The 72,089-nt window shown below is 34.1% G+C and overlaps 5 protein-coding genes across 19 annotated transcripts; 3 read left to right on the top strand and 2 right to left on the bottom strand.

Annotated features, from left to right (window-relative positions):
- Positions 1–16,337: 16,337 nt before the first annotated feature.
- On the top strand, positions 16,338–21,258 carry LOC112277327 (serine/threonine-protein kinase AtPK2/AtPK19). Of its 3 annotated transcripts, none has more exons than XM_024509492.3 (8): positions 16,338–16,540; positions 16,956–17,259; positions 18,125–18,824; positions 19,093–19,175; positions 19,555–19,675; positions 19,985–20,158; positions 20,294–20,401; positions 20,558–21,258. In XM_024509492.3, the coding sequence occupies exons 2-8, from the start codon at positions 17,237–17,239 to the stop codon at positions 20,855–20,857; spliced, it is 1,509 nt and encodes a 502-aa protein (XP_024365260.1). In that variant the 5' UTR covers positions 16,338–16,540; positions 16,956–17,236; the 3' UTR covers positions 20,858–21,258. The 3 variants fall into 3 exon arrangements, with proteins under 3 accessions (XP_024365260.1, XP_090103656.1, XP_024365261.1); XM_024509493.3 differs by having other exon boundaries at positions 16,506–16,645; XM_090247530.1 differs by lacking the exon at positions 16,956–17,259 and having other exon boundaries at positions 16,402–16,540.
- Positions 21,259–24,269: 3,011 nt separating this feature from the next.
- Positions 24,270–26,132, top strand: LOC112277328 (uncharacterized). The gene is made up of 5 exons (XM_024509496.3): positions 24,270–24,401; positions 24,553–24,740; positions 24,874–25,105; positions 25,263–25,405; positions 25,541–26,132. The coding sequence occupies exons 1-5, from the start codon at positions 24,291–24,293 to the stop codon at positions 25,668–25,670; spliced, it is 804 nt and encodes a 267-aa protein (XP_024365264.1). The 5' UTR covers positions 24,270–24,290; the 3' UTR covers positions 25,671–26,132.
- A 581-nt stretch (positions 26,133–26,713) lies between these two features.
- On the top strand, positions 26,714–29,086 carry LOC112277329 (CCG-binding protein 1). 3 transcript variants are annotated; one of them, XM_024509498.3, is made up of 5 exons: positions 26,714–26,879; positions 27,197–27,695; positions 27,934–28,007; positions 28,346–28,442; positions 28,553–29,086. In XM_024509498.3, the coding sequence occupies exons 2-5, from the start codon at positions 27,410–27,412 to the stop codon at positions 28,801–28,803; spliced, it is 708 nt and encodes a 235-aa protein (XP_024365266.1). In that variant the 5' UTR covers positions 26,714–26,879; positions 27,197–27,409; the 3' UTR covers positions 28,804–29,086. The 3 variants fall into 3 exon arrangements, with proteins under 3 accessions (XP_024365266.1, XP_024365267.1, XP_024365265.1); XM_024509499.3 differs by having other exon boundaries at positions 27,205–27,695; XM_024509497.3 differs by having other exon boundaries at positions 26,714–27,695.
- A 1,452-nt stretch (positions 29,087–30,538) lies between these two features.
- On the bottom strand, positions 30,539–33,827 carry LOC112277326 (uncharacterized). Of its 3 annotated transcripts, none has more exons than XM_073531371.2 (4): positions 32,937–33,827; positions 32,607–32,721; positions 32,103–32,247; positions 30,539–32,002 (listed from the first exon to the last, which is right to left on the bottom strand). In XM_073531371.2, exons 3-4 carry the CDS (start codon positions 32,244–32,246, stop codon positions 30,635–30,637), a joined length of 1,512 nt encoding a protein of 503 aa, XP_073387472.1. In that variant the 5' UTR covers position 32,247; positions 32,607–32,721; positions 32,937–33,827; the 3' UTR covers positions 30,539–30,634. The 3 variants fall into 3 exon arrangements, with proteins under 3 accessions (XP_073387472.1, XP_024365259.1, XP_090103655.1); XM_024509491.3 differs by lacking the exon at positions 32,607–32,721 and adding an exon at positions 32,501–32,556 and having other exon boundaries at positions 32,937–33,064; XM_090247529.1 differs by lacking the exon at positions 32,937–33,827 and having other exon boundaries at positions 32,607–32,745.
- Positions 33,828–34,417: 590 nt separating this feature from the next.
- On the bottom strand, positions 34,418–41,561 carry LOC112277325 (plastidic glucose transporter 4). Of its 9 annotated transcripts, none has more exons than XM_024509482.3 (14): positions 41,356–41,561; positions 39,492–39,779; positions 39,090–39,207; positions 38,794–38,861; positions 38,405–38,537; positions 38,004–38,103; positions 37,491–37,603; positions 37,032–37,125; positions 36,512–36,674; positions 36,136–36,282; positions 35,901–35,974; positions 35,506–35,594; positions 35,276–35,390; positions 34,418–35,071 (listed from the first exon to the last, which is right to left on the bottom strand). In XM_024509482.3, the coding sequence occupies exons 2-14, from the start codon at positions 39,739–39,741 to the stop codon at positions 34,889–34,891; spliced, it is 1,647 nt and encodes a 548-aa protein (XP_024365250.1). In that variant the 5' UTR covers positions 39,742–39,779; positions 41,356–41,561; the 3' UTR covers positions 34,418–34,888. The 9 variants fall into 9 exon arrangements, with proteins under 9 accessions (XP_024365250.1, XP_024365251.1, XP_024365255.1 ...); XM_024509483.3 differs by having other exon boundaries at positions 39,492–39,784; XM_024509487.3 differs by having other exon boundaries at positions 41,352–41,561.
- Positions 41,562–72,089: the final 30,528 nt, after the last annotated feature.

Raw genomic sequence — 72,089 nt, forward strand, 5'->3', positions numbered from 1 at the left:
AAGAAATATATCAAAGAAAATCAAAATAAATAAATAAAGATCTTAAAATCAATAAAAAGATATTGCTACTTTGAAAAATCTAAAATGCCTTACTTGTAAGTAAACTAGTGATTTCAATCTTTAATCACTCTTAATTCTTACAAAAACACTTCTAATATCACAATTACTATCTTATCACTATAAAAAGACCATCTTAGAAATTAAATATATAAAAACACAATATTAGTATATCAATGATATAATTTAGCAAAAAAACATAATACTAGTATTCTATAATATCATTCTAAGGTAATTAATATCTTTCAAGACAATGAATACACTTAATAACAAGTAAGAACAAAACTATATTAACAACTAGATGCAAAAAGAGATTTAAAAGATATCAAATCTTAACATCAGCAATAACTATAGGATCTATTTCTTACAATAAGAAAGACTTCAAAGAACTTTAAAATTCACAACCAAAGATGAGTGGATCCATAACCTATTAAAAAAAAGAACTTTGAAGCTACAATACATAGCATCAATAAGGTTGCTCACAAAGAGAATATAGAGTAAGATATTTCTTACTTCCAATACTTGTTATTTATAGGTGATAGCTGCTACCTTAATAAATAACTTCTAATTTTGATGAATACATCTATCTAATATTCTATTAAGATTATCTATTAATATCTTATCTATTATAAAGATATACTTTTAATATATTTTTTATATCCTTAAGATCATTTTTCTATTCATCTATCTTATTTTTTAGCCTTCTTATATACCAAGAGCCAATCCTTTGACCAATAGCAACTTATCTAAAGTAATATCTTCCACAATGTAATTTATTTTATTTATACTTTTATTTACTTATTTTAATAGTTACAAGATTGTTCTAGAAAAAGTTAAAGGTCTTCTACTCTGAGTTTTTTTAAACAAATAAAGTCTTAATCCTTTAAAATATTATGAAATTTGTGGTTGTCATTTAACTTATTTTACAAAATCCTTTTAGAATAAATGTATAGGGGGAGATTTGAACATAAGAAAAGACTAGCCGCATGAGCTTACACATTAGGGTCATACAATTAATCACATTTCGAACCTCTAAAACACCAAAGAATACTACAATGCTTTCTCCCACTAATAATACTCCTTCATCAATTGATAACAATAATGTGTAATCTTGCACTCTCAAAAGACCACTCAAAATACACAAATTCTATCCAACACCAAAAATAACAATCTTTCACTCTAATCAATCTTGTTTCACATAATTTCTATAATCACAAACTTCTTCTGTCGCAACACACATAACTCTCAATTAATAACAATCATAATCTTTCATCCAAAATCAATCTTCCACAGAATCTAATAACAATCTTCTAATATCTTTTTATATTAATTCAATCACATAGTACTCCAATTACATACTCAATATTTCATAAATCAATTTCTAATTTATTCCACAAATTCACTTCACAGTATTCAAAAATTATCCATTATTCTTCAATTACAAATAAAACAAATAAAACAAAGAGGTAGCACGAAGCTTATCCCACTTCATAATTATCATAGTCTAGTCCCTCCAATAACTTCTTCAACTTACTTATGTTTTACTTCTGAAATCCAAATTCTAATTGTTATTCCCTAAACCATTTTTCACAATTAATTCAATCATCTACCCTATTGAATTGACAATCCTAGGACTGATTAATCTATTTTATTTATATCTTATAAAAATAAATATCTATCCATTCTACATATTCCCACTCCTAACTGTGTATCATGCTCGTAAACACATAATTGATACATATCTAAAAAAAACTACTTAACAAAACTTTACAAAATTACTATCCCTTTGGTTCATCTAATTGTTTAATTTCTACATTATCTGTTGTTGGTTCCACCAATTCTAGTTCCAAATGTAAACCCTCATCCTCCTCCAATCGTTCCGTCGACTCCTTCTTCAATTAGGCTAAAAGATCTTCATTGTACTCTCTCAATTCATGGACTTGAGCTTCCAATTCCAAGATCAGGGCATCTTTCAATTCCAATTGGTGTTGATACTGATTCATTTCTTCTGGAACTTCAAAAACTTGCAACATTGATACTTGGAACTCACCACTATTTATTAAATCATTTGTCAATTTTGTCATCTCAACATTCAAAGCTTCAATTTCAGCCCTCAACTGCTCTATTTTACATCTGTATTGGTCACTCAATATCACTTTTTTTTTGCGCTAATAACTCTACTTTTTCTTGTTCTACTTATAATTGATACTTGACTTTTTTTCGTTCCAAATTCCATGTTCGGCAATACTAGAGCAATTCTTCTTCTTAACCTTCCACTATGTGTAAGATGCATTGTTTTCTTTTTCGTTTTAGCTTCCTGTTTCTATAAAAACCTCCACTCCAATACCAACTTGGACTTTGCATTCTCTTGGATGATTCATTCTTTCTCTACAATTATTTAGTTCTGCTCTAATTTTACCTTTTTCCTTGCCTCCAATCCTATGTGACATTACCTTCTACATTCAATGCTCGTATCATATAATGGATTTGTAAAACATACTTCAATACAGCATTCTTAAGATATACGCCTTCCGGTAGTCAGTCCTATGGAAATGCCAACTGATTGATATCTAACAAAATCGGGACTTCATTCTCTTCCTCTACCACCAAATGAATCAGAGCCAATTTCGGTGCAACTTCTGGAATTGCTTCATGTGCTAATGTATGACTAGATTCTCCAATTTTATGCACTATATCTCCTGAATTCGCAATCAATGCCAATAAATTCTATTCACCTTGTTGAGATACTGGCAAGGATATATTTCTCTTTCCTATTGACATTGCTTGACTTAATGTAAATGCAAACATTATATACACATAGTTGGAACAGAGTAACGTTGTAAATTTTCCTATTTTGTATTTGACTCTCATTTTTATATAAATGCAAGTTACTACATAAGCTACCCAATTAAACACCATCCCCTCAAGCATTCCTATTACTACAAAAAATAACTATCTTGATATATATGTGGTGTGTCGGTACAAGTCTAAATCCCTTAGCATACAGCACAACCCTTCAATGAGCTTTGGTGTAATTACCTCAACTATTTGCCAACCTTGGTTCTTCTCAAATGATGAAATTCTACTTTTGAAAAACCTTCCTGGATTGAAATTGCTTGATTCTTTGATCTCCATCGCAAGCTCTCCAATTAAAAGATATTCAATCTTTTCTAAGATCTTCTTATCAATACTAATAATGTGCCTATATATTATGCTTGATCTATCTTCTAAGTTATAATTCGCGATGTATTCTTCCACTAATACGACATTAATTGAAGGTAAGCTATCTGATCTTCACAAGAATTGAAACATTTGTATATTTCAAAAATCTCGTATTTTTCTTGGCGTCCAATAGATCTTCAATTTCATAAGCTCTATATTAGTAACAATTACTATGGATGGTGGTCCCAAATTACGTTTAGCTTTCACATTTCGTCCACTTCTTTTTCTATCCATAGTTCTTTTTGCACTTTTAATTATCATGTTGTATATTCATCCAAGCTCTAACCATCAATGCTACTCTCCAGTACTCTCAAAACACAAGAAATTGTAACATAAAAAAAACAACAACAAAATGCAATACCATAGAATGAACTTGAATGGATGCTCCACTCCTATTTCTTTATCTAATAGTGATAACGACAACATGATACCCATATTGTCCATTTTTCTTACCGTTCCAACTCACTTACTACTAATTATATTTCAACTATCTTTTTAGCTACATCTACACCTTAATCTACCTAAACCAATAATTATAGCTTCAAAAAAAAATTGAAACTTATCCTTGGTTTTAAGTATAATATATCCTTAAATAGTTCTCGTTAATACGTGTATTGAATTTATGGTCCATAAAATCTTCCAATTAGACTGATTTATTAAAAAATCTTTCAACCACCCAATACAAACCATGCCATCAGACTTGAAATTTTCTTGAAAAATTATTAAAACGACTATCATAAAGCAAGACCTAATCATTGGACATAAATCTCTTAGGTTGCAGTTTACTATCGTAATAATTCTTCCATCATTTTTGAGTAGCTTCCATCATTAAAAGAGTAATAGCCCAAATTTCATCCAATTCTTCTAATTTTACCAACCAGTATTCCATGGACTCTATATCACTCAATCGTTCATCCACTCTAATATGTAAATTCTGGACTTTCAATTCTATAGGTAAGATCACTTCTTGCCTGTAAACCAATTTGAATGGGATCGAATTGGTTGTCACTTTGTATGTTATACAGTATGCCCATAAGGCTACAAATAATTTAGTATCCCAATCCATGCCCGCCTCCAAAATATTCTTAGTTAATATCTTGCATAAAATATCATTGGTCTTTTCCATTTGCCCATTGGTTCTAGGATGATATAGAATTGTTTTCCTATGCTTGATCTCATACATGTCCATCAAAGCTACAATTGTAGAATTAATGAAATGGATTTCCTGATCACTAACCAATTCTTTAAGACATCCAAATCGAGTGATAATATTCTCGTATAAAAATGTTGTCGAGGTAGAGAGAATTTGTCTCAAAAAAGTGCTCGGCTTCTGGCTGCTACTAAATGCTCAACCAAATCTAAGATATAAAAGTATCAAGTTTATATATATATATATATATATATATATATATATATAGATACATACATTCCCTTCTATAGAAATTATATCAATATGTAAGCCCAATTACCAAGAAAACACCCAAATGTATGATAAAGTATCTTAAAACCTTATATATCCTTATAAGAAATGTTTCTCAAACTTCAATAGCTCATAACTCACGATTAGACTATCTTAACAATCCTAAATTTTATATGAAGTACTGATATACTTTCAAAAGCTATTACAAAAAAATTCAACTGCAAATTCACTACGGATCTTGAGATATCACCAAAACCCTAACAGTAGCTTTAAACCCTAGCTTACATACACCCATGTGCTAATTTCTTCATATCTCACAAAATAAGTACTCAAATACCATAAAATTTTGATTTATAGCTTCTTAACTTAATAACTCACACTTATAAAAAAAATTTAGTTAAAAAGTTGTCCAAAAACTCAAGATGTGGCTCTAATCATCACTATCAACAAAATAACTCACTTACTACCTTTAAATTACATGTACTGTCTTCAATGCCCTATAACTCCTTCATCCAAACTTGGAATTCATCAAATAATATATGTAAAGTATAGTCAAGAAAGTATTTTCTTCAATTCTAGTCACCGATCATTCATTGCTTTCCGTATGTATATGTTATGCTTTAAAGAGTAGTAATAGATACAAATTTGACACCTTAACTTTGAACACCTATATCTCCTTAATAAAAACTCAAAATTATACAAACTCTTCATCCAAATTATATCCAAAATTTTGAACTTATTGACACTAGCTTCCAAAGCTTGAATGACCTCAAAAGAGAAATCCTAATTCCTAATAAGGCCTCGAGCAGTCTTCTTGAAGCCCATTGGGCATTGCCTTCGACTAATAGGAATGAAGTTTTTTATTCTTTGCCTTCATCCAACCATGCCTTGCTTTCATCCCTTCCAATAAGCTTTCTATTAGTTAAGATTTTCTTCTTTAGACTCTAATCTCCGCTCAAGGCTTTATACTAAATATTTAGATCTTATAATTTTTTTTAAATGCTATAATCAAAAAAGATAAAATTCAAAATAAAGTTTCTTAAATCCACTCTCTTTAAATTAATCTATTAACCATCCTAACATACACCAAGACTTATGAACATATTATATGTTCTAACTAATTTTTACATATGTTAAGCAATTACAGTACAACAACGTGGCAACAGTATTTGTATTATTATGTCGTGTGGCAATAGCCTCTGCTCATTTGGTTATATAGTCTGTGGTGATTAAAATATACCATTTCTATCTATATCTCGATGTTGGTGCAATTGGTCCAACAAAATCAATTTCCTATTTTTCAAATGGTGTTTGGGCCAAAATTGGAACTAATGGCATGGTAGAAGTGTTAGGTGATTGATCAATTCTTTGGCATGGATTACATTGACAAACATATTGGTGTGCATCTGAAAATATTATTGGCCAGCAATATCTGGCCATCAAAGCTTTCCGAGTAGTACTATTACCGAAAAAATGCCCACCACAACTATCTAAGTGATAACTGTCTAATATTGACTGTACTTCACTTTGAAAGATACAGCATCATAAAATGCCATCTTTTCTTTGCTTATACAAAGCATCACCAATCATTGTATATGATGCACTTTTCAAAATTAAGCGTTTCTTAAGTTTCTTCAAACACCACTATACACTCTTTGTTCCAAACTGGACTAGTCCCATCCAACACATATTTCTTTAAAAGATTAGTCAGAGGTTGACAAATGATTGCAAAAAAATAAATAAACTATGAATAATAACTGACATGGCTAACAAAAACACAAACACTCAACACTATCTCTGGTCTTGGTAGGTTCATTATGTACTAAATTTTATTTGAATTAGTCACAATACCACGTTTGGAGACTATGTGTCCTAAGAGTTTTCCAAACGGAACACCAAATTGATATTTATCAGAGTTCAATGATATTTTGTATGTAGCACATTGATCCAAATATTTGCTTAGGCATTTTAGATGATCATGTTTTCTATTGAAAGTACAAAAGTTATCTAAAAATATCTCCATAAATATTTGTAAGTAATCCTGAAATGCTTTTGTCATCACCATCTAAAACGTAGCTAGAGCATTACATAACCCAAATGGCATAACCTGATAAGCAAATGTTTCCCAGTCCATAGTAAAGTAGTCTTTAGTTGATCTTTCTTTGCAATTTTAACTTGATTATAACCAAAAAATCCATCTAATAAAGAATAATATTCATGCCCTACTATGACATCTAATATACTATTTGTAAAAGATAATAGAAAGTAATCTTTCTTAGTAGTTGCATTTAGTTTTTGGAAGACTTGACAAATTTTGATTTTTCTATTCTTCTTCGGTACCATCATGAATGGAGAAACCCACTCACTATTAGGTATGGGATAAATAAAACTAATCTCAATAAGTTTTTTTAATTCTTCCTTCACTATTAGAAAATATTTTGAATTAAGTCAATGTTGCCTCTGACGAACAGGTTTAGCATCCTCTTTCAAAATGATCTGATGCTTGCAGACTTTTGCTGGGTTATCTTTCAAATCAGCATAAGTCCAAGTAAAAGCAGATTTATGATGAATGAAAAATTCTTTCTAACATGTCAATTCCTAATTCTGAATACTTTTATAAATTTTAATAGTCCAAGGTATTTTATTTGTTGCCAAGTTAATAATTTGACATAAAAGTTTAATTACCTTTTCTTGTTTCAACTCCCATATTGGTTGTGATCTATTCATCAAGTCCGACATATTGGAGGTACTTAATTCTAATTCTAGTGCACATCATATTTTTTCATCCAATCTGTAATAACATGATCAAAATTTTCTATATCTAGCAGATATATCAAATATTCTCTTGGTCCTCTATATTGATACACCATCGTATGGTGTTGAGCTATCTCGAAGGATGCTCCCTCCTTTGCTACAACAACGTCTTCATCAAAATTGAGCTCATCATCAGATGTCAATTTAGATGCTAGTATTTAAAATTTTTCATAATAGTATATCGGATACATTTGTAACACCATCTTGTCTCCGCCTCTCCCAATTGTCAAAGTATCATGACCAAAATCATTCTTGACTTTTGCTTGATAAAGCCACAGTCATCTCAATAAAATTAGATATGATAAAGTTGAATGTTGTAACCAAAAAATGATATAATCTATTTTGTATTTAATATCGATAATTATGCTTTGAATATTTTGCAAGATATCCATTGATTTAACTCAGCTATGATGTATCATCCATAATACCAATGTCGTGGGTATTAAATGTATTAAGTCTAAAGCATCCATTGTATCTATGTTCATTAAATTGATGTTAGAATCACCATCTACTTGAACTCCAAAAATCATAATATCATCTATCAATATGTCGATGGTTGGTGCGCTTGAATCAGGGTTCAAACTGACCTCAAGAACTTCCTTCTTGCATTGCTTATGTCGTGTTAATGATAAATTCAATATTAAACAATACTTTGGTACAACTGCTAGAAGTTGCTTCATCCAAATAGAAGGCTGAATAGCATCTAGATCTTTCACAATGTCATAAGGCTCCATGTTTAAAGAAATTTCCAATGCCTTCTTTCTTTTCATTTATTTTAGCTTCATTCCTTGAGGTAATATATTTTTATTTCTTGGATTTAGACTTTGAATAACTGGAGGAGCTTTCTCGAAATGTCCATCCATGAGAAGATCTTTTAATAGGTAAGATGTCTCTTGAAATACACAAAAGACAAAATTGGTTTAAGCTAAGCCAATACTTTGGTGATTAGGACCTCATTGGTTTGCATAGATAAGCCTAATCTCATCATCGATAAGATATCCAAAACTGGATTTGACGTTTCCATAATTGGATTCAATTGTTCCCTTGTAATTGGTTCACTCAAATGTTGCATTCATCCTTTCTCCTTTTCTTGGCTTCTAATAAGTATTGCTTAGACACATTCTACTTGATTTACCAAGAAATCTTAGAAACCTCAATTATTATCCTTGATCTTACTTTGTAGCTAGATCTATTGATCATGATTATTGAAATTGAATGGAGCATTACACTACTGATATGTATGCCTCAATTGTTTGCAATTTCCATAGACTGGAGCATTGTCATCACTAGCTCTTAGATTAGAACATTCACTAGCATAATGATCAATTTTTCTGCAACGATAACAACAAAGTGGTCTTTTTCGACCTCCATCAGGCATATTGAGTGTTTCCATCGATATATACTGACTAAGCCTGTTCTAAGTTGAATTGGTAAATGGTCTCAATTGTCCTGTTGGTACAAATGTAACTGAAATCAATTATAGTGATGGAAAATATTACTGATATTTTGGTTGTTCCTTCATATAATTATGGAAATTAGATACAAAACTCGGATTATAATTTGGACCTTAAAAGTTATTAAAGGCTCAATTTTACCTATTTGAATAATTTTTGTTCCAACCAAACGTATTTCCCGTTTGAACTTGATTGACATCCCATTGAGTGGATGGAATCATGGTTTGATTACCAAATTATTGTTGCTTTTTCTAATTCCAAAAATTAGTTGCCAAATGCTTTCTTTCACAGAATGTACATTGCACCATTATTTGTGGAAAAGATGGGCATTCTACTACCAAATGACCTTGGCCCTTACAATTATTGCACCATACATTGGGCCTAGTATTGATAGAATTTTGCTTCTTGTGTTTTTCTTTTGTCATATTAATTGCCATTTCTTCCATTTTATTAGTCGAATTGAACAACAAGGTTTCATTAGAATCCTTCAAAGTTGATACTATAGCAACTCTATTATAGTCAATGGTTGCTACTAATAAAAGAAGTATGGAGACTATAATATTGCCATGTTTGGTGGTATAACTTGTAATGGAGTGACATTAATTGTTCCCTGTATATTAGTACTTGAATTGACACCTACATCAAACATTTTGGAATAACTAATTAGTGCTCTATTTCATGTCAGGATTTAATAAACTCCTTGAACTGGAATCATAGTGGCTCCCGTAGTTGTAAATTGATTATAATGGCATTCCTTCCAAACCTTGGCTCGATTAAGAGAGGTAGTTATCGCATTTGGTTGAGCCTCATTTACAAATATTTTTAGTTTAGTTGGGTGCAATTTAATGATTAATATGGACAATACAAAAGCCTTCGACATTTGTTGATTTGGCCACTACTGGAATATATTTACCACATGGCCATAGTACAATTCCATTGTCTTTTTTGGATTCATTTTGCTATCCATTAATCTTTCTCGAAGTCGATCCTCAAAACCAATTGGGCAAAAATAAATTAAAAATACATTCTTTAATGCCTCCCAATTAAAAAATTGATCCATCAATTGATTCATGGTTATACCATTCAAACGCTGTGTCTTTTAAGGTCGTAGGTAGTCATTGCAACCAAATATCTTTACTTTTGCCATTATTGGCTACATATGAAGTCAAGAATTGAGACAAGTATTGATCTGGACCTACACTTGGCAAGCTCTTAAATGTAGATAATAGAACTATGTTAGTTGTGCAATCACCTACATCTCCCATTTGGACTGCTATTGAAACTACTGGACCATTCATTGTCATTGAAGAGGATAATGTGCCACTTAATCTCTTATTAAAATAACCATTGTCTTCCCCAAATGACTTTTTAAACTTTTTAAGCTCCTCAATTTGCTATTATTATCCTTGAATAAGTATATTGGTTGAATTAGAAGTGAAAACGATGGATTTTGAAACACGCTGAATTGATCCTTATTGGCAAGAAATTTATGCCATTCTACGGAACTAGTTTTGATAAAATCGGTTGTTTTTGCTATTGAAAAAGTATCCAATGGAGTATCCAATGGAGTATCCAATTCTTCATTGTTTCCTCCACTTGCAGTTAATGAGCTCAAGAGGTACGTTGGGCTATTGACAAAATTTTCCTTTAGTGCTTTTAGCAATTTTTTTAATGATATATATGTCTAAAATATTAGAGATCAATCAGCTTTTGGATATGCTTGGATATGCCAATAGACATACAACCATGGCTTAATCCAACTTTGTCAATACTTTTTTTTTTAATTTATATTCTTGCTTGTCTTGCAATAATTTTCTTGCTTGCATTTTTTCTTATCTTCCTTTTGACTAGCGTGTTTTTTTACTATAATATTTTCATTCTTAATAACTATAATCTTTCAGTATATACTACTCAATTTACTTCCTAACTTCCATCCAACTACCATTTTTCTTCACTTTTGAACCAATTTCAATTTTATAACCTCTTTGCGCAACATCCAAAACTACTCGTTTGATAGCTAATTCCTAATACTCAACACTATTGTGAATCTCCAGTAAGTGTGCCAAAATGTGGTTGTCATTTTACTTATTCTACAAATTTCTTTTAGAATAAATGTATAGATGGGGATTTGAACACAAGAAAAGACTATCTGCATGAACTTACACATAAGGGTCACACAATTAACCATATTCCAAACCACTAAAACACCAAAGAATACTACAATGCTTTCTCTGACTAATAATACTCCTTCATCAACTAATAACAACAATGTGTAATCCTGCACTCTCAAAAGACTGCTCAAAACACATAAATTCCATCCAATACAAGAAATAATAGTCTTCTACTTCAACCAATCTTGCTTCATACAATTTTTGTAATCACAAACTTCTTCTGTCAAAACTCACACAAATCTCAACTAATACCAATCATAATCTTCTATTGAAAATCAATCTTTCATAGAATCTGATAATAATCTTCTAATATCTTCTCATAATAATTCAATCACACAGTACTTCAATTACATATTCAATATCTCGTAAATCAATCTCTGATTTATTCCACAGATTCATTTTATAATATTTAGAAACTATCCATTATTCTTCAACTACAAAGAAAAAAAATAAAACAAAGAGGTAGCACGAAGCTTATCTCAGCTCATGACTATCACAATTTGGCCCCTCCAATATCTTCTTCAACTTACTTATGCTTTACTTCTGAAATTCCAAATTCTAACCATTATTCTCTACTTAACCGTTTTTTACAACTAATTCAATCATCCAATCTATTGAATTGACAATCCTAAGAGTGATCAATCTACTTTACCCATATCTTACAAAAAAACAAATTTTTATCCATTCTACAAAATTCTTCAAGCTAAGTTTCTTCATCTTCTTCTTTCTTATATAAATTAATTTTTTATATGTTTTCTAAGATGAATGTATTGAAAATATATTAATAATACTTCATTATGTCTCAATTTCTATTTTCTAATTATTAATCTATGGATTTGAATAAGTAGTTTATTAATCACATCTTTTAACATTAGTTCTATCATATAGAAGATGCCTTAAATCACCATCTTTTAGCTTTACAATAGTCCATTGATGACAATATTTATGAGTGTTCAATTTACAAGGATTTTTCCAAATGCTTCCAATTGGTTTGACATGTCTATTGCTTCCATGAAATAAGTGTTGATTTTACTCCCTTCTTTTATTATCATTTTATATAGCTTATTTGTTAGAAGCATAATCTACTATTAGTCTCTTATATTGAGCATCCTTTTGAGTATGTCTCATGAATTTCCAAGGTTGATATATTGAAAGAATATACTTATCAAGCTATCTATAAGTGACATGAAAAGAGTTCTTTTTTTAGTATCTATTAATTGAATCTCTTTACTTAAGTAATTGTATCTATTTAAGGTCTTTTTTTTTCTTTCTCACTCTTTCTTTCTCTCTTTCTATGTTGAGAGTAGACCTCACATAATCTAATATTATCCTAAATATGTAATTTAAATTTTAAGATTTTTTTATACGAATTTATATTAGAATCTTACCATCAAAAATGAATTAAATAACACATATTATAAGGATTTTTTTTATACAAAATTTCTCATTTTTTATACATTCATTTTTTTTTAACATAAAATTTTAAATACCAACCATTAGAAAATCTACTTAATAATATCATATTATTAGAAGATTTGATATTTTTATCTATAATAAAAAAATTAAATAAATATATTTTTAGTAAAATTTTAAATTTTATAGTATTTTTTATTTCTACAATTCAAAGTAATAGAGATATTTTTTAATAATATTTATTTAAATTTAATAAAAAAGACCAACAAGTTATACAGCAAAAATATTTGCATCCAAAATATTATTATTTACATTTAATAATGTATCAAATTTGTTTGTGACAATGGAAGTTGATTGTACATCTCTTATTGCTTTAAACACTCTTTCTTCAAATCTAAAACATAATTCTTTTAAAAAAAAATTCAAATCATTGATAAAAAATCATATAAAAACATTTTGTAGCTTTTTTTTTCTTATTTTTGATTTATATCAACATACAAAGGAATATTATACAAACCTGTCTTAAATTTGGAATTTAAAATCTAATATTTTAAAAAATTTTAGACGTTTTATTTTTTAAAAAATATCTTGCATAATAACAAAAAAAAATTTAATCTAAAATCAGTATTCTTAGCATCATGTAGGTGAAAAAAAAAATTAATCTAAAATCAGTATTCTTAGCATCATGTAGGTGAAAAAAAAAATCTGTAATTCTTTTAATTGTATTATTTTGATTTGCATAGCATTACAATCATTTTTATGAAATGTTTCTATATAAATCATATGACAAGCATACAGCATTAGTCAAAAAAATATTAAATTAAGTAAATAAAAATGATAAAGATAAATGACAGCATACCTCTTTAATTTTTTAGTACTAATTTACATTGAAAATTTCAACATTAATAGGTATTTTATGAATTATTTTCTTATAAATACCTTCATGACAATAACAATGCATTGTAATAAAGTTTTTTTACCACAAAAAAATTAAATACCTTTAAAATAATATTTAGAATAAGATGAAAGTCTTTCAAATTTTATTAATATTATTTCATTTCAATATTTACTTTCACATCACGAATTGCATGTTTTTATGCAATTTTCTACATGTTTTATACGTATTCATTCTACTTTCTTATCTACGTTTTAATATTTATAAATTATAAATGTGAGTATTAAACGTGTATCAAAAAATTTATTACTGCATATTTATATAAATTTAAAAAATAATAATAAGAAAACTGGATTTCTTTATTTTTAAAATAAATTAAGAATATCATGTATCTTAATCAGCTTCAAAAAAATTGCTTTTCAATAATTCTTCATTTATTATTCCATGGTATAGATGACATTACTAAAAATTTTAAAACCCATATTACTTTTTAGCCCTTGCAATTGTAAGTAGAGGCCATATTCAATGAAATATAGAATATAAGACAAAATCATGCTAACAAGACCAAAATACCATCAATACAGCTTCATAATTCCTCATAACATGCATTATAATCATGCACTAAGAATAATTTCAAAAAACAATATTTAATACATTATCTTATGCAAAACAAAATCATATAGTCTACTATGTGGAAAAATTAAATAAATAAATAGTAATTCAAGTGCAATTAGACATACTATGTAAGTATGATACTAGCAATGTTTTAATTTATTTGCAATTTTACGAATAATTATTCAAATTTATAAACATGCAAGTGAGACTACCAAAAGAGATCCATAAGAAGAAGTGTTTTGTTTTTATATATTTTTTATTTAGTCTTGCTGTCCATTGTCAAGCTCCAAATATTTTGTCTATTATACAATAAAATTTATACAAGTACTTACTTGAATGGTACATTTTGCACAGATGAATTTAATTTAGATATTATTAATTATAATCATTTCTAAATATTAATTGACTTACAAGAATTTGTATTTGTATTTGTTTTCTAAGTAGTCCATGGATTTGAAGAGCAAAGTTCTAATTGAATTTAGAATGGTAAATGGTGACTATCAAGTTGGAACTTATTAAAAATAAAGTCTTTATAAATATTAAAGAGATGTCTTAATGCAAAATATTTGGAGTTGATTAGTACCTAAAATTAAAAGAAAAGGTGGATTTAAGACATTCTCAAAGTTTATTTACATCTAATGCAAGTCTACAATAGAGTTATGTTTAGGATAAAGAGATAATGTTTTTGCTTTGAATGTAAGTTTACATATATTTTATCAGTAATTGCAAACTAAATTATTATCAAAACCATTTTTCAGCACAAAATATTTATTCTTACATCCAAATATAGACTTAGTGTGACACAAGTAAGATATAAAGATACTAAAAATACAACCTTCAGAAGTATAACAGTAAACCTTTATAAAATATTTTTAAAATTGTTATTATAATTTGAAGTCATTGTGCATTTTTGAATGACAAGCTAAAATAATAGTTGGTATAAATTTCCACAATAGATGTGAAAAAGATTATTACAATAGAAATATGAAAATTAAAGTGCAACAATTTTTTTTTTTTTTTAAATTAAAAACTGTGCACATGAATTATTACAATCCACTTTACAAAAAATTCATTACTTATTTAGAATAGATAGAGTAGCAAAAAAGAAAATAGTTTTAATGCATTAGAATTAGATAGTGAATATTGTGTACATAAGAGTAGAGCTAAAAATTGTAGATGGAAAAAGAGCAAAGAATTATAAAGTTCAACAGTAGTCTTCTACATTTTAGGTTTCTAAAAGCTATGTGGCCTTGTTTACAAAAAGATTATATAAAAGATTTGTAGAAAAGAAATAAAAGGTACATTAAAAAATATTTCATTGTTTGTATTTCTATCAACAAAAACAAATTATGAAGTTTGGACACACTATCTAAAGGTATCATAAATTTATCTTTATTATGATAAAAATATCATAATTAGATTAAAACTAAAATAAAGAAACTATAACAAAGTTAAGCAAAGAAACACAATACAACAAAATGTAACAAAGGACTAGAATAAGGAACACAAAACACATAAAAATCAGAGCAAAAAATACAATATAACATATTAAATGACTAAAATAGTAGAATAGAACAAAGAATACATTTGAACAAAGAGCAAAGAATAAAACAAAGGATTTAACTAAACAAGAGATTACAACATAGTAGATCAAACAATAGAATTAGAGAAAAGCAAAGAACTATAACAAAAGAATGTAACATAATGCAAAAAAACAACAAAGATGTATACAAATTTCTATAGCAAACAACCACACCAACTCATTAATACTTAGAATTTTATTGAAGTAAAGATAATTGTTTATCAATGTCAATATACTCATCAATCAGTTTTTATTACAAATTATTTATTTCTATAACTACAAAAAGATAAATTTGGAAGATACCTCAAGGTGGAGCTTTTGACTTTTACACCCACCTTTAATGCCTTCAATTAATATTCTCCAAGAAACTATTTTACATTTCACTCATATTTTGTAAAAAGTTACATTCTTTGATAATTCTTACATTAACTTTACAATTCTTGGCTCGACTTTCACCCACCCACCCACAAATTTACTTTCTCAAACTCCACCTATTTTTAATTGTTCTTTAAGGTGTCACCAACTCATTTGCTTTCAATTCAAATGAGGTCAAAAGGAAATTGCGTCAAAAGGCAAAAGATGACCCCTCGTTGGAGATCAGATCCGACGTGGAAGTTGACGTAGCCTCCGTGGCCAGCACATTCCGCTCGGAATATGCGAGGCCCGATGATCGTCGTCGTCTTCTTCGTCAGGACGCGACCGACGCGACCAGTTCGCATCGCCAGGAGGGGAGCGAGTGAGAGTGTGTTGCAAGGATGAGCGGAGCTTGCGTGGTCAGAATTGCATTTCACAGCCCCCGTTACGCTCGCCCTCATGCAACGCCGTGAACGCCTCGTGCCTCCAGCTCCATTTCGAATGCTGAGGCTCCCCTTACGATGCAGTATCGCTCATTGGAGAGTAAGTGATTTCAGGGGTTATTGTTTGATTTGTTGGAGTGAGTGAGAAGGGGAAAGCAATCTATCTATCCTTGTTGATATTGTCCGTGGAGCGTCTCGGTTTCTGGTACCCCTCTGTTTCATTTTGTGCATGAGAGGGGGGGGGGGGGGGGGGGGGAGAGCGTGTCTCGAAGAGTGATTGTCGATGTCACCCTACATTAGGGTTTTAATGTGACTTTCTTGTTTGGGCTTGATAGAACGTTCTGTAAATCTCGTATGCTCCTGTTTGTGTGTGTGTGTGTGTGCTTGTGTTTTGATTACTTATAGTTTTTTTTTACAAGAGACGAAGAAATTTTATGTTATATCCAATGTCATGAAACTTGTGCACCGGGGGAGTGTCGTACTGATCTGGATTCGATACTTTGCAACTGTTTTAGGGCGGTGAAACGTATCTCGACGAACTCGATGTAAAGAGACTCGATAGTCTAAATTTTGGTTTGTGTTTGGAGCAAGAACTTAATTGCCGACGACGGCACTGACCAAGTGTATACGGTGGCCATAGCTAGCACGATGTAACCCTGGGCCTTCTCGTGGCCGTCCTCGGACGTGCTGTGTTCTATTACTACTTCCCGCTTAGAAAGTGTCCCCTGCAAATTCTGTGTCCGTATTTGGCAGGCTTATCGAGTGCTGTTAACAGGTTGTCGTCTCCTTCTTCGCAATGACGCTTACTACTGGTTTCAGGTTAGTTTCGCACATCATTTACTCCTGCTCGTCTGGTTTTGGGTGCAGTCTTTTTCAGTCGCGATGAGCAAACCATGGGGTATTTGGTTTCAGCAAATATTTTTGGTTCTAGCGCAGTCATTTGATGAATTCCTCAACGTACCTTGGGCGTGCCACATGCTTGATTTAGTCCCTCTCTCTCTCTAGCGGAAAATTTGCTTAAAAGCATTGCCCACAGCTAAACTCCTTTCATTGGGTTAAAAATGGGCCAAAATCGATTTAATTGGTGGCTTTGTGTGGACCAAGCGGAGAACATAGTGTGAATGGAATTTTTTAAATGCTTGACGTGATTCGATACACGAGATTCGATGTAAGTTTGAGAAAAATGTTTAGTACAACAGAAATACATGCAAAGTGGCAGCAAAATTCAGTTTTTTTAATGAATGAGCTTACCGCGAGTAAACTACTACTTCAGTCGGGCTATGTAGGCGAATTTGATTTGTCTCTCTTAATATCATTCTAGTATTTCTAACTATAGGTATTTAGAATGGACATGGTCATTTTACTTTTTGAGCTTAGACGGAAATGATATTTGGAGGTTGCAATGAAAAATAAAGAGGGACACTAGAAAAAGATCGCGCTAATATTTGACTTACATCTCTGATTCTTTACATTGAACCTGAAGCAATTGCATGAAATAATACCCATGGTAGTATTAATTAGTCTCGGCAGATTGGAGTATATAAAGTTCCTAGGATCAACTCTAGTAACCATCGAGCCATCGCAGCTGAGTCCCTTGATCCTCCAGTCTACTTTTTTCCACCTCAGTTTGAGTTTCTAGTTTTGCCGAGTATTTACAATATCGTATTTGACATCTTCTTAACAGAAATATGGCCACCTCCAAAAGTAAATTACCTGCAGCGCCAGAAGTTTCTCCACTTTCTCTACCGACGGTGCAAACCCCATATTATCCTGACCAATTGAATGAAGAGTACGATTTTTCTGACGTCTTTGGCCATGTACAGCCTCATAATACTCCCCCGCTGCTCGTTGTTGCTGAGGATGTAGACACAATTGAATGGGGCCCTGAGCTACTGCAAGATCCTGTGGTCGTATACTCTCGATCGCACTCTCTCGTTGGACCATCTCCAAAGCTCAGCTTAACCAGATCACACAACAAATCTGCCTGTGATGAGCAGGGCTCCTCATCAGCTATTGAGGAGGCCATTTCCTTGTCCACTGTTGGTTCATTGACTTCTAAGATGACGGGGCTAGCGCTTAGTGATTCCGGGGACAGTGGCAGTGAACGAGAATGTGATGAGCATTTACCGAAGGAGCTTGAGAAAGGTAATGGAGTGGAGAAATTAGGTCCTCAGGATTTTGAGCTCCTGAGAGTCGTTGGTCAAGGCGCATTTGGTAAAGTTTTTCAGGTTCAAAAGAAGGGCACTTCGGAAATCTACGCTATGAAGGTTATGAGAAAGGAAAAGATAATTGAGCGAAACCACGGGGACTACATGAAGGCAGAAAGAGACATTCTCACCAAGGTGGTTCATCCCTTCATCGTGCAGCTGCAATACTCTTTTCAGGTCTGCAATTTCTATCATAATTTCTTTGATGCTCTGATCTTGTTCTATCTTAACCTTTCTTGAAACAGTCCACTCTCATACCAGGATTTTCTATTTATTTTATATTTTTGTTGTTGTTTTCTTTCTTCCTTTTCTGCATAACATGCGTTAGGTGGATGTATTCGATACATGTGAAATGGGGGCTGCAATTTGTGGCATTACAACATCACATACGGCATCATATTCAAAGGAATTGGACTAACGTGCTAATTCTTTTCCTTGAGTGCAGACAAAGTCCAAGCTCTACTTGGTCCTTGACTTTATTAACGGTGGACATCTTTTTTTCCAGCTTTTTCGTCAAGGAACCTTCAAGTGAGTGTCCGACTGGTCAGCTGACTGTAACTTTTGTGAAATTTTTGTGCGTGGAAATGTCATTGATGTTCTTTCGTAAAGCTAAATTGCTGCTGTGTTGGTAAGATGTTACGTTTGTTAGTAGTTCATGCATTCTTGAGGTGGTTTTGTAGCAGTGTAAGGAGCGCAACGTAACTTCAGTGGTTCATTAGTTGCTTCATATTTGTTCATGTGCCAGTTATTGTTTGTTTCACCACTCTTTGGTAATCCATGTTTTTGGGTTATCGTTTAAGTCATCATTTAAGTACTATTTCAGTATATTAGTGACATGAAAGTATCTGATCTTCTGAGTAATGAAGAACATTTCTAATTTGAACTCACGAGGTGGTTTAATATTCAGCGAGGATTTGGCACGCATGTACACTGCGGAGATAGTGCTGGCTGTTGCACACCTTCATGAGAATGGAATCATTCATCGGGACTTGAAACCTGAGAACATCCTTCTAGATGCTGATGGTCATGTATGTGATTAGTCACAATTCCATACTTGTCTATACTTTTCGGTGCAGCTCATGAAAAGTTTTATCTTTTGAGTGAATGGATGATTATGTGTGAATGTGACATGTACAATCACTCGTTTCTCTCATCCGTTTTGTGAATGGGATTTTTTAATTTAGTTTTTTGTTCATATCCTGGCACTTTTGAGTTGCTCACGGTGTAAGTTGGAATTTATTAAGGTCCAAAAACCATGGAAGTGAATTTGAAACTAGGTAAGACAAAAAATACATAGTGTGGCGTTCACTAAAGCACCTAATTGATTTGTCTTCCAGGTTATGCTCACTGACTTTGGACTAGCTAAGGAGGTGAAGGAAGACAGTCACTCAAATTCACTCTGTGGGACTATAGAATACATGGCACCTGAGATTATTCTTTCAAAAGGGCATGGTAAAGCAGCTGATTGGTGGAGTGTCGGCATCCTACTTTATGAGATGCTCACTGGTCAGGTGAGGATTGGATATTTAAGGCTACGACTGTTTTTTAATTATTATTTTTTCGAATTTATTCTTCGTTAGGCATCTAGGAATCTACACTGTATAACTACTAGACATAAATGTGCAATCGGGAATGGGCGGATGCAGCCTCCTTTTACGCAAAAAAACAAGCAGAAGCTGCAGCAGAAGGTCATCAAAGACAAAATCAAGTTACCAACATACTTGACTGCGGATGCAAACAACCTCCTGAAAGGGGTAAGCACATATGTTTTGAGACAACGGCATTATTTCATGAGATTGTAGTGTCATGCGGTTCAGGCCATTCTCACAAGGCTATGCGTTGTGCCGTCTGGCTTTTGGATATCTTTTGGCTTCTGTAGTGTATTTTTATATTTTGGGATGTATGTGCAGCTGCTGCAGAAAGATCCAAGTAAACGACTTGGAAATGGCCCCACTGGGAGTAGGGACGTAAAGCAGCACAAGTGGTTCAAAAATATCAATTGGCGCAAGCTTGAAATGCGCGAAGTTACGCCAAAGTTTGTTCCTGCCGTGAATGGCAAGCAGTGCACTGCGAACTTTGATGAGATGTGGACAATGTTGCCCATCGACGATTCTCCAGCCGGGACTCCGAAGACTACTGATCATGACTTTTTTCAGGGTTATACGTATGTTTCCCCAAATGTGTGGCTCCAGGGTGACGATTCCTCATGATTCATAGCAAGTCGCACACTTTGTAAGCGATTTCCTTCGAGGTGTGCAGTAAGCACCTATTATAGCACAATGGGATTGGATCGATCTGATTATTATTCTACTCTTCTATACCGTTCATCCCTATCCATAGTTTTCACAGGACTCCAAAGTACGCGTCTCTCAATAATATGTTGATTGAGGATTAATTAGAGCATCCAATTTTAGTCCCCATTTTCTAATATCTTTTATGCAGACAAAAAGTCGGTCGTTCTATGCGTTGGGAATATTTAAATGTTTCAATCTCGTATATGTCATAGAATTTTCTGAACTGGACATATTTCTAAACCTGCTATTTTGATAATTTGGGGCTTGGAAGCACCAATTAATTCTTCTGTAATACAAGCTAATTTTCTTTGATGAGATATACATGCTTTTGAGGTTACCAGATCAAGGGTTGCAGTTGAAATTCAGGCTCTTCTTGGGGATGCAAACGGCACACACTGTCTCTTTGTGGTCCTTGACGACTTCTTGATTGATCATTTCTGTTTTAGTTTGACATACATGGGGTGAATCTGTTACATTGGTTAAAGATTTGAGGGATAACAATTTAGGTTGTCATGTTATTCTTATCAAAGAGTAGATACAAGAGGAATTAATTATTACCTACTGCACGCTTTACTTACTCAAGTTGCTTTGTGAGACTCTGTTTTGTCATTGAATATTATTCCCATCTTGATTTATATAATATTTTCTAGTAATCTATAAATTATTCTGATTATTGATAAAAGTGTTTCTATATTTAGTTTCTTTTAGAATACTATTATTTTTAATCAGTGACCCTCCATGTTTAAAAACCTTGTCTACATCAATTGCCTTATATATTCACAAATAAAAAGATCCATCTTTATTAGTTTCAACATTTTCTAAAATCCAAATTGACTAAACATAGTTGTCTTGTTTGTAGGGAGAATGTGGTTCTAAAAATGGCACAGAGTGAGTTTACTTTTTGCAAATAAAGCTTGTTTCTACAAGAATGTTTTCCATAGCCCCCAATCATTTTGGACTAGATACTAGTTTGTTTAGAAGTAATGTAGGAACAATCTATATTTTACTAAGTAAAGAGTGTTTCCAAAATTTATACATTACTAATTTAGTTGCTTGATGATAACATAGTGGGCAATTTTTTAACAAGATATTCTTAATTTTTATCAAATGTTTATTAATTGTCACACTTTTATGCCATATTAAATGCAATAACTTGGCCTCTTTTGGAATTCTAACTTTGAACTAGATATTCTTTTAGTTAAAAGTGAAGTTAAAATCCAATATTCTTTATTTGATGTTGCCAAGTTTCACAACAATAAAAATATTTTAATATATTTTTTCCTATTTTTGTTGTATATCTCTTCTCCTAACTATCATTTGTTTATTAAATATTTTTTAATATTTTTTAATTTTTATGAGCCAACACTATAACTTTATATCCATAAAAATTTGTTTATTTTCTTTTAAAATATTTACCATAAAAATTTACCAAGTATAATTCCTTATGATTAGATGTAATGTTTGACTTGCCATTGTTTGTCTTATAAGTTTTTTAGATTCAACATTGTTCAATTATAACACTCTGAATCAAGCTCTTAGATGAAAAATGTCCACTTTACAACATACAAGTATATGAAATATATAATTTTTTGTATTATCAATTTAGGATCATGAAGTTAGAATACTAGAAGTGTATTATCTAAAGAATTATACAATCAAGTTTACTTTGGTTCTTTTTTTGTTTTGTTTTTTGTTTTGTTTTTTTTTGTTTTTTTTGCTAGAGATTTTCATGTTGACATCTCCAAGTCATAGAACTTAATATTCCATTTTGTTATTAAAGCTACAATAACTTCTTTTGGATAAATTATTCCTAGGCCTTGCTTAGTTTGACATTGTAACATAAATTCCATGCAACTTTGATGTTACTACTACTTAAGTTTTATTCAATTGAAAATTGCAATTAATTGATTTAATATTTCTAATGATTTTCAATTGAATAAAACAATAAAAACTGCATAAAAAATAATTGTTTATATTTTGGTGTGACTATCCATATTTAGTTCAATAAAACACTATCAATTTCTTTTGTTTCTTTTATTTTTTTTATATTAATAATATTGATGATAAACTAAAATGTATTTAAAATTTCTAAAAAAATACCAAATAGTGTATCTAATGATTTATTGGCTTGATTCTCTTTAGCCAACTTCTAACAAATCCTTTAGTTTAGCAAAAACATGGGTTTTCTTGCTTTCTAGTAAGCTAGAGATTTGGTCCAATTAATTTTTATATGTAAACTTATGTTAAACTTATAAAAAATTTAAAATGCACAATTAATTGATTCTTTATCATCATAGGTAGTAAAAATAGAGCTATTTTCATACTAATTGTCTATTTGATGGTCTTTGCTTCCAAAAAGTTTGATCTAATCCAATGTTTTATTACAATTGTCACTACTTTCATCTACAACTTGTATATTTTATCTTGTAGCATTGATTGTAATGTATGGCTCAATTAAATATGATTTTGAAAAGTAAATTGATTATTGGCAATAATACATCAGATATATAGTTGCCTATGTTTTCATCTTCCATTTGCCAAAATTTTGCAATACTTAATGTTGTGTATTGTATCAAAGCAATAACTAAAACATGTATACAAGTTGTGATTGGGATTTTTTTAATTTTTAATTTTTTTTGCTAATGGAGTTGGTGACTTGCATGTTTGGTCCCCATCTAATGCTACAAATTTTAAGTATTGGAATTACTCCGCCCCCGAGTTTAACATGTGCCTCGACTTCAGCGTGAGGAGGAAGTATAAAACCAGTATAAAATAAAATAATAATATGTCTTTTCCTTTGTTGCTACTCTCAATCAGTACTAGAAAAGCTTATTCCTTGCAGTTTGTGCTGTGGTTCAGACGGTGCAGACTCGGTGCAGCAAACACGACAGAACACACAACGGATTCAATTGCTGCACTCCCACTTAATGACTTCTCTCATTCCTTAAGAAATGTGCAAAACTATAACATGCATCGTAACACATGTTTTGACCCTGTGGATGGTTTCAACTGTTTGCTGGGTAAGTGTTGTGTAATGTTCCTCATTGACCGCATGTGGTGGTGTTTCCAAGCGTGGAAATATGCAAGTCCCACACAAGCATCGCCACGCACGCACCTCAACCTCAGCTGGCCATGCTCACTAACCGACCTTCACCGATGGCATCCAGGTTCATCGTTGTGGGGGCTTTGTCTTCACGTCAATGGTATAGGAAGATTGCCATGCTTCGTCTCAAAAGTCTCTGTGATTGAAGTACAGGAAGGATTAAGTGTGAAAGTCTATCTTAGAATCACCCATGTCACGAGGGTGATTGGCCAGCTAGATTCCATGCACTTGTAGAGTTCTAGTTTCATGCTGGAAATTGCGTTGCGGCCGATTACTCCATGCTCTTTTTCTTCTTTCTGCAGAGCTATGTGTGCACAGCAACAAAGGGTCAGCTTTTGTGAAGCACTGGGTACGAAGGTAGAATATATATATATATATATATATTCATATGTTTTGTTTATATAGGCATGGTTTATTCACGTACTTAATGATTCAATTGCTGCATTTTGTCAATTTTGTGGGGATCGATGCGTCATTTGTGTTGATGATGTGGTTTCTGTGTTCACAGTCCAGAGGCGTCAGGTTCAGCACTAGAAGCTCAACACCAGTGGACATGGACACTACTGGCGCAGCAGATGAGCAGGCACGGAAGGCAGCAAGTATGGCGAGACTGCTGGCTAAACCACTAAATCCTTCAGAACAACGGGGCTGCATTGCTCAACCTATGAGAGGCGTAGTTCCTCTCCATGTTTCAGGGTTAGTCCACTTTGATTCCTTAATTAGAGAAGCTGCATATTGAGTTCTGTTCATTTTGGTTTGCAAATTCAGGATGTTGTGTCCAGGGCTTGGCAATTCCCTCAGAGAATACACATGTCGTTCGATTGTGCAGTTCCAGGAGAGATGGATTAATGTACATCCCGAAGAGCTACTCGATGGAAAAGCCAGCGCCGGTGGTTGTGATCCTTCACGGAGCAGGAGGCCATGCAGAGGGTGCTCTCCAACTCATTAGCGATTTTGCGGACGTTCATGGCCTCATCTTGATTGCGCCGGAGTCACGCGGACGCACATGGGACATGATTCTTGACCGATACGGTCCAGACGTCGAATTCATTAACCAGGAGGTGCTCACTGTAATCAAACTTCCTAATACCAGCGTCCGCATCAGCTAACTTGTCTCTGCCGCCGCTGGAATTAGTCGTTGTAGTATGTATGAATTCGATTTCAGTTGTCGCTAGCCCGATGAAGGTCGCTGAACGTGTGTAAACTCGATATATGTAGATGTCTGACAAAGGTGTTCCACGAGTACACTGTGGATCCCAAGCACTTGTGCATAGCCGGATTCTCCGATGGTGCCTCATACTCCATCTCTCTGGGTGTGTGCAACGGCTTTTTTTTCACGCACATTATCGGCTTCTCTCCAGGTAGTTTACCTCATGCAGCATGCAAATCTGTTGAGATTGTATACACAGTTATACCAAACGCACTACAAGGAGTCAGAACTTTGCTCTATCTACTGAACCCTAACCTTTGGAGCTTTGTTCCTGTACTGTGCTCAGGCTTCATACGAGTGCAGCGATACGAAGATGCGCCACTCATCTATGTTTCCCATGGGAAACGGGATTCGGTGCTGCATATTGGAAATTGCAGCCGAAGATTGGTGCCGAAACTTCTGGAGCACAAGTATAGAGTGACATACAAGGAGTTCGACGGGGGTCATACTGTGCCTGCATCCATAGCTGAAGAAGCTTTGACGTGGGTCATGCAAACCACGGACAAGTAAACTTTCACGAGTGACAGACTAGATCTGATAGATTCCGCTCTGTAAGAAAGACCATAGAGACAAGCTAAAACTTTCCTGTAGATAAATACAATGGTACCATTCACCATGGATCGAAGAGAAAAACGTCGTGGAATCCTAAATCTCCACGACTAGTGCTTGTTTCAGATGATCCTTCGTGAACGAAGAATACAATAGGCACGAAAGCAGTACTCTAAGCTTACAAGAGTTGCAGCAAAAAGGCCACGGCCAGGAACAATTAGACCTGACTGATGAGCAACGCTAAGCATCTCTTAAGCATCAATGCTGACTGATTTTTGTAATCAAATACAGATATAAACTTATCGCAGCAAGAGTGCGAAGAAAAAGCAGCCCAATATTTGCAGAAACATGCACAGTTCACTAACTAGATGAACAAACATTATAGGCTTACATGCACCCGCCCAAACCCCTTCATCCTTGCGAGCACTAGAAAATATCTAAGTAAAGTTCTGACTATCATGCAGAAAGGGATGCAAGGGATTGTCCACTTGAAGATGGAAAGAGAAAGGTGGCGAAGATGGAAAAGAAAAGGGAGCTAAGATGGAAAGGAAGACATCAAGCAAGCAGGCAAAAAAAGAGACGGCTAGATGTAAAAGCACGCTCTCCGTCAATCGAACAGAAGATAAAGAATCCCGCACTGTGGGTCGTTTAAATTTAGAAATGTCCAACGAGATCGGGGATTTTTGCATACAGGATAAGGGAGACAAGCTGCCGTGGTTCGCAAGTGTTCACGCACTTGACCCACGTCAGCTTTTCACAAGCCCCCCGATTTGTCAAGTGGGCCGTGTCTCGCTGACTCAGATGGGGCTTTGATAAGATCAATTTTGTTTTCACCCACCTGACATGGTGGAGTTGAAGAGCTGTTGGTACTTATACTTTCCGGTCATCATCGATTGATACTGACATGATTGTTTGAACTTGGAGGGTGGATCTGTGATAGCCCTACTAGTTTCGGTTCAGCGCGTTTGTGGATTTTGAGTTTGAGGATTTTGTGAAAGAAACATTTGACGGTGAAGCTTTGGAATTTGAGGAATGGCGTATTCTGTGGGTGTGCGCTGTTGGGGTAGTTAGTGCAGGCAAGCATCGATTTCTTGTGTTGTGGGTGTGTTGGAGCGTAGAATAATTGGAGTTTGTAGCTACCAATTGCGATGCGAAGTTCGTGTGATTGATCGTGTGTAATGTCTGTTGATCTCCTCTAACATTGTCTATACTTCTCTCACGTTGTCTGCGTAATCACTATTTTGGTTCGTCCCATGCTTTCAAGACATTTCTGAGGCCGACCAAATGGAGTTTTCTTGCGAGATAGGATTATGCTTATCGTAGGGGCTTGTCGCTGAGGTTGGGTATCAAACCTAGTAGTTAGGTTACTTATAATATGTTTGTGTTGAATTAGACGTACAGGTATTTTTAATTAAAACTCAGTTTGTCGACCTCATCCCTGCGAAATACATATTTCTGTCAAATCAGAAGATCGGAAAACCATTCTTCAGAGCTTGCTTAACAGTTCCGGCCGGTTTCATACGTCACGATCATTTCATCCACCGAATTAGCCAACAGATCCGGGAGCGAGGCAGTTTGATACGCTTGCGGTGCAGGAAGAGCAAAGATGGCGTTAGTTGGACTGTTGACACCTCTCGCCAGCGCATCTTTGCACGCCACGGTCCCTCAGGCTCGAGCACAGAAATTCCAAACAGCATGCCCGAACAGCAAGTTGCGGTTAATGAGTCCCGGCTGCAGCGGCAGAGCCATGGCAACTTCTATGGCATCAGAACCCGTGCCGCACAACAGCAGCAGCAATGACGTGCCGAAAACGCAGCCATTCAATCAAAGCCGTATCAGCCGTCTCGTGCGTGAGCACTCTCTTCTCGAGAAAGCAGAGCATGCGCTTGCAGGTATCAATTCCATCTCATCTGCAATATTCGTAATAGATTTCTAAATGATTTCAATCTAATTGTCAAAGGTTGTGTCACGACTTTCATGCTATTAGAATATTTGCGCAGAAATCGAAAAGTATTTCATAGTCACTGGAGAATCTTCTCCATTTTGAACATGAACTCAAAAATTGGCAATTTAGATTTGGATGGTACGACAGCCAACTGACAGTAGGGCCATGTTGCGTTTGGGTTGCAGATAAGTGCACGCTCCTTGAAGGCGATGAGGCTTTTCGTTGCTGGGAGGCGCTCTTCGAGTTTGAGAACATCAAGGTATATATCCTATTCTTGTGTCTGTATGTCTATTCTGCAACAAGCTCGTGAATCTCTTATTGCGCCGCATTTATGAGACATGGTTATGGTGTATACATTCTAGGATTTCGCTCATGGTTTAAGGCCAAATATTCAAAGAGGAGGTGCACTCGACTATGAGGCTTCGACATGTCTAGGAGTTCAATGAATCACTGAACATGGCTCAGATTTAGGATCTAAACGTAGTGGAGGCTTGTTTGAATTTGGAAAACTGATTTGTTCAATGAATGTTGTATTCCAACCATTTTCCTGCTCGATTCACAATTCGCTGATCGAAGAGCATTATTTTACTTTTGTAGGAAGAGTGTCAGGTTGAGTGTGATCTGGCAACTGGTGACGATCGCTCAACCGCGTGCCGTCCTTTGGAGCGATTTGAAAACCTAGTCAGACAATCAGGTACATGTCGCTTAAAAAGCTCTCTAAAGCATTCATGTTGTTTGTGATGTGCTGGAATGATCATGGAGTGGGTATAGCATCCTTATCGAAGCTTGTTGGTGAGGTCTTAGGTGGCGTGAAAGGATTGATAGACAACGTCCTTATGGTGGCCAAAGCCGCTAAAAAACACCCAAAGCCAGTTGAGCCAGTTACTCCGACAGCAGAGAAGCCTGTGTTCCCTGAAGATGGAGGCCTACCTCCGCAGGATTCGGTTGCAGATGAATCAGGGTTGTTGCCCGAGTCCGACTTCACACGCATGCTTCGACATAATGGTCGCTCCCCTGCATGGTTCACACAGAGGCCTGATCACGAAAGTGATTAAAGCTGGTTTGAAGTCTTTTCAGTTGAAGTATGTAGGCAGGGGATTAGATGTACATTTTTGATAGTCAAATTTTGTATATTAGTTTGTACTCTAAGTTCAGGACTTCGAATCTAAAGAGACAGACATAAAGATAAAACAGAAATTAGGTGTTTGAAGCGAGTGGGTTGTGCAAAATACATGGTGATATGCAGCAAATTCCTACTGTAGGGATCTGTTTTGGCAAGCACTTTCTCTCTTTGAATGGTGCTTTTGAATGTATGAATCGAATGAATCTGTGCTCGAATCTCCTGGCTTCCTGTGCTTGCCATGTCTTGGAATGTAGGAAGGTTTTACAAGAACTTGGAAGGGAAAAAGTGTTCTCCGCATCGTCTGACAATTATATCTTAGATCGACGTTCACTAGAAAAGTTCATAAAAGGTGACAATGCTTTTTTCTGCCGAGACTGGAGGCCTTTCTGAAAGTAAATCGAGACTATTCAGAGCAAATACCAAAAACTTATGGCAGGAAGCGACACAACTGACCAGGACATGGCAGCAGGATGATTATCGGTCTTGTTACATAATCCCAATCAATCTTTAGTTAATATCCCATGCTTGCTTACATGAATTGGTTGACGAATGTGGGTTAGGGTTAGGTTTTTTAGGTCTATGCTTGTTCGCTTTCGGTAAAGGAAGAAGATAATTGCATGGGCGATGATTACGATTATTTCTTCCCAGCAATTCCACGTGTGATATCACTGTTGAGTCTCTCTTGTAAGGACTGAGATATTTTAATGATGCTGACACAAATTCTGGGGATAAAATGGAAACTGAAATGGCAAGGACGAACCCAAATGAAGCATTCAATGACGAGAACGTAAATTGTACTGGGGTACACCGAATCATGCTTTGCTCAATGTGATGGGGTACCACTAACAATTCAACTGTGATACCAAAGTTTAATCGGACTGTCACCATCATGACAATGATTCATTGTTGGGTCTTTATTTATTTCAAATATAAAATTGCATAAGAATCTAATTTACAAATGAGAAAAGGGGTAATGAGAAGCTACAGACATTGCAGATACAGCAAACTTGAACAAGCAAATAAATATAAACACTAAGTGGAACATCTTCAAGGCAAGCCTTGTCTAAGTTTAACATTTGTACATGCCAAAAATTCGAAGTTTGTACAAATCCGAAAATCACAAAAGCTGTTCTTTTGAAATAAGAAAATGAAAAAGAAAAATCCCTTTACAGTTATTACTTTTGAAACTTTTCAGAACAGTGTATCTGCATGCACGGCCAACCTACAACGTGCTAATATTTCAACTATGATCAATTTCAATTTCAATCATTCCAAGAGAATAATCACTACCTTCTTTTTATTAATAACTTAGTTTTTAATTTCTTAAAATTCAAGTTATCTCTGTAATGAAATACTTAACCTCAAATGCTATATCATGTTAGTTACTGCACCTCCATGTTAAAAACATTACATGTGTTTACCAAGGGTGCAACATTAAACAGGGCAAAAGGTAGTGATCATTCTCTGTACTGTTTATTTGTGGAAAATGCAACACATCTGAATTGTGGGAATCTTAACATTGACCAGACCAATTCTTCCCGTGCATACTAGATATTGTGCAGCAACAAAAAAAGACTAAATCAAGTCATTGAAAATCATACTTTTCAATACAAAAGTAGGTTCAAGTGAAACAATATCATTCCACGTAACTCTCAAAGAGACAAAAGTATTCCAAGGTACCATCCTCATGGAGTAGCTTTATTCACTTTACAGTCAAATAAAATTGTCATGGGTACTCAGTAACCAACTGCTCCAGTACATTATCAAACCAGCTTCCAAATGTAAATGTTATCATTCACTAAGCCATAAAGCGTACCATCTTTAGCGCAATCCAGGGTTTGGAACTGATTAAACTTGAGACCAGTGTTGAGCTTCGCAATGCACACATTTCCATACCATGCCTGGATGGAGAACGTCTCCTCCGTTGTCACCATAATCATCACCTCCGATCCAGGCAATATGGTGCACCCACATGTGTTGGTGATGATATACCCCTCGGGCCGGTACAATGGCCGCAGGATCTCAGAACCAAGCATCACGGGACCATTACCACCCCCATCTACACCCGAATTCTTGGCCATCTCATGCACCACAGCTGCGGTTGCAACACGAGCTTCGAAACTGAACTTACAGCAAGAGCTCATTGGGGAACTGATTTGTTTCAGATGCAAGCTCGTCCCTCGCAATGCATCTTCACCACCAGTGTTAGTGGCAGTGCCGTGTGAAGCTTTTGAAGGTCCCGGTACTTGGTTGGCATCAGGCAAAAGGTCGACCATGCCACGCCACATGATTTCTCCACTCTTAGTTGACACATATAATCTCCCTTCTGAGGTACAAGCAATCGTTTGTACGCTCTCGCAACCCAAGTTCACAGTGGCTACGTGCACAAAGTTTCGCCACACTCGGATGTGGCTTTCGTCCCCGACATCAACGCTGTACAATGTGTCGAACTTATCAACCACGAGCTTGTGAACTGGAGCACGGTGGCCATTCAAGTGGGAGACGAAAACGTATCCCTGGTTGGGAGTATGGTGAGGTTTCCAGACTTCAATTGTACCATCGCTGCAGCCGAAATATAAAAACCCAGAGGAAGCCTCCGATATATTGGTGTAGTAGCGCATGGCGTTGGGTGTTGGACTGACTATCACACACAGGAACTTCTTGTCTCGCCATGCAATGATGGAGGTGGCTCCTTCAAAGAAATCTGCACCGGCTGGTCTAGCTCCAATGAATAGCATGTCGTTGCAGCCAGCTTCCTCCACGCCGAGAATGAGCTCATACGTGCTTTGCGGATAGTCCAAGTACGCAAAAGTTGCAAAATTTTCGTTGCTCGTGTACACTGATACGTTTATAATTTGTCTCGTGGACTTGTAAGCTATGACGTAGAGTGTGCCGTCCTCGGAGACGTTTATGCTACGAGCCCAGTCCTCAAAGATATCTTTCCCCGGGATGAAGTTGTCCGTTCGCACGATCCTCGAGTAACACATTCCATCCGTAACAGACCGTCTTGAGGATGAGCAGGATTTTGGATATAAACGATCGATCGCACCGCTCGTGGTCAGTTCATCTGAATCTGAATATAAATTCTCTTTGGTTGTCCACAACCTGGAGAATTCGGAGCTCCTGCGTGCCTGCACACAAAGATAAAATTTTGCATTACTAAACGAACGCTTGAATTGATCCTCCTTGGATTGGCGATTGCTGACGAATGTCTAACTAAACATCACTCACCTTCAATCTGTGATTATCTTCTCGCAGATTTCCAGCTCTAACCAAACTTGAGGAACCTGCTTCCTCAATGACTACATTCGAGACTATATCTTGATGTGGGTGGATGCTCAACAGATCCAATCCTTCGTCACAGTCGTGTTCCATCCTGTACGTATACATGGCAAGCACAAAACCACGTGATCTACTAGGTTAGTTCACCATATGAGTTCTTGGCATCAACATAAGATGAATTGAATAAGATTTAAAACAAGCATCACAACATCAGTTGACATTATAATTGAAAAGAGCACAAATTTTCTGTACACTGTCGGTAGAACTCGAACAGATCCACAACCTTCTGATTTACAAATATTCTCCAGTGTTGCAAAACAAACCGAGCTATTAAAGTGCGCATATACCATGTACACAATTGAGAGCGTGAAAATGAGAACAAGAAACATTATTTCGCTGTTCCCTGTGCAGCATCCCATAAGTGAAGGTGTTAAATGTCTCGAACACGCTCACCTTTGTGAGCTCGGTGCTTGTAAACTTGGATTATATACAAAATATTAACAGCACAAAAAACATCCAAACACCTCAGACTTCAAATTCAGGCGCGCAAACCTCAGGCTCCAAAACACTTGTTTCAAAACAGTTTCCAAAGTGTGTCAGTATGTAATGGTGAGCCGGTCCAAGAGATGGAAAGATACTCATATGAAATATGAGATTAACTAATTGAGAAGCATTTGTAAGCTAGAGGCACGAATTAGGTCACAAGGTAACAACTGCAATTGCCACCACAATCACCATCAGAACCTAGCGAATTCAAACCATCGTATCAGTGGACGATAGTACCTTCCCAAGTACACCAAATCTGCGATTCGTAGCCGCTTCGGCTGCAGAAATTTTCGGTGCAAAATTTTCGTTGAAATTACCCTCCGCAGCTAAAGCTAATGATCCATAGCAAAAGTAGCAGAACCCGAGGGACACCTTGCCCCCCACTTGGTCAACTCAACAACTACAGGCATCGGAAAACAAAAGTCTATGCAGAATCTCGCAAGTAGCATTTTCTGAAAGTCGTCCGACTATACGGAAGAACCCGTCATTGATCAACATGCGGCCGCCCACCAATTCTCAACCATTACTCAAAGTAGCCAAACTTCGAAGCCAGCAAATTTTGAGCACAGAATTGGCAATTCCTCACCTAAACATCGACGTCAGCCCGAATAAAATACACATTCTGGAAATAAATCCTCCCAAAACCCTTAAGCCTGTCGATTTGTGCCACAACACTCCGCTACAAGCCCAAGCATAAACGAAGAAAATCTTCAACATAGTCAAGACGTAGTAGTGATCAAAACCAAGGTCGGTCGACAAATCCCAGGGTTTGCAGAGAAACCAATCCCCCCTGGTTGGTAAGGTTCTCTTCTTCTTACAAAGTGTCTAGCTGTCTCACATGCCACACCGACCAAACCATTGCAAAATAAGGCTGAAGACAGTAGTCAAGCCTTAACTCTTCCTTAAAGCCTCGCCCTTGTGCTAACTGCACTCCAAACTCAGACGCACAGAACAATTGTGTGCGAGAATTTTGAAGAGTTACTTGCATATCAAGTGTCGGCACATACGGCGTGCTCTGAATGGGTTTCCACAGCCTTCAACGACCGTGTTGCCGATGCAAACTTCCAAATCAGGCGATTTCGAACCTTCCCGCAACTCGATGGGTCTGACATTGTGAAGTTTCACATCTAATTAGGTTGTGCACTGGTATTTTTAGGTTTTTATCTTATTTTCACCGCTTGTTCGGCTCGCTTCAGAGAAAAGTTGCAGAGTCTCCATTACATAGATTCTGCGTCATACATTGATATTGGACTGTTATGTGACTTGGTCTTGTTCAGCAATCAGTGTAAATTATGATCCAGCATCGTGAAAGACAGTTTGAAGGCGTGTCCTAGAGCATCATTGAACTTATTATCGGCTTTGCGCATGTGTGTGCCACAGCACACAAGTGGAGGAATCATTGTAAATGCAAAAGTTACATGTTTGTATGTGGTGCGTTGAGTGACATTGCGCAGGCGACATTGTGAGCCGGATTTGTGCAGCGTTTCGAGCGGCTGAATCACCACAGGCACTTCACCTTGGGGTAGAATCAATCTGAATATAGGGAGGAATGGAGAATTCCTCCACTTGTGTGCTGTGTTGATAATAACCCACACCGTCGTGGAAATTCAATCCAGGCATAACCCTGGAGAAACTCAATTTTGACTTCGTTCATGAAATTCAAGGGGTTATTATCAACGACGAAGCAAGAAGATGAGAAAGCAAAGAGCAAAAGGGAATTTTGTTACAAAAAAGCGGCCGTTTACTTCAAAGAAATATCCGGCAACGTAGCGATTTGCAGTAATTTACACAACCATTTAAGTAACCAAACATGCACGAAAGCCTGCTCCTGAATCGAACTTCTGACACTCTAACTGCAACACCGTATCCATCACCCTAATGTCTAATGTGTCACCTAATTACAACCATAATGCTCAAACCTAACCATGTTGAGTGTCAGCATCGTCCTCAACAGTGACACCGAAGGTTGCGCAAAACACTCCTGGCCTTCGAGGATAATACACACTACTCAATCAGTAATTCTCTTCAATTCACTTCAGCGTTGCGTAGAAGGCGCAGACCGACTCTAGACACCGAGTCGTCAACGATTCATGCAGCTCATGTCAGACACCCGTTCGGGAGAGACTTTTCCACACCAACAGCCACTGCATTGCACTTTCAGAAAAAAGTGATGGTTTCGACTGATGCTACTATACAGCAGGGCTAAGCTCGCGTTCGATGTCCTCCAGTGACCGCCCCTTTGTTTCTACCACATTACCGCCTACATAGGCAATTGCTGCCGCGCATACTGCAGAGAAGAAGAGATATACTGTGCTAACACCGAACTTCTGAACGACGTTCAAGAAAAATAGTCCAATCATGAAGTTACAAATCTGTGCCAGACCACCATCGCATCAGAATCAGTTCAATGACTTCAGGAAATGGAGAAGTCATTACTCCAAATAACACATTACACGAGGCCTGAACTAAATGAACAGCCTGCCACCTACAGGATAAAGTTCACATGGTATGCTTTCCGAACTTCCAATGCAAGATCAAAGTAGATGAATAGCCAAGATTTAGCAGAGTCTACTTACCCAGTGGACACCGAGAGAAAGAGCAACGGCCTTAGCACGGATGCGAGCACCGAAGATCTCGGGCAACAGAAGGCCAGGCACTGGTCCAGCACCAAGGGAGAAGGACAAAATGTATCTGAAATCATGAAGTTCTCACATTTAGTGCCACTGGTATGAGACTGACATTACATTCAGAAGCAAAAAGCTCACAATCAATGATGCAGAAGTTTTCATGGCACAGAAAGACTTACGAAACTGTTCCAAGGACAGCCAGCGTGCCAGAGTACGGTGCAAGGGGGCTCCATGAAAGCGCCAACGAAAGCACAAGCATTGAAAGTGACTGCATAAGCAATAGCATTTCCGTGAAATTTAAGAATTCCGAATCCAACTTGGAGCTAGATGATAGACGGAATCATGAGGGAAAAACACCAACACTTAACATACAGTAATGAACTAATAGTTCTTACTAAATCTTCATGTTTCAGCTTACAAAGAAAATATACACAACAAATTGTCGGAAAAAAAATGAAGTACAAGTCTTAGAAAAATCCATGAACATAAAATAGATTGCAGGTCGCTACTGTACTGAGCTGGGAGAACACCATACTAACGCAAAAACACAACGTGTGGTGACAAGACTTCTCACCATGCCAGCGAAGCTGCCCATTAGCAGGCTCTTACGCCCTTGCTTATCCATCATGCCGGACGCCACAGTGGTACCTACACAGGAAAAGTATTTCCCCTCAGTAGTCAAATGACATGTATTCAACTCTTACAAGTGATCCAGACAGAAGTATCTGCTTATAGATCCTGCTGCACGTACTGTAACTCTACTCACGCCTGAAAAAACTGGGTGAGGATTAAGCAAATCTGTTCCGTACCTGCCACATTTGCAGCACCTACAAGAGCACTGGCAGCTACATCATTCGTGATGCCAGCACTCCTGAAAACCTGAGTAGAGAAGTATACCACAGCATTGATTCCGGCAAATTGTTGGAAAAGGAAGAGCGCCATTCCAACCGTGACAACTGTTCACATAAACCACAGGATCAAAGTCCTGTTAATGACCAACACTGAGTTGAAAATACGACTTGGAACATCAGTTCCGAAGGTAAGATATACCAAAGCCATTGGCTGAGCAGAAGGTAGGAACGATGCTGCACCTTGTACCAAACCATACATGGCAACTATTCCTGACCATCAGGGTCCGAAACAACGCAAAAGATTCAGTGACGAAAAAAATGCCGGATGATATACCTTTACGGTATCTTTTGCCAAATAGCTCGCCCCAACTTGCATCTTGAGTGTCACCTTTCACTGTTTCCACGCTGCTAGCCTTCAAATCTGCCATTGAACTCTCGACCTTTGCCTTGCCCCAAAGTCTCCTTACTGCGGTTTCCGCCTCTGCGGTCTTACCATTCTGCATACAGAACCTTTTTATATTCAGCAATATGTCAACATATGCAATGCAGCGTCCACACATCCGTAGATCCGGCACTTTAAGATTAAGAAGACCATTCAAAAAGTAACCCTGGTAATGCTGCATACTTCCAATTTCTCAACACCCTTATAACAAGAAAATCGTCGGACACTTTCTCTACGAAGACCCAAAAGAGAAAATGAAAAAAAATCTGAATTTAACCGAAAGAACAGAAATAAAGTTATACGTGTACGTCATGGACAATTCTTCTCTAAAGAGTGTTACTAATTTGTGCGGTCACTCACAGCATCCACTTCAGCAACAAAAACCAAAGTAGATGATAAAAGCATAACTAACCTTGTATAGCCAGCGTGGACTCTCCGGACAGTACGCCATGCCTAAACCCAGCAAAACGGCAGGAACTGTAGCTAAGGCAAACATGGTGCGCCACCTGGAAATCAAAGACAAACCAGGTTGTTCAGGTGGGCACCTTTCACATTTCATACCACCAAAGTCATTACGGATAAAAGACATACTATGACACCTTACAGTTGTCAATTACATTAGCTAAAATGTTAAGAATAACAAGCGTACAACAGTATTGACAGGATGAAGGTGATAGCATGCGGTGTGGTGCATGGTAGCTCACAAAAACATTGTCCTTGTAGAAATGATTGTTGATCTACTCGAAGGACTTGTAAGAGGACTACAGAGGCTACAGCTTAGGACGCTCTTTACAAGATCATAGTGGGCATTATACTTGCAGGAACAAGAAAAAAGGCGACGTAGATCTGATTCGACCTTTGACTTGCTTACCAGACAGGGTTACTGCCCAAAGGAAGGCCAGCAATCAGAGCTAACAGGATACCCACGCAAATAAAGAGCTGATTCAATGTCCCCATGGTACCTCGAATCTCTGTGGGCGAGACCTGTATTGATCACAGAATCAATCTTACAATTATTTTACGCGGCATAGTTAATGCATGACATAAAGTAAAGCTCTAACTAGATGAATATGAAGTCTATCTTATCAGACTTGCAGGTAATCTAGGTTCCTGAGCGCCATTCGCTTGGTTGAACACATTGAAATCAGTTACACAACAGAGCCACCCAAGAACAGAGGTTTCCTCGTAAATCAAAAGCTGCGAACCTCAACGTCGTTGTGTTATTCATAACAAACTACGGCGTACAGAAGGAGTATTTTGCATTGCAGAAACATGATATTTGAAGAGATACATGATTTAGTGCATGACAGAGATCATAAACTCATTTCTATTGAAACTGTTGGTCTTGTAACTGACGACCTTATGGTAATGCACTTCGAATTACCTCCGAAATGTATAGAGGCACAACACCAGATGAAACTCCAATCCCAACACCAACCAAAATTCTTCCAATCACCATAGCCTCGAAACTGGTTGCTTTTGCACTGCTCAGCGCAAATTCACAGAACAAACTGAGAACCTGGCAGAAAAAGGTCTAAACTACAGCTCTCACACAGCAGACTGATTTAAAGCCGAGCGGCCATTGCTAAGAACATGGCGGTGAGGAGATAAATCGATACAACAATTCGACAATGTCTAACCACTCTGAACACACTGAAGAAATGCGTTCGGCACACATCAACAAGATGTCAATTATGGCAACTTCTAACAAAAAAATTATCACAACTACAAGAAATCCTAAACCTGAGATATGAAATAACATAAAAAAATAGAATGATAACAAACCTGAGAAGAGTGCCCACAATAAGAGGCACGGCGTTAATCTGGAATGTACGCTTGCGACCTAAGTTGTCAGCAAGGGCGCCTCCAGTAAAGGAACCCACAGTGGCACCAGCTAGAGTTGAGCTTACCACCCATCCTGAATGAAATCCATCACATCATGTCTTAGTCGATCAATTCATCACAAACCTACCTCAGTTTCACACCATAACATTAAAGACCAGGAAAAAGCTTCTGCACAAGGGCATGTTAATCCAGGTAGTGATTAATGCGTTATAAAAAATACAAATACACATGTAAACAAGAGCACAATAAGAGACCTAGAAGGCAATCCAATCGACTAATTCATAACCGAAACTTTCGAATTCACGTTCAGTACAGGCAATGAGTGGCACCTTGTTTTACAGCATCCGTGGCAAACCCTAGATCCTTAGAAATGTACTCCAATGCACCATTAACCACCCTGCACAACCGGCAATGCTTCCTTAGGATGCCCGACACCGGATTCGAGCCTCAAGGTTCTACGAGATATGTATTGGTTTATCGTGACTTAAATTTCTCTATTCATTCAGTTTTGTAGAAGGTAAAGTTTTCGAGATAAGTTAAACAAAACCGCAACCATCTAAATCGACATATTCGACATTACAGCTTCGACAAGCAACAATAGAAATGGCCACGTATAAGAAAATACCCGAGATGGTAACCAAACAAGATTGCCCCAAGGCAGGCAATACCAACTGCAGGCAAGACCATTCCAGTGGTAGCAGGATTAGATTGTCTAGTGGCAACATCCCCCGAGGCTTCTCCATCTGTCAAACAGAACAGGTATGACGATCATGTCAGCAATTGTGTCCGTGTAACAATAGTACATCCTTCACAACCAGCGTGACAATAAGAATCAACAGCAGAGCTCGATCAGCTACCCATTACGGCATTTAATTGGCAGGTAGGTAATAACAGATCGACAACAAGAGCTAAGAGTCGAACTATTCACAAAGACAGAAATTGGAGAGTGTCCATCACAAACCCCACCCAATCGGCTAGAGCAAAACTGATATAACTGCAAACGTCAAAAAAGGAGAACAGACGATACCAGCAGCTTGGGCGCGCACGGAAGATGTAGCCCGCTTCTGAATGCGAGCAGGGCCGAACCCTGCTTCTAAACCCATCCCCAGAAGCTCCGAAGAGGCTGCTGAGTGCTTCAATGGAGTGAAACATCGGGCAGTTGCTTTAACTTGTCCGACTGAGCTCTGAGGATTCAACCTCCGTGCAGCATTATCAGTTCCAACGGGCCTCCTAATGGTCCATGTAGCTGACGTGAAAGGTGCCGCTGCTACCTGCATTTCTTCTAGACTTGGTCACGAATCTTGTAAATAGAATCCTGCACTGCGAAACCGAGTATGTAAGCACCCCTTACATGAATGGAAAGTATAGGCCTCTGATTCGCACCAGCACTAGTTCCTATACTTTTGAGCGATATACCTCCAGCAAAACTTCCATGCTAAGAACTCACAACCTAATAGGTAGACACACCGACCTCTGCGGCGCCAGGTCAACAATAACTGCACTCAAAGAACTTGAACAACTTTTTAGGGAGAAAGATTCCACGCAAGGCGGAAGAAAATGCATATTGACGCCATAGAAACCTAAACAGATCAACAACGGTGAACCAGATATGCATCCTGGTGTTAACAGTTGCATCTGGATTAAAAAATAGTTAACAAGCAAACTTCTGGCAGACATCTGACCCAATTACCCCCAAGTGAGCCAGAACAACACGGATCTTTAATCTACAAACGACCTCTGTCTAAGCTTTACGTACGAAGCTCTAGATGGAGACTGCATGCATCAAATCCTCACAGGTCAGGTCAACGCTTGCATAGATTCTCTTTGAAGCAAAAAATCATAATAATAATATAAAAACAAAATGTAGAAATATCAATCGATACGAACGAAGCTGAACAAATAAGAAGAAAAAGAATGAGAAGAAGAAGACATGTCTGAAAGCAATAACGCTTCACGATGTCAGGTTATCAGCGCGCGAACACACAGGAAAGAAGAAGAGGATAATAAAATAATAATAACATTAATCAAGCTAAGCAGGTACAAGAGCTCTCACAAGAAACATAGTGGGTAAGCTCTCAACGATCTTACGGATCAGTTGAAAGACGACATTCTATGACGATAGACGACTTCAATCACGATATTCATAACTCTCCAGCACCCCCACAACACTTCCCCTACGGCCAGAACGAATGAACACACGCACAAACACAAAGAAGATAACAAACAAACAAAAAGAAGAGGGCCACAAATTGCAACTCAAGAACTGCCTCAAAACCACAACATACCCCCCCCCCATCCCCCGCTCCTCAGAAACTCCGTTCACCAAACCAGCACGCGCGCGATCAATCACCACTACGGCTCCATCATACCTCCGATGGGCCGATCCGGCGCATCACACGAGGGGCAAAAACTGCACTTTGGCCAGTACCCACAGACGATCCAACTAATGCAGATCATGAACACAGAGGCAATGAGAGCGAGGTGGGGCAGGGTGGGAAGGAGGAGGGCAGGGGAAGCCCAGTAACTCCGCACGCGAGGGATGGGAAATGTTGACGCTTACCAGGAGGGAGGGAAGCAAGGGGGATGCAATGGATGGTATGGGAGTGAGTGAGTGAATGAGCGAGCGAGCGAGTGCGGGGGTTAGGATCGGGGGCAGGGGGGCATGATAATGATGATGATGTTGTTGTTGTGGTTATGGCGTGGGAAGTGACAATACCACAAGCAGGTCGCAGCGTTTCTACTTACAAGTATCCAACGCTGGAGGGGGGGGGGGGGAGATGAAGAAGAAGGGAAGGCAGAGGTGGTAACAGAGCCCAAGACTCAACGACGACGACGACGACGACGATGACGACGCTGAGGAAGCGGTCAAAGCGGCCAAGCAACCAACCAACCTCCCAACAAGTGGCTCGTTCCTCCTCCTCCTCTGCTGGCTGCTGCTGCTGCTGATCCTGCTGCGCTTCTGCAGTGCAGGCTATGGCTTCTTCACGACGAATGGTGCTCCTCGATGATGCTCTCCTCTGCTTCTCCTTTCTCCTCCTCCTCCTCGTCGACTTCTTCTTCTTGCACTTCTTCTGCTTCTCCCTCTTCAGTCTGTGTCCCTGTTGATCCCGTGGCTTCGAGTTATCGTCTCTGCTTTTTGCTGCTTGGGCCGTTCTAAAGTCCCACTCCCGCGCACAGTTCCGATCCGGAAGCAGCAGCGCCTTCTCGCCTTACTGATTAGACTCCGGCTCCCGTTGATCCGCCACGCCATTCCAGCGCGCGTTTCCGCTTCCCAAAATAGAGAGGCTAACTTCCACTAAGGTCGTAGTCTGCGATTTGCTTAACAAAACGTTTTCCGATTCGTAAATCTTCCTGTGCTTTCCATTGCCTCACCCCCACATGAAGCTTTGCTTTTATGCTCCCCTCCGTGGTAAAAAAAAAAAAAAAACAAAACAAAACAAAATTACACAAACACTCTCGTGGCACGTTTGTGAATCCTTCTCATTCATCCCACCAAAAGCATTCCGAAAACCCCCTCCACATTAGTTTTAAAACTTTCATTGTTATTACGACTACTATTGTTATTATTGTAATTGTTGTGATATTATTACATGAGAGCTGAGCTTGTCACTGATTGAAGCACTAAACAGCATGCCTCATGATAAATTCAAACTTGGTCCACTAAAAGTAGACTTCCAGTTTGTGATCTCACCTTTGCTGACAAATTGGTTGTGGGAAGCTTTCTGGTGTGGGGTCTCTCTCTACTTCAAGTAGTTATTTAATTCTGTTTGTTGTTAGTTTTTCTAGCAATCCAATTGTCCTTTTCAATGTACAAAATGACTCCCAGTGGATTTGAATGACAGGACCAATTTGGAATTCATGGGGAATCACTTTTTGTTATTAGGCTCTGCATGCACATGACATAGTTTGATTGGATGAGTCCATTTCATAACATAGAATGGCATCTTTAATGGACCCCACTTTGTGACAATTTCAGAGCCCCTTTCCATGGCACTGTCTTATCCTGCACGATCACCTTGTTTCATCCATCCCTTGGTCAACTATAAAGAAAAAACCCACCCAACTGAAAGAAGCATCCCATTAGGACACAAACAGTGCTCCTTCCCAAATACCTGCTTGTCCAAAAACATTGGGTGCTGAGTTCAATATATTCACTTTATCCTCAACAAATGCAATTGATGAATACACCGCCCTAAGCCACATCCATTGGTACTTCAGAGCCCCAAAAATACACATGAGGAAGAACCCCATCTCTTGAATGACACACTGGAAAATACCACAAAAAGAGTGAACAAGTCTTCTCACAAATACTTGCCAAGGATGATACGTTTTCATTATGGGTGTGGATAGTTTTAAAGTGTATTGATCACATGTTGTTTTTTGAAATGTGCGTGGTGAGTAGTTTGTCATAATACCTGCCCTCTTCAAGAATAGTCAAAACTACACATAAAAAAGATACAGGCTAAAATTGCATTGTTTTTTAAAACAATTTTTGCATTAGTTTTTTGTGTTTTGTATTGTTTTTAGAAATTTGCAAAATTTGAGGATTATGATAAGCATGGGTCTGTGTTGTGGTGGGGGTGGTGGTAGTGGGCAAACCCCCAAACGAGGCAGGAGTATCTTGCTAAGAAGATTTTGCAGGCCTTACAAGCCACCAGGCTTGTTTTTATTTTTTATTTTTTCAACACTTCTGTGCAAGGACCAATGTACTATAGAAGACTCAAATCTGCAACTTGAATGTGTTGACATTTGGGCTGGAGATTCTAACAGACCTAAAAATAGGGAAGCAGGGGAACTCATTAAAACACACATACACACACACATTCACATATGTATGTATGTATTTATTTATGTATGTATGTATGTACTGTCATGTATCCTTTTTTACACGAGATCAGTGTAAACCATGTTATACCTCATATCAGATTATGAAAAATGCTGTTTACAAGCAGTATGGAATCAAAGAATTATATATATATATATATATATATATATATATGGGGCACATGATGAAATGTGGGGGGTCTCTGGAGACATGAGTAAAAAAGCTTGACGAAAGGATTTGAGACCCAGAAAATGGATGTGGATGAGGCTACTTACTCATTGTTTGTGTAAGTGCCCTCTTGTGTGGGATCTTCATGAACCTTATGGCTTGTCTTTCCTCTCAAGCTTCTTCTGCTTCTGTTTAGCAGGCAATGTCATAGATATGTGTTTGAGGGTACAGGGAAACAGCCTTTGTCACAATCCAAGTTTTTGGTGAAAAGACTGGATGATGATGCTGAGGAGCTGTCATTCATGTGCAGAGACAGACAGACAGACAGAAAGAGAGGATCTACTTTACTGAGTGGTTGCCATGTTTGTATTAAAAACAAACAATGTAGCACATTCCTGCCAAAACATGATTCACATTCACTCTCACAAATGATGCTTACAATCAGTTATGTTTCTATTTCTATGTTTTAATATACTATTGTGTAGATAGATGTTTACTTCATGGACCACCCTGGCAAATAAATAAGCACAAATTGTTACACTGTGAGTACCCTTATTGTTGTTACTATGAGAGTCGTTTGAATTGGTTGGTGTGGAAAAACCATAATATTGATTAAAGGAGAAATGTGGTTCTGGTTGGCTGCATCTAAATTTACTCTTTGTTTTTGACACAAACACAGGACTTTACCGATAAGATTTAGCTCTATTAAATAAGAGTATATATATATATATATATATATATATATTTGTAGATATTGAGGAGCACACAGTAAAGAGGATGAGCATGAAGTCTCTATCAGGTTGCTGCTAGCTGACAGCACATTAAGGTCCAGTATTTCCACAGCACCGACGAGTTCAGTGATGACACCTCAACAAAGTCCCAGTTATACTTGTGTGTGTATACTTGTGTGCATGCTTGTGTTGTTGCAGCAGCACTGCAAGGTCTTGGCCAACAACTAAATGCAGCTCAACTGACAAAGACATTGCAAGGCAAGGCACAAAATATAGTATAATCAAACTTATGTTTAACACTAACAGAGTACAAAAAACCTTTATTCCAGCTGAGCAAATAGTGGTGATTTCTGGTATTGGAGAACTGAATGCATCTAACAGTATCTGATTACATCTCAACTTAGTTTCATTCATTTATTCATTCATTCAAAACAAAACAAAAAGTATATACGCAAAGTAAAGAAAACACAGGAATAAGAAGAGGAACAAAATGATGGATGTTGGGACAATTAATCCTTTTGACTAAAACATCATTCATACCATAGGAATTTAAGGCATCAGAGAACCTTATTTATTTATTTAAATATATATATATATATATATATATATATTCATTCATTCATTATACATGCACAAGTACACACCAAGTGCACAAGTATTGTTGAGGCTGAAAATCATTGGAGAGTGTTGTTGTGAGATGGCACTCATCAATTGGGCAGTATCAAATCACAGAGAGAATGATTTGTACAAAAGATGGCTTGCACCTAAGCAATCCACCTGGCCTACACAAAACAACAAAAAACCCATTAAAAAGTCTGTCCATCTCTGAGGTTAAATAGCAAAATGGGTCCCCCCCCCTCTGCCTCTCTCACTAACTAACACTCTCCACACTATTGAAACCTTTTCACTGCACTTGGGTGCATATTCTCACTCTACCACCACAATTGTCTCACTTTCTTCTTCTCCTTTGCATATACATATATATAATATATATGTTTATATCTGTATATATACATGAATGTATAGAATATATAATATATATGTATATATATTATATATTCTATTCATTCATATATATATACAGAATATATAATCTATGAATGTATACAAATGCCTGTGTTTCTTCTTCTCCTTTGTATGCATGTATATATATATATATATATGTGTGTGAGTGTGGTACCAAAGAGATACACAAGAAAGAGGAATGTTGTTGTTGTTGTTCAGAATCTAGGATTAGAAAGTAACTATATATATATATTGCTTGCCAGAGGTGCTTTATTTAGCTCACTAGGGTTGTGGGCGAGTGAGTCATGACAACTGTCAGTTTTGGCCTTTAAATCAAAAACAGACAAAGGCAAGTCATGACGAACGTGACAAAATGACAAGTGTTGGCATCTCATGACCAGCCACATAAATAGCACAACAAGGCAGCCACCTCAGCAGCAGAAAAGGATAAATGCCAGCGTGGCGCGTCCTATGTGGCCGCATTTCATTTGCAGGGGGGGATTTCTGAGAACTGATTTTAATGGCTCAACCAGCACGTCCCTGATTTGCAATTCAAATGGCGACCAAGGTTGACCAAAGAAGCCTCAAAGCTGTTTTACTTCCGCGAAGGTCATGTAGGTTGTTGTGCATTTTGTGGGCTTTGACTTGGCAAAAACTAGAGTACAAACCCCAAATCACACGGCTCAGTACAACAAAATATACATATATATATATATATATATATATTAGAAGACTCAAGTGGGTTGCTTTTGTCAGCACATTGTGCGGCTGACATGGCAGCAACATGATGTGACTCCAAGTTCGTGTTCAAAGTTTAACCCTAAATCATGAGTTGATGACATGCTGGGTTCTCTAAAATGCTCATACTGCTGATGGAAAAAACAATAGAAAAAAGAGAATGGAAAAAAGTAATGGTTTGAAAGGTAAAGGGGATAATGAAGGAGTATGGTTGTGATTGCATTCATATAAACAGAGTCAAATTACGCTGTATTGTGGTGTTTAATATTTAACAAACAAATAATCACTTTTTTCATACTTTAGTTTTTTTGAGTACTATGTAATGAGAAGATGGCCAAGTGTTGCGCTTTTGATTGGTACACATGTAAACCTTCAGAAAGTGACTTCTGCCTAGAAGAAAGTTCCAAATCAAAGTTCTGTAAAGGCATATTGAATCTCTTTTAAAATGTTGATTTTCACACACACACACACACACACACACATTAATTTCATCCAGGTGTCATGTGTATATGTATGTTTTTATATATATATATATATATATATATGTATATATATATATATATACATATTCAGAATATTCAAAAAATGGTGTGTAGAAAGTTCTTTTAGTTTGTTAACATTTAATGAATATGTATGTTCCCTTATAAATGAAATTTTCATCTTTCCAGTTATTAATTCTATTGATTTCAAGGTTTGTTTCTTTTGAACTAGTATAGTTGAAATCAAGCATCTTAATTCAATGTTCAAACATAAATTTAAAAATTACAAGGATTTTTTTAGATTTGATTATTATGACACAAACATGCCATGTACATGATACACATATATACACATAGAGAGAGAGAGAAAAGAAAACAGCAATTTTTATATGATTTTCACACACAGTAAAAAAACCCATCTCTCTCTCTCTCTCTCTCTCTCTCTCTCTATATATATATATATATACATATATGAAATAAATGTTTCTATATTAATGTACCTTAGATATATGTACTTGTCTTGAATATACAAATAGTAAATGACAAACTTGTTGTTACCACAACCTTGATTTTGAATTTATAGAATTACAAATAACATTATTTTCACAATTTAATTGTAAATTTACAATGTATAACTTTGAAAATAAATTAAAAAATAAATGTATATTTATTATCATCATGATTTTTTAAATATATATATATATATATATATAATGTACAACTCAACCAAATTCCCTATATGTATACAATTAGTTATTTTTATTATAGAATACTAAACACATATACTTAGTATATTAAGTATGTAAAGTTTTTTTTGTTGAGTTGTTTAGTTTCACTTAATAATATGATCTTGTTTTTGTTTAGTTTTTATTTTAATATTTCATGTATTAGTAAACATTTCAAGTGCACTAGAGAAATTTAAATATGTTAAGTAAATGCTTGATTAATGTATTTATTTTCTTATATAAAAAATGATGTATTTGGTCAATGTTGTGAATATCTCCTATTAAATCTAAAAATAGATTAGAAAAGTTCGAGCATCATGATTAAAAAGTAAATAAAAGATAAAAAACAAGAATGCTCTCCCTTAATGTATTATTTTTATTATTTGTAATTACTATACTTTAACTGAAATACATTCATCTTCTTTCTTATAGTTCTGGTACACTTAAAAATGAATCATTTTTATACTATGTGTAGTTTTTATACCTGGTAGACTATTCATTTGGATTGTTGACATCTATATTAGATATATATTTTTTAAATAAAATATTCTTTAACATAAAAATAAATACTAAAATAGTTTTAGTTGAATAATACCATAATTCGTTTTTTAGATTGTATACTTTTCATTATATTTGTTGTCTAGTTTGGAATAGCATCAAAACGTGTAATTTTTTTTAAAATAGTAATAAAGTTGTTTTACACAAATGATCACTCAAAATATTTTCATGGCTATTGAATAATTAACTATTTAATATTGTATTAGTTTTTAGAATTAAATATGATTTAGAATTGCATCTTAGTTACATCAACATCTTATTACTTTAATTTTTAACTTTTTAGAATTGTTAAATCTTTTCTTCTTACATAGCATATAAAGATTTCATGTGGCAATTCAGAAAGTGTTATCTTAATGATAGTGTTTAGGTTTATAACATGACATTTTTTTTATTTGTTTATTTTATAACAATAATTATTTTTAGATGTACAACCAAACTTAGACTCAATATACTGTTTAAAACATAAGTTCTAGAATGTTTGACATAGAAATTGATGCAATCTAATTTAAGTAGTTAACAAGTATTAATATTCAAAAAACATGAAAAACATGCATGTCATGTTACAAGCCAAATTACAATAATTGAAACCAATTAAAAATATCAAAACCAAATCACAATATAATCCATTCAAAAAATGTTTTGAAACTTTAAAATTTTAATATTATATATACACAGCGGATTTCATTCATTTCACCTAAATCTAACTGTGTAACATCAGTTTTATAAAATTTCAATTCTGAGATTACTTCTAAAATAAATAAAATCTAGTTTAAGTTTGGTTTTATCAAATTTTTGAATGATGTATTTTTGGTAATAGATAAATTTATCAAATTTGTAATTTTTTTGTTTGATGTTACAAGATAATGTTTATTAGATTTTTTTTAGGATTTATTTTTAAAATTTATATATATATATATATATATATATATATATATATTAAAATTTAATAATGTTTTATTTTCTAAATAGAGAGTATTTAATTAATTTTAAAAGTGAATATTTAAAATATTAAAAGAAGAAATTGATAATTAAAATTAAAATTAAAAATTAAATTTTTTACAAAGATTTTAGGATATTAATAAATTATTAGAAGAACAATAATAATTTAATAAAAATCAATGATTTGTAAAAGAAACAAAGAGCAAGGTTTGAGGTTTTAAAAGAATAAGTAAGATTTTAAAATATTAGATTAGAAACAAGATAATTAGATTTAAGACTATAAGCAAGACAATATTAGTAGTATTAGCAAAATAGACATTAATTTACACATGTATAAATACTTTTATATAATTTTTTTTGTGTTTGATTAAGCTCTGGATCCATTAAAATCTCTTAAGATTTCTAAAAAAATTGAAAATTACTTAAATAAGATGTATATTGTATTATAAGGCCATTGCTTCTTTTTATTTTAGATCTCAAAATCGTCACAAAGGCATTCAATAAATAGCAAGTAAGGTTGTCACAGTCCATGTACATTAAGTGAATAAAATGAAATATATTACCATAAGAAGAAATGATCATTTGTTTTTACAAAAGATTATAATATGTTGTAATTTATCTAAATTTATACTATAAATTGTATATTTATAATTTTTTTTTGAGGATTTTACATATTATATAATATTTTGAATTCTAAAAAATATTTTGTGCAAACATATAAAGATATATATGACATCTTAGATTATTATTCAATGTGATATGGACATCCAAAACTTCTAAGTTAATATTTGAATTAATTAAAGTATTAGGGGGATTATAAAGGTTTTTAAAAATATTAAAGAAATTAATACAAATAATTATAATATAAAACATATAAGTCTATATGATTTATAAGAGATTAAATAATAATAAAGATAAAACATAATGTTTGTTTTGATGCATTTAATTTTGTTTTATTTATATGAATATAAATATTATATAAATTTATAAAATAAAATAAAATAAAATAAAAGATAAATAATTATAAGTAATTATTTTAAAGATAAAACAAAATAATAGTCTCTAATCACATAGTTTCTACTATAATTCCAAAATGTTAGTTTTAATAGAATGTAATAAAAAATTGATGTTATATCTTGAATTATAGATTTTTGTTCTATTACAATAATATTATAGTGTATATTTTAGTTTACAAAAGTGAGTACACAAGTTGTTCAATTATCATGTATATGTTTTTATTTTATTAAATTTATTCTCAACTTTGATGATTTGAATCAAGTTATGTTAATTTTTATTAGATCAACTTCTCTTTGTATATAATTTTTATTAGAAAAAGATACTATTTATGTAATTATTTTGAATATAAATTATTTATATATATATTAGTCATTTTATATGTAAAAATTTAATAACTATAAAAAAATTTGTACAATTTATTTGAAGTATCAATATTTTGATTTAATTTTTTTGTATTGTATTTAAAAAATTAATCATTTAATATATATAGCACAAAAATTCTTAAAAATATATCTCTTATAGAAAATAGCTCAAGCAAGAGGGGGGGGAGACAAATACATGGAATAAACATGAGAAGATAAAAATCCTCTCTTATTTGTTTTATGCTTCATTATTTTCATCAAAAGTGTTTTCATCAAAAACATCAAAAGTAAAGCAAAACTAAAGTTTCCAAGGTGTTAATAAAACCCATGCCATTGGCCATAATTATTTTTATATGACTCAACTTTTTCTTATAATAGACATGGTAGTATATGATGTTATGTTGTAATGTGGATGGTGTCATGTAGAGTTTGTTTGTCATAGTATTAGAATTGGTTTATCTTCTTAGTTTATGTACTATGAGGATATGTTTGATAGCGATTGTTGATCTTGTTGGAAGGAATAAGGATGAGTATATATCTATTGAGGATTTTTTACACAACAACTTATTATTCTATTTTGGTTATTGTATAGGATCGTACTCAAGATTGAGTTGGCTATTTTTTTTATAAGATATTTCTAATGTGAATAGTAAGTTGCGAATTCCATTTGTTGACATCTTCATGTCAATTTAATTTATTTTGGAGTGAGGAATTTAAATTTTCTTTATTTTAGTATAAAGAATCAAGTGAATTTTAGTACTAAGTTGCGCTTTTTTAATTCTTTATATCGTAGATTATTTTTGTTAATTCATAATATATTTTTATGATTTATCAGGTTTAGGTTTTAGGATTTAGGGTTTATACAAGGAAGTAAAAATAAATAAACGCTAGTACTGCCTTCTTGAAGAAGAGACTTCTACTTACTTTTTAGGAACATAAGTGAAGCAAATCAAAATAAATGAGATAATTAATTAATATATACATTTTTAGGAGGAGATTAAGAATAGGTTTTAGCCAAAATCACCTTAAAATATAAGGATTTGATACCCAAAAAGGACGGATTGTGAATCAAGGTCGAAATTAGATCCTAAGGCACAAAATTTCACTCTAATAGCAACTCGAAGATTCTTTGGTTGATTTGAGAATGGAATTTAAAAAATGTCATATGAAAAGATTTTTGAAAGTTGATTTCATGTAATTTGAAGGCATATTGACATTCAAGAGGGCTTTTCAAAGTAAAAGATATCCTCAATTGATTAAGATTTTAAGAAATAAAAATAAGTTTACAAATTTGATGATTTTATGAGTGTTGTAGCATATTTTTGAATGAAGCTTTGTCAATTTGTCATTTTGCTCATTTTTAATTTTTACAAGAAATTTCATGTCAATTAAACAATTAGATTTAAGATTGTGAGAGTTTTTGTAGGTTATTATCTCAGATAATTAAATTATCGCATCAATGAGAATTTTTGTGATTTTCCATCATTTACAAGTTTGAATGAAGCAAAAATTGGTAAGAATCATTTATATTTATAAGACTATATATTAATCAAATTTTAAGCAATAAAATGGGTTTTAAAAGATCAATTGCTATTAGAAGATTATTATTGAAATTGAAGAAAGAAGGCAATCAACATTTGAGAGATTTTGAGAGCTTTTCTTTCAATTGGTGAATTTCATTCTTTTCAAAATTTTTATGCTTCACAAGTTGCATGTAGATTAAAACCTGAATAAAATTTAAGTCAAGATCAATGATTCAATTAATGTTTATTGAGGTTTTAAATCAACTATAGTCATTAATTAGTATTTACTTAAGATTTCTTTGAGATTGTTTAATATTTATTTAGAATTTGGTTAGAATTTAGGATTTATTTAGAATTTGATTAGGATTTGATTTAGAATTTGATTAGGATTTGATTAGTATTTTATTAGGATTTGATCTAAGGATTAGGATTTTATTAGAATCTTATTAAGTTTTGTTTAGAGTAACCTTAAGATTTAGTTAGGATTTACTTAAAACTTATTTAATTTTTATTTAGGATTTTTATTTTTAGTGTTTTCTAAATATTATTATTAATTATTTAATTTATTTTTTATTTTTTTTATTTTTTGTATTTCTTAAGGATTTTTTTATTATTTTTGTTTGAAATTATTTTATAACTTCTTTATATTTTTTTTGTAATTTATTTTCAATTTCTTTTAGATTGATTAAAATTTAATAAAGGTTGTTAAATATTAATTAGAACTTATTTAAGATTCTACTAGACTTAGTAGGATCTTATTGTTGTATTTCTATTTACCTTCCACAGTTAGATGCGTGGTACATTTTCAAGCAGGAATTCATATTATACAACAATGACTTAAAGACTTAGAATTTTTTACTATAAGCAAAAAAGTGTAAGGGATGTATGGAAGGATTTAAAAAAAATACACAAAGTAAAAAAATACTTTGAGCTTATTATACTTGATTTTTAAGTTCTGTATTATTTAAATAAATAAAAGTATCAATATTACCATTCATATATGCAAATTACAAAAATTAATTGATCAAATTTCTTCTATTAGAGTGAACATCTTTGATACAAATTTGTCATTGAATTATTAGAGAGTCTTTTGAAATCCTACCATATATAAATAATAATATTGAAAGTAAGACCTTCAACTAAATTGACATTGCAAATATTCATGGCTTAGTTATTGGAAGAAGATTTTGATGACTATGATATAGAATCAACTTTAGAAGTAGCATTGACGACAAGTAATTGTCATAGATATATATCTATTATAATAATTATTTAAAAATATGATTAAGTAGAGATAAATAAAAATAAATTAATTTCATAATAACTTTTATAAAAGCTTCCTAGAAGCTTTCTAGATGTTTTATTTTATTTTATATATATTTATAGTTGATTGATAAATTAAAAACTTGATCAATAAGCTAATTACATGCCACATGTATTGGTAGCTTGTGCAACAAGTTAACTATGTGGCGCTTATATAAAAAACTTATCTTACAAGTTAAAATATATGTCATGTAAAATCAACACTTTTTTGGAGGTCTTATAGAATGTTGCCACATAAATCTTAGATAGATTATATATATTGAAATAAGAGTGAAGTCTTCTTTACTTTTGTCAATTCCTTTCTTACTCGTAGTTTAGATTCAAGAGTTTTTAGTTTCTTTGTCTTTTGACAATAGCCATTCTAGTTTATTTTTTAATATACGTATTTTTTATTTCTATTTTATTATATTTTTTTGAAAGAGTTTCACTTCTTTATTTGCTTTCATTGAGTTCTTATCCTTGAGAAATTGAAAAAAATACACTTATAATATGAAAGCTTTGTTTTTTTTTTTTTTTTTTTTTTTTTTTTTTTTTTTTAAATTAAGAGTGGATTATCTCTTTCTCTTAATAAGATTTAAGTATATTAGGAGTTACAAATTATCCTCTTCTAAATTGATATTGTCTTTATTTATTTATTTTTATTTATTTTTATTTTTTTAAGTTTTTTTTTCTATTTGTCTTGAGTGATATTAGACATCTTTTATTTTTTTTGTATTATCATGACAAAGCTTCTTGAAATAAATAGTACAATGGTATAAATATACGAGCAATTATAGGAGTTAATGCTTGCAATGCATCAACTCACTTTATCATCACAGGGAGTAACAAGAATGATAAGGAGTCAAGATATAGAGATGATTGGAGCTGCTTCATTATTTGTACCAAATCATATTTTTTTTCCTATAGGAATATCCTTCTAATATTAGAGAATCAAAGATTGCATTGTCCAAGAAGTTTAATGGCATAAGATGTAAGTTTTGAAGATTTATCAATTTAGTACAACTTGTGATTAAACTTCAACTCTAACGCTATCGAATTGTAAGATTGTAAGTTAGATTTATTGGTATGCTCCTTTCAAATTCAAAATTATTATAATTTTTATCTTTTTTTTAAATGATAAGATTCAATATTGAATAATTTGGAGGCTTTTTTGGTAGAGTTTTGATCCATGTATGGAAAACATGATGCAATTTGTGTTGCAATCAATAAGATCCATATTTTATGGCAAGGCAATTTATTGATAATATTATATGTTTTATAATTTTGAAAACTTACAACTGATATTAAGTAAAATGATACTACATTTGTTAGTCAATTTTTCTACAAATTATAATATAAAATAAATATATTGATGTTCAATTTACTTGATTCTCAAACATTAAGTCAAGCAATTAACTTTGCTATAAGTTGTGATAATTGACTTTTTAAATTTTGATTTAAAAGTTGCATAAGTATACCCTAAAATTATTATAATTCAATGATAATATGAACATCTTTTCAATACACATTCAGAAGTAAAAGATATACAAAATGATGTCGTATGTTTCAAACTTCTCACTCAACAAGAAAAGACTTGTCATTATTAAAATTGATTGTGCTTGTATTCTTGAGAAGTTAAGTACATTGCTCAATATTTTCCAAAGAAGAAAACAACCATAAAATGAAGAGTATAGATATCAAAAAAGATATTATATTAAAAAAAGTTTCTCCAGCAACAATATGGACTATGTCGTTACAACCTTACACAATACCTAGTGAAGGTCACATTTTTTTTATTTAGAATTTTTTTCTTATTTTACAATAAATATTATTTTAGTATCTAAACATCACAAAGCCTCTATCTAGTTAAATTCAAGAACCTTAGTATATTTTTTAGATAAAGAATTTGCTAAAAGACATAGCATACCTTTAATGAAGAAAACTACATGTTGTCATGATGTAATACGACTATATAGTGAAATTATAATCAAAATTGAATTTCTAATTAATATATAATTATCTTAGTTCAATTAATATGTAATTATCTTAGTTCAATTATAATTTGAGGTATCTAAATATGGATTTAATAAAAGCCTCTTAAGTTATTTTCTTATCTTAATAATTAGTAGGTTGAAGGTTAGTTAGTAATTTTACCTTCTAGGTTGTAGAGACTCTTCTACTACCTTAGAAAGACCATAAATTAATAAAATCAGGTTAGAAGAGATAAATAATTAATATAGTTGGTACTAGGATTAAGTTGAAATTAGGATTGGGCTAAAAAATCCTTATCATATGATAGATTGATACTCAGGGGTCGATCGTTTCTGAGAAAGGGTCGAAATCAAACCTTTGGCCACTAATACAATGGCCTAGGGCAAATAAAGATTTTATTTGAAGATTGGAAGATAAGATTTGAGAGCTAGCTTGAATTTCTTTCTAGAAGCATAAGAATTGTTTTTGGAGGGTTTTTGAGGACTTAGTAATTATTGTTTGAAGTTAAGGTTTGTATTGGTGATTTGGATTTTATATAATATAATTAGGGCTAGCAATTTTAGCTAATTTGTACAATTTGTATAACATCTAAAATTAAAAATTTGATATTGTTTGGATTATAAGGTGTCCTAAGTGTATAAATTTTTTTGTGATATTCTAATAGCATAGTTTAGAGATATTTGATTTTTAGCACAAGAGGGTTTTAAAAGTTGGCAATTTGAGGTTAGGTAGGATTTCTATGATATCTAGAAATCTATTAGTTGGATCAAAGTGAAATTTAGCATGGTGTTGAAAGACTTGAAGATCAAGCTATACACCAATTTTGAATCAAAGTTAACAATTAGAAAGGAACAAATCACTACTAGATTTCTGCTTCACTTTTCAAGTTGGCAGCCAAGTGACATCAATGCAATTTTTGGAGGTTTTCTCAAAATTTGTAAGTTCGATTGGGCTAAAAATTCTTGAGCATATAGAAGACTTACATTGAAAATTGCATGCAAAATTTTACATCAAGTGGACAATCGGATTGGATGTTACAGCTTGTTAAAGTTCACTGATTAGGATTGGGAATTATAAGAAAAATCTAAATTGCTTAAATATAAAAGTAACAAGGTAATTAGGATTTATATATGGTTAAGGCTACTAAGAAGAGTGTTTTTAGTAATTTTTAATTGAAATTTAGATTATATTCTTCTCATATATGTAAAATCTATTAGGAATTCTAAGATACTTATAAAACACAACCTCACCTTCTATTGCTAGGTGCCTGGTGCATTCCCGAGCAAGATAACATGTAATTTGACAACATGTTCACATAGAAGTCAGAGATGATCATTTATTATCTTTAAAAAATAACAGTCATGAAATTCTTCCTATAGAAATAATAACTAATGATCATAGTAGTTTTTTAATATTTAATATTATTGAATCTCCTTCTAATTCAATCATTTTAGATTTATTATGGCTAGAAAAATATAACTCAAAAATAGATTGGAATTTTCATATTTTTGATTTTTTTGAAAGTATAATTAAGAGTATAATTGATCAAGTAGAAAGTCATAAGTTTAGTATAACTAAATGTGTATTTGTAGATGCAAGAGCTTTTTTACATGTTACAAAAAAGAGATTATCTTGTGTCATTTATGCTTCACGTGTTTCTAATAGTGGAAAGTCTTCAAGTGGCATTCCAAGTCAATATTAAGATTTTAAAGATGTATTTGAAAAAAATATATAAATAATCTATGAAAACATTATCCTTATAATTGTTCAATTAACCTTCAAAAAAGAGCTCAACTGCCATTTGAATCAATTTACTATTTATCACAAAATGAGCTGAATAAACTTAAGGACTATATTGAAAAAAATCTAGCTAAGAACTTTATATACCATTCTAAATCTTCAAGAAGAGTTCCAATTTTATTTCCAAAGAAAAAAGATGGATCATTGTGAATGTGTGTTAATTATCAAAGACTCAATAAAATCTTCATTAAGCATAGGTACTGGCTACCTTTGATATCTGGACTTCTTGATTAGCTGTATCAAGTTAAGATCTATATAAAAATAGATCTACAAAGAACATACAATTTGGTAAGCATCAAAGAAAGAAATGAATTGAAGACTATGTTTTAAATAAGGTAAAGACATTTTGAATACAATGTCTTGCCTTTTGGACTAAAAAATCCAGTACTAGCTTTCTAACATCTAATGAATGATGTTTTTGAGAGTTTTTAGATGACTTTATTGTCTATTGCCTAAATGACATCTTAATCTATTTTAAGATCACAGATGAATATGAACTTCATATTTGTTATATATTACAAAAACTAAAAGTTGTTAGATTCTATGCCAAGATACAAAAGTGTGTATTTACAATACTTAGGTTGATTTCTTAGGATACATCATTTTAAATGATGGACTTAAGATGTATTCCAAAAAATTCAAGTTATGATGGATTAGAAGATATTAAAAATAGTAAAAAATATCTAATATTTTTTGAAATTTGCCAACTATTACTAGATCTTCATCAAGAACTTCTCTTAAGTTGCAACTCCACTTACACATTTGACTTGCAAAGTCAAACTTTAATAGAATTAAGCAACAAAAATAACATTTGAAGCTTTGAAAACAACCTTTATTTCTGCACTAATCTTGTATCATGTTAACTTTTTAAAGTCATTTTTTATGGAAAGAGATGTACTAGACTTTGCTTTCTCTGCTATGTTATCATAAATAGAAATAGATGCTAAACTTCACCTGCTAGCTTTTCACATCCCAATTCAATCGAATGACTTAGTAAGGGACAATAATAACAAATTGTGAAAACTTGAAAATTTAAAACAATCAATTGGGGTAGGCGTTTGTTGTTTTAATAAAAGATTAAGTGGAACATTGTTCTCTTCAATAGCAACGGGTAGTCCAGCGGTTCCAATAACAGTACAAATAGGTGACGTGAGCGATTGCACGATTAGCGTGGCTCTATTATCTACTTTTAGGGATTTTTTGAGTATCGATCCCGATCAATATTTGTCTCAGTTTCTAATAGTATGTTTAGCCAATAATGGAAGAACTGAAGTTATTTGGTTACGATGGTTGTCAATAACCTTAAAAGACATGGCGTTTGAATGGTACAACCATCAACCAATGGAACAATTTTCTAATTGGAAAGCATTAAAGAATACTTTTTTAATCTATTTTTGCCCAATTGGTTTTGAGGATAAACTTCGAGAAAGATTAATGACTAGCAAAATGGGTCCAAGAGAGGCAATGGAATCATACTATGGTCGTGTGGCAGATATACTTTGAAAGTGGCAAAATCACCAAATGCATGAGGCTATTGTATTGTCTATATTAATCAATGGATTGCATCGACTCGAACTAAAAATGTTTGTAAAAGAGGCTCAATCAAATACAAAAATTGCATCTCTTAATGGAGCCAAGTTTTGGGAGGAATGCCATTATTATCAGTTTTTAACTACGGGTGACATGATGATTCTAGTTCAAGGCAGCTATCAAAATCCGACTTGGAATGGATCAGTAGATGGTTATTCACAAATGTTAGAAACAGTGGCCAATTCAAGTGCCAATATTCAGGGGCTAGTTAATGTCACCCTATTGCAAGCAATACTACCGAATGTGACAACAACATATGCTCCATATTTTTCATATCAACAACAAGCGTTAATTACTATAGATTTACCATTAATACCAGCCCCAAAAGATTCCAATGAAACCTTGTTATTGAACTTGATGAAGAAAATGGAGGAAATGGCCGTTAATATGGCCAAGGATAAGGAGAAGAGGCACAAGCCTACCAATATTAGGACCAATGTATAGTGCAATAATTGTAAGGGCCATGGTCATTTAGTAATAGAATGCCTTTAACCCTCTTAAATAATGGGTCAATGTACATTTTGCGGAAGAAAGCACTTAACAACTAATTTTTGGAATTGGCAAAAGCAACAACAATTCAGTAATCAGACCATAATCCCACCAACTCAATAGAAAGTCAATCAAGTTCAAACGAGAAATACATATCAATGGAATAGAAATCGATCTAATCGACAAAATCAAGCATTTAATAACTTTCAAAGTTTCAATTTTAATCAGGGGTCTATATCAAACCTCCAAAACTATGGAAAAGAACAGTAAAGGTATTAGCAATATGCTCCATCGGCGTCTTTGAACCAAGTACCCTCCCTACCAATGGGATAATTATGATCATTTTCTAATCCTACATGAAACAAGCCTAGTAGGTATATACCAGTGGAGACATCCAATATGCTTGATGGAGGTACAAGAAGACTACTTTGTTCTTCATATTGCAGATAGATTGGTCATTATGTTAGGAAATGTCTCAATCCTAGAGACAATGACAATTATGTGCCAGTGTGTGGAAATTGCAAGTAATTGGGGCATACTTATCAACAATGTAATGCTCCGTTCAATTTCAATAATTAAGATCAGTAGATCTAAAACCATGGAAGAATGGAGCAGATAAATCAAGGTCCTCAAGATTCTCTGGTAAATTGGGTGGAATGTATCCAAGCCGTTCTTATCATGAGTCAGCAAAAGGGGACATGAGTTAAGAACAAGAACTCGATGAAAAAACAATTCAGACAAGTGAGCCTTCACTCAAAGAGAGGTAACAAAATATATGTAAACAAGTATATATATTGAAAGAGAAACTGGAATGGCTATTGCCAAAAGACAAGAAAACTAGACCCTTGAAACTAGATTAGAAGCAAGAAAGGAGTTGACAAGAATGAAGAAGCCTTCACTCTTGTCTCTATATATACTCTATAACTAGGGGCTACGTGGCGACGTTCTATAGGACCTCCAATCTGTGTTGACTTTGTAGGGTACATGCCTTGACTTACAAGACAAGTTTTTTTATGTGTGGGCCACATAGATAGCTTGATCTTCAAGCTAACAACATGTGTGGCAAATGGCCAACTTGTTGACCACGTTTTTAATCCAAAAAGTCAATTAAAGACACCTATGAAATCAAAGCAACATCTAGGAAGTTTCTAGGAAGCTTTCATATTAAATATTATAGAATTAACTTACTTTTATCTACTTTTACTTACTTCTACTTATTTCTATATGTAATTATTAGCTTACATGATTATGGCCGTGATATTACCCCCCCTTCTAGAGACGAGTTCCACGAGGAGCGATCATCATATGTTGAGGAAATCTATGATGCGACGAATTGTATTTGCCACATACTCTGATCTCTGTTCTCTTCGAAGATGATTGATAGGGCCTCTCAACCATCGGTAGTGTCCCATACCAAGGCGGGAAGACCACCCAGTTATTTGATCATTGTTGAGGCCTTCATAACTTCCTTCGAATAGAATATTTGGAACACCATCAGGAGTTGTTCCTACCTCTAGCAAAATCACCAAACATCGGGAGTCCCTTCCCAAATCATGATACCAAACGTGTTGTATCTCACCATCTATTCGAGGAAGAACATGTCGTTCTTGAAGATCTTCATCTTGATTGCGTCGTCTTGAAGGTTGTGACAATCGTAATGTCTCATCCGGCAGGTCAGCAAATGAAGGCTCTTGAGTTGAATCGGCTGCTTGTTGGTTCTCCATCTCCTGAGTACTACTACTACAACGAAGCTACGAACAAGAATTGAAAGTAGAATGTTATCTTGCCTAGATGTTGTTTTTTTTATAAAGAAGGTTTTCATCTTGTTTTTAATGGATGTCGTCGATAAAAAGCCTCCACCGCCTTTGTTGCATTTGCAAGATTCTTTATTGGCTCCCATGTGCGTTCACTAATACCATATCCGCGCCAATGGACAAGATATTCTAATTTATTTCGGCACCGCCTTGAATCTAAGATTTCTTCTACTTCAAACTCTTCATTATTGTCCACTTCTATAGGATGAGGTGGAGCTTGTCGTCTTCTTGGTATGTCCACTATCTTGTATGGTTCAAGAAGAGACACATGGAATAGTGGATTGATTTTCATTGACTCTGGTAGATCTAAACGATATGCAACTAGATTGATTTGTGCAGAAATAGAAAATGGTCCCAGCCTTCGATAGTCCAACTTGTCACAAGGATGAGTGGTCTTGATATTGTGACGAAGTAGCCATACCTTATCACCCAAGACGAATGATGGTTGTTCCTTTCGATAGACATCCACATTGGCCTTTTGTTGTTCTTGAGCCTCTTTTAACTACGCCTTCATCGTTGCATGTAGCTCTGATAAATGAATTACCAAATCTTTTGCAGCAGGATTATTAACTTTTGAAAAGTCAAAAGTATCAAGTCGTGGATGATAACCATAATTAGCAAAGAAAGGTGTTTGTTTTGTAGAAAAGTGTACCGTATTTTTGTAAGCAAACTCTGCCAATGGCAAAAGAGTTGTCCAATCATCTTGTTGGTAATTAATGGTACATCTTAAATATTGCTCCAAAACTTGATTAACACGCTCCGTTTGTCCATCAGTTTGAGGATGGAATGCCGAAGATAGTTTTATATCCACTTTAAGAATCTTGAAAAGAGTCCGCCAAAATCTTGATACAAATTGAGTTCCCTTATCTGATATAATATCTTTGGGTAATCCATGATAGCGATAGATATTGTCAAGAAAGAGCTTAGCTATTTCTTCACCTGTGATAGTTTTTGTACATGGTACAAAATGTGCCATCTTGATAAAAAGATCTACTATCACGAATATAGAGTCATAAGAATCTAAGATTGAAAGATCCGTGATGAAGTCCATAGAAACAGAAGACCATGGTTGTTCTGGAATGGGTAATGGCTGAAGAAGTCCAAAAGGTCGATGACGAGGAGTTTTCGATCTTGAGAAAACATCACATGATTGTACAAAATCTTTAACTGCCTTCCACATTTGAGGCCACTAAAAATCCCTAAATATCAGCTCCAAAGTCTTATTATACCCGAAATGTCCTACTGCTGGGAAGTCGTGACGAGCTTGAAGAACACGTAAACGTGCTTCTCCTTCTGGAACATATAGGTGTCCTTCGAAATAGAGTAGGTTGTTCTTGAATTCAAATTTAGATGGATCATGAGATTTAAAAGAATTGTTCTTGATATCATGAACAAGAGGGTCTGAAGACATACTTAACTGGACTTGCTTAAGAAAAGTTAAATCAACAGTCAATGTTGATTTTATTGCTCGAAGATGAAATTGTTCCGGCTTCAAGAGAATCGTTCTTTGTTGCTCAAAAGCTGCATCTCCTTCTTTTGGTGCAAGATAAGAACGTCTAGATAAGGCATCAGATAAACCTTGTTGTTTTCCTAGCCGATAAGTGATGATGAACTCGAATCTTGATAAAGATATGCTCCAATGAGCTTGGCGACGATTTAATACGCGTGCTGACATAAAATATTCGAGGTTCTTGTGATCCGTATACACGGTGACTGGACTAGAAGAGCCTTCTAGATAATGACGCCATTCTTGAAAAGAATCCACAATTGCAAGAAGTTCTTTGTCATGGATCTCATAATTGTTTTCTGCTGCTGAGAATTTTCTTGAATGAAAGGCTACTGGATGAAGTTTGTCATCTGTTCCCATTTGTGATAAAACTGCACCCAGAGCAAAGTCCGATGCATCTGTTTCCATAAAGAATGCTTTGGAAAAATCAACACGATACAAGATTGATACAGAAACAAACGTTGTCTTCAAAGATTCAAAAGCAACTTCCGCTGCTTGATTCCATTGGAGTTTGTCTTTACAAGTCAAACGTGTAAGTGGAGTTGCAACTCGAGAGAAGTTTTTGATGAAGATTCGATAGTAGTTGGCAAATCCCAACAAATATTAGATATCTCTTACCATTTTTGGGATCTTCCAGTCTATAATAGTTTGAACTTTCTTAGGATCCATCATAAGTCCATCATTTGAAATGATGTAACCTAAGAAATCGACTTGAGTAGTATGGAATACACACTTTTCTATCTTAGCATAGAGTCCTGCATCTCTTAATTTTTGTAACACATGACGAACATGAAGTTCATATTCTTTTGGATTCTTAGAATAGATCAAGATGTCGTCTAGATAACATACCCCAAAATCGTCCAAAAACTCTCAAAAAACATCATTCATTAGATGTTGAAAAGCTGTTGGTGCATTTGTAAGTCCAAAAGGCATGACGTTGTATTCAAAATGTCCATACCTAGTTCGAAACGTAGTCTTCCATTCATCTCCTTCTTTGATGCGTACTAGATTGTATGCTCCCCGAAGATATATTTTTCTATAGATCTTGACTTGATTCAACTGATCAAGAAGTCCAGATATTAAAGGTAGTGGATACCTGTTTTTGATGGTAATCTTGTTGAGTCCTCGATAATCAACACACATCCGCAATGATCCATGTTTTTTCTTCACAAATAGAATTGGAGCTCCTGCCGGAGATTTAGAATGGCATATGAAATTCTTAGCTAGATTTTCTTCAATATACTCTTTGAGTTGAGCCAACTCATTTTGTGATAAACTATAGATTGGTCCGAATGGCGGTTGTGCTCCTTCTTGAAGGTCAATTGAGCAATCATAGAGACGATGTTCCGGGAGTGTATCCGCATTCTTTTTTTCAAATACATCTTGAAATTCTTGATATTGGCTTGGAATGCCAGTTGAAGTCTTTTCACCAATAGAAACGGGTGTAGCATAAATAATGTATGGTGATTCTTTCATAGCAGCATGCAAGAAAGCTTTTGCACCTATAAATATGGGTTTAATTGAACTGAACTTATGACTCTCTACTTGCTTAATTACACTGTTAGTTATACTTTTAGAGAAAGTGAGAGTTCGAAAAATCCTATCTATTTGAGGGTTATATTTTTCTAACCACGATAAACCTAAAATGACTGGATTAGAGGGAGATCTAATGATATTAAATACTACAAAACTATTATGGCCATTGATTATTACTTCTATAGGAAGGGTTTCGTGAGTAATATCTCCAGAAGACAATGGACGACCATCTATGACTTCTACATGAACAGGTTTAGTTTTCTTTACTAAAGATATGCTATGTCTTTTAGTAAATTCTTCATCTAAAAAACACGCTGAGGCTCCTGAATCTAATAAGGCAGAGACTTTGTAATGTTTAGGTGTTAAAATAACATTTAATGTAAAACAAAGAGAGGGCTCTGAGGAGAAAATAGAACCTTTACTAGAAGTTGTGCAAGGTTCCAGCCGCACGGTCCCTATTGTAGCTGGACAAACTCGTTTTCTGACATATTGTCTTCTTTCACAGCCATACTCCTCATTTTGTGATTGCGTCATTTCTTTGGACAATGTTGAGCAGTGTGCTTTGATTCTCCACAATATAAACATAATCCTTCTTGACGACGACTAGTCTTTTCTTGTTTAGTAAGAGGTTTGAAACGTACTGCATCAATTTGCATATCCTTTACTTTTGAATGTATGTGTTGAAGAGATATTGGTGTTGCCATTGAAGTATAATAACGTTGAGGTCCACTTGTACGATTCTCAAATCGGAATTCAAAAAGGCAATTTTTGCACTTCACAACAAAGTCAATTGCTTGACTCAATGTTTGAGGATCAGGTAAGTTGAGCATTAATTTTTTTACCTCATATTGTAATTCGTAGAGAAATTGGCTAAAAAGTACAGCATCATCCCACTTGATATCAGTTGCAAGTTGTCAAAATTGTGAAGCATATAACGTTACTGATCGATTGCCTTGTCATAAAATATGGATCTTATTGGTTGCAACACGAATTGCATCATGTTTTCCATACATGGATCGAAACTCTGCCAAAAAAGCCTCTAGATTATCCAATATTGGATCTCGTCGTTCAAGAAAAGATGAAAACTACGATAGTGCCGAACCTGAAAGAAGCATACCAATGAATCTAACTTGTGATCTTGGAGTTGGATAGCTTTGGGGTTGAAGTTCAATCACAAGTTGTACTTGATTGATAAATCCTCGAAACTTGGATCTGGTACCATCCAACTTCTCGGGTAGGACAATTCTTAGTTCTCTAACATTTGAAGGACGTTCCACCATAGAAAAAAGGACATGGTTTGGTGCAAGTGTTGAAGCAGCTCCAACCATTTCTATATCTTCACTTCCTTCCAATCTTGTTGCTCCTTGTGGTGGTAAATTGAGTTGATGCATTGCAAGCATTAACTCCCTCAATTGCTCTTGTATTTATGCCATTACACTCTTTATTTCAAGAAGTTCTGCTATGATAACACTTAGAAGAGAGAAGATGTCTTATATCGCTCAAGACAAATAGAAGAGAGGACTTGCGGACAAAGAAAATACTAAGGACAATATCAGTTTAGAAGAGGGTAATCTGCAACTTTTAATACGCTTATATCTTATCAAGAAAAAGAGGTAATCCACTCTTAATCAAGATTAGACAAAGCTCTGATATTATAGGTGTACTCTTGTCAATCTGTCAACGACAAGAACTCGATGAAAAAAATAATTCAGTCAAGTGAGCGTTCACTTAAAGAGAGGTAACAAAATATATATAAATAAGTATATATATTGAAAAAGGAATTGGAATGGCTATTGCCAAAAGACAAGAAAACTAGAGACCCTTGAAACTAGACTAGAAGCAAGAAAGGAGTTGACAAGAATGAAGAAGCCTTCACTCTTGTCTCTATATATACTATCTAACTAAGAGCTACGTGGCGATATTCTATAGGACCTTCAATATGTGTTGACTTTGTAGGGCACATGCCTTGATTTACAAGGCAAGTTTTTCTACGTGTCGGCTACATAGTTAGCTTGATCTTCAAGCTAACAACATGTGTGGCACATGGCCAACTTGTTGACCATATTTCTAATCCAAAAAGTCAATTAAAAACACCTATGGAGTCAAAGCAGTATCTAGAAAGTTTCTAGGAAGCTTCCATATTAAATATTATAGAATTAACTTACTTTTACGTACTTTTACTTATTTCTATTTATTTCTATATGTAATTATTAGCTTACATGATTATGGTCTCCAGTGTTTGAGGATTCGTCGGCCATGTTAGTTATTATTGCCGCTGTCGTAATACGTGAAGTCTTGCTTGAGAATACTACAGGCACCTGGCTGTGGAAGAAAGAATGAAATTTGTAACAACAATATCCTATTTCTAATAGAATACTAACAATGCTCTTATTAGACCATTATAATGCTAAGCAAGCTTAATCAAATTAAAAAAAAACTCAAAGAAATTTCAAACAAATAATAAGAATTCTTAAAGAAATATTAGAAGGATCACAAATATCACTCAAATACATCTCAATTCAATCTTTATTTAATTATAGTCAAAATCCTATTGAACTTCATTCAAACTTTAGGCCAAAATTGATTAAATCTTAAATCCTAATACAATCCTAAACTCTAAATCCTAAACCCTAAATCAAACCCTAATCAAATCCTAATCAAATCGTAATCAAATCCTAAACCTTAAACCAATTCCTAAATCAAACCCTAAATCCTAATCCAAATCCTAATCCAAACCCTAAACCCTAACCAAATCCTATCCAAATCTTAATCCAAATTCTAAACCCTAAACCAAATCCTAACCAAACCATAATTAAAATCCTAAACCAAACCTTGAACCTTAACTAAATCCTAAACTCTAAACCAAATCCTAAACTCTAAACCAAATCCTAAACTCTAAACCAAATCCTAATCAAATCCTAGTAATTCCTATAACAGATATAAACCTCAATAACTAATGAATAAACTGTTGATCTTAACTCAAAATTTGCACACTTCTTAAAAACTAAGTTGAAAATAATCACAAATTTTTTTAAAAAGATCGAAATTACCAAATAGACGATAATCTCAAAGATGTACTTGGATATTAGTCAACTTCCTTCTCCAACCTTGATACCAATATTCCAGAGCCAATATCTCTCGTTTACACTGTTTAATTGATCTCAAAATTCTCATACGTATAGAAAAACAAGTCTAATATTCTTTTACGTAAGTTTCACTCCAATCCAATTAGTAGATTACAAGAAATCTCAAAAATCCTCATTGGACCTAAAATTCTACTTTCTGAGACCTTGATCCACTTAAACCTCAATATCTCTAAATTCAATTTTTAGATTGAGCTCAAATTTATAATACATATCAAACACAACTATAACCATGAACTCACAAAATTTCACCTTTAGATTTATTACATAACTCTTGAAATCACTCAAAACGTAATTCCTATTTTATTTCATTAAGCCCAAGTCATCCGAAACAAATCTTGACTTTGCAAAGCTATTAGAAAATCAGAATAAATCCAAATCATCAAAATTTAATATTTATAGAAATTTCATTCATTCTGCTATCAAAATTCACTCTTTGATCTGCAAAAGAATCCTAGAGTCGTCATTGAGACTCGGTTTTGTGTCCCAAGGTCTGATTTCGATCCTACTTCATAATTGGCGCTCTCTGGGTATCAATATCTAGTTTTTCTAAGTAATTTCTTTCTAGAATTTACTCTTAACTTCTTTCTAAAGATGCCTATATTATTTATTTTTCCAATCTACTTTGATTTGCCTTACTTATGGTGCTATAAAATAAGTAGAAGTTACCTTTCTAAAAGGTAGAATTGATACCTTTTAATTTTTCTACCCCTTTGACTATTAACTATATTTTTAAGATAATTTTTTCTAATACTTTGAACTAAGATCTCTTAAATTATAATAATCTCCATACTCTTTCACTTATTAATCATGTTATATCATGACACCACTTTATTAGTTCGTTTACAGTTATTTGTCAACCTTTAATGAACTTACTGAAGAAACCTCCATCAGATGGGTCTAGTCTGCTCTGGACCATGGAGTGTACCATGGCCTTTGAAGCATTAAAGTCAAAATGGGTCTCTGCACCAGTATTGGTGGCACCCCATTGGACGGAACATTTTTATATATACATTGATGTATCTAATGTTGCTATTGAATCGGTGCTAAGTCAGAAAGATGACCAGAGACTGGATCATCCTATCTATTATGCCAATCGATAATTGGTGGCTACCGAACATAATTATACTACTATTGAATATGAAGCGTTGGGCATGATATACTCGGTGCAGAACTTTCAGTACTATTTGCTTGGATATCCATTTGTATTTTATGTGGATCATGATTTCCTCAAATACATGATTAATAAGCCTCAATTAAGTGGACGCATTGTCCAATGGGTATTACTTCTACAAGAGTTCAATTTTACGATTTTGTACGATCTGGGAAAAAACATGCAAATACTAATCATTTATCCAAGTTGTCTAATATTTTTGGCAACGAGCTTATCCCTGATGCTCTTTTCGACGCTGAATTATTTATGGTGGATGTGATTTCTTTTGAGTATAGTGAAATCATTCAGTTTTTGACATTCCACACTTTTTCGCCGACTTTCACCAAGAAGCTTAAGAAGTGACTCATTTTGAAGAGTACCCCGTATACGATGATTCGCGATGCTTTATATAAATAAGACAAAGATGGTATTTTAAGACGTTGTATCTTTCCAATTGAAATACATTCAATAGTAGAGGATTGCCATTTGGATAGTTGTGGTGGTTATTTTGCGGGAGACAACACTATTCACAAGGCTTTAATGGCAGGATATTGGTGGTCTACTATGTTTTCTGATGCATACCAATTTATTTGTTGTTGTGATCCCTTTCAACGAATGGGTAGACCCATGGCCACTTCAGCCATGCCATTAGTATCAATCTTGGCATAGGCACCGTTTGAAAAATGGGGTATTGATTTTGTCAATCCCATCGCACCAACGTCAAAACCTGGCCAAAAGTGGCATATTTTAGTCGCCACAGACTATGTAACAAAATGAGTAGAGGCTATTGCTATCCGCCATGATAATGCCAATACAGTGGCCACTTTTTTTTATGAGAATATTATAACTCGATTTGGATGTCTGAAAGAATTGGTTAGTGATCGTGGAACCCATTTCATAAATGCTACCATAGTTGCCTTGACGAACACATATGAGATTAAGCATCAAAAAACTACTCCATATCATCCTTGCATAAATGGACAAACGGAAAAGACCAACGAAATTTTGTGCAAGGTCTTGACTAAGACAATTTTGAGGGCGGATACCGATTGGGAGACCAAACTCTTTGCGGCTTTGTGGACGTATCATACCGCATATAAAGTAACTACTAACACTACTCCATTTCAACTAATTTACAGACAAGAGGTAATTTTACCTATGGAGTTGGAGGTTCAAAGTTTACAGATTGTCTTCCATGAATGTCTCAGTGACAACAAGTCATTACACTCTCGATTGGTGAAATTAGAGGAATTGGATGAAATACAGACTATAGCTCTTTTCCACATGGAAGTAACTCAAAAACGAAGGAAGAGTTACTATGATAGTAAACTGAGTATAAAGATTTTTATGTCCAATGATTTGGTGTTATTGTATGATAGCTGGTTTAATCATTTTTCAGGCAAATTTCAAATTCATTGGCATGGATTGTATCGGGTGATTAAAGGTTTTTCTAATGGGTCTGTTCAATTGGAGGATTTTATGGACCATCGATTTAGTATCCGCATTAATGGGAATTGATTACGGTTATTTAATACATAAATATCAATATGAGTTTTCATTTTCTGGAGGGGAGGTGAAAAAAGGACAATATGGATAACATGTTGTCATTATCACCAGGTAGTAAAAGAATAAGAGTGGGGCACTAGTTAGAGATCATTCTGTGATATTATTATAGTCACAAGTGTCAATTGAAGATGTTCCAGTATGGATGAGTCAGCAGCTGCATCAATTGAAACTCCGTGTTGTCCAGATCTTGAAATTGGAGGCTCAAGTCCGTAAATTAGAAAAGTATAATGAAGATTTCTCAAATCAGTTGAGAAAGGAGTCGATAGACTGATTGGAAGAGGAAGAAGATTTGCATTTAGAATCAAATTCAGTGGAACGCACATATGTAATGCAGCAAATGATCAATTGGGTGGGCCAGAGGAAATTGTAATTTTACAGAGTTTTGTTAAGTAGTTTTTAGATAGGAATCAATTATGTGTTTGCGAGGACGCTGTACACATAGGAGTGATGCTATGTAGAATAGATATTTCTTCGTTTTTATAAGATATTGGTAAAATAAACTAATAGTCTATAGAATAGTCAGTTCAGAAGGACGAATGATTGATTTAGTTATTAAAAGCGGTTAATTATAGGATTACGGTTAGAATTTGGAAATCAAGAGCAATTATATAGGAGTTGTAGAAGTTTGTTGGTGGGCCAGACTGTGATAGTCATGAGCCGGGGTAAGTTTGGTGCTATCTCTTTGTTTCTTTGTTTTCTTTGTTGTTAAAGAGTAATGGATAGTTTCTAAATACTGAGAAGTGAGTGTGAGGAATAAATCAAAGATTGATTTATGAGTTATTGATTATGTAATTGGAGCATTGAGTGATTGAATTATATGAAGAGTTATTGAAAGATTATGATTGTTGTTTATTGAGAGTTGTGTGTGTTTCGATAGAAGAAGTCTGTGATTACAAAAATTATGTGAATTCAGATTGTTGGAGTGAAGTCTGTTATTTCTAGTGTTGGATAGAAATTATTGTATTTTGAGCAGTCTTTTGAGAGTACAAGATTGTACACTATTGTTATCAATTGATGAAGGAGTATTGTTACTGAAGAAAGCATTGTAGTATTTCTTAGTATTTCAGTGCTTTGGAATAAGATTAATTGTGTGACCTTAATAAATAAAACTCATGCACTTAGTCTTTCCCTGTGTTCGAATTCTCCTATATAGATTTATTCTGAAAGGTATTGTAGAATAAGTAAAACGTCAATCACAACAACCAATAGGTTCAACTCAAGAATTTTTATTTATTTACTTATTAAATAAGATATTATAATTATCAAAGCTTCAAGTATGATGAATATATATATATATATATATATATATTTATCCTAATAGTAAATTAAATATTTGGAATAAATGAAAGTATATTAATTTAATAATATCTTATGAGATAGCTTTCTAGAAGCTTTGTAGATGCAATTTCATCTTTTTACATGTCTATGAGTAATTGATAGGTTAGAAACTTGGCCAACAAATTAGCCACTTGTCATACATATTAGCACCTTGTGGTACAATCTAATAATGTAGCACATATATAGAAAACTTATCTTATAAGTTAATACACATATCTTACAAATTGAATATATTTAATTTTTTATAGAAAATTACTATATAGCTTCTAATTAGATAGTGTTAAGGACATGAATCTTGAAGAAAGAAACCTTCATTACACTCTTTTGTTACTCAAATGGACAAAAATATCATTCAAAGATGATATAATATTAAACTAAAATAACTATTGCCAAAGATAAAAGGACTAAAAAATCTTGAAAAAGATTAAAGACTAGAAATACATTGATAAGAGTGAAGAAGGCTTCATTCTTGCTTCTATATATATTCTTAGCTAGGAGCTATGTGGCAATATCTTATAGGATTGCTGAAATATGTTGATTTTATAAGACATGTATTTTATCTTGCAAGGTAAGTTTTCTATATGTACGCCATATAGTTAACTTGTTTCATAAGCTATCAACACATGGTTAACTTATTGACAAAGTTTGTAGCCTATTAATCAATTACAAATACATATGAAATCAAAGCAATAATTGTGAAGATTTTAGGAAGCTTTTTTAAAAAATATTATGAAATAAATATATTTTTATTTATTTCTATTTAATTATATATGTAAATATTAAAATAAATATGTATATTCATAATATTACTTCTCCTCTTAGAGACAAATTTTATAAAGCACAATTATTATCTTTTATAAATCATGTAATTTTTTATCTTTATTTTGATGGATGTTGACAATGAAAAGCTTCAACTTTTTTTGCTTCATTTATAAGATTCTTTGTTGGCATCCATATATATTTATTAATATCATATCCATGCTAATGAACAAGATATTTTAATCAATTTTGGCACCGCCTTGAATCTAAGACTTTTTCTACTTCAAATTCTTTATTATTATTATCTATTTTTATAGGAAGATGTGGCGTTTGCCTTCTTCTTGAGATATTCATTGTTTTATATGGCTCAAAAAGAGTCATCTAGAATATATGATGGATCTTCACAGATTTTGATGTTGAACTGTTATTCCTTATAGTATGTAAAAATTAATTAAAATATATAATATGTTCATAAATCTTGATGTAAGTTAGAATGGCTAATAGATTAATTTAAAGAGAGTGGATATAAGATTTTTTTTTTTTTTTTTAAAAATTTTATCTATTTT

Source organism: Physcomitrium patens, chromosome 25 (genome assembly GCF_059467195.1).
Source record: "Physcomitrium patens ecotype Gransden chromosome 25, ASM5946719v1, whole genome shotgun sequence".
Classification (NCBI taxonomy): Eukaryota; Viridiplantae; Streptophyta; class Bryopsida; order Funariales; family Funariaceae; genus Physcomitrium; species Physcomitrium patens.

What these genes read in the sequence shown, in the direction of transcription:
- LOC112277327 (XM_024509492.3), top strand. Translation starts at nt 17,237, where the DNA reads ATGACGCTTACTACTGGTTTCAG. An exon ending in AGCTGCAATACTCTTTTCAG is followed by an intron (nt 18,825 to 19,092) that starts GTCTGCAATTTC and finishes CCTTGAGTGCAG; the next exon opens with ACAAAGTCCAAGCTCTACTT. An exon ending in CAAACAACCTCCTGAAAGGG is followed by an intron (nt 20,402 to 20,557) that starts GTAAGCACATAT and finishes ATGTATGTGCAG; the next exon opens with CTGCTGCAGAAAGATCCAAG.
- LOC112277328 (XM_024509496.3), top strand. Translation starts at nt 24,291, where the DNA reads ATGCTGGAAATTGCGTTGCGGCCGATTACTCCATGCTCTTTTTCTTCT. An exon ending in GTTCCTCTCCATGTTTCAGG is followed by an intron (nt 24,741 to 24,873) that starts GTTAGTCCACTT and finishes TCGATTGTGCAG; the next exon opens with TTCCAGGAGAGATGGATTAA. An exon ending in TCGAATTCATTAACCAGGAG is followed by an intron (nt 25,106 to 25,262) that starts GTGCTCACTGTA and finishes CGATATATGTAG; the next exon opens with ATGTCTGACAAAGGTGTTCC.
- LOC112277329 (XM_024509497.3), top strand. Translation starts at nt 27,410, where the DNA reads ATGGCGTTAGTTGGACTGTTGACACCTCTCGCCAGCGCATCTTTGCAC. An exon ending in TCGAGTTTGAGAACATCAAG is followed by an intron (nt 28,008 to 28,345) that starts GTATATATCCTA and finishes TTACTTTTGTAG; the next exon opens with GAAGAGTGTCAGGTTGAGTG. An exon ending in AAACCTAGTCAGACAATCAG is followed by an intron (nt 28,443 to 28,552) that starts GTACATGTCGCT and finishes GTGAGGTCTTAG; the next exon opens with GTGGCGTGAAAGGATTGATA.
- LOC112277326 (XM_073531371.2), bottom strand. Translation starts at nt 32,246, where the DNA reads ATGGAACACGACTGTGACGAAGGATTGGATCTGTTGAGCATCCACCCA. An exon ending in AAGATAATCACAGATTGAAG is followed by an intron (nt 32,003 to 32,102) that starts GTGAGTGATGTT and finishes CTTTGTGTGCAG; the next exon opens with GCACGCAGGAGCTCCGAATT.
- LOC112277325 (XM_024509482.3), bottom strand. Translation starts at nt 39,741, where the DNA reads ATGCAGGTAGCAGCGGCACCTTTCACGTCAGCTACATGGACCATTAGG. An exon ending in AGGTGCTGCAAATGTGGCAG is followed by an intron (nt 35,975 to 36,135) that starts GTACGGAACAGA and finishes TTTCCTGTGTAG; the next exon opens with GTACCACTGTGGCGTCCGGC. An exon ending in TGGGCAGCTTCGCTGGCATG is followed by an intron (nt 35,595 to 35,900) that starts GTGAGAAGTCTT and finishes TTGCTTATGCAG; the next exon opens with TCACTTTCAATGCTTGTGCT.